At 46.0% G+C, this 60,948-nt stretch overlaps 3 protein-coding genes across 17 annotated transcripts; all 3 read right to left on the bottom strand.

Annotated features, from left to right (window-relative positions):
* Positions 1-558: 558 nt before the first annotated feature.
* On the bottom strand, positions 559-11,795 carry Zbtb47 (zinc finger and BTB domain containing 47). 4 transcript variants are annotated; one of them, XR_004388864.1, is made up of 7 exons: positions 10,844-11,010; positions 6,899-8,401; positions 5,164-5,311; positions 4,212-4,327; positions 3,408-3,552; positions 2,828-3,267; positions 559-1,689 (listed from the first exon to the last, which is right to left on the bottom strand). XR_004388864.1 is itself a non-coding variant. In XM_032911219.1 (6 exons), exons 2-6 carry the CDS (start codon positions 8,318-8,320, stop codon positions 2,993-2,995), a joined length of 2,106 nt encoding a protein of 701 aa, XP_032767110.1. In that variant the 5' UTR covers positions 8,321-8,401; positions 11,636-11,795; the 3' UTR covers positions 559-2,992. The 4 variants fall into 4 exon arrangements, 3 of the variants coding, with proteins under 3 accessions (XP_032767110.1, XP_032767108.1, XP_032767109.1); XM_032911219.1 differs by lacking the exon at positions 10,844-11,010 and adding an exon at positions 11,636-11,795 and having other exon boundaries at positions 559-3,267; XM_032911217.1 differs by having other exon boundaries at positions 559-3,267.
* A 4,553-nt stretch (positions 11,796-16,348) lies between these two features.
* Positions 16,349-52,917, bottom strand: Nktr (natural killer cell triggering receptor). Of its 10 annotated transcripts, none has more exons than XM_032911208.1 (17): positions 52,785-52,885; positions 52,559-52,647; positions 42,695-42,769; positions 41,963-42,070; positions 41,001-41,045; positions 39,115-39,202; positions 29,460-29,489; positions 28,829-28,974; positions 27,822-28,044; positions 26,594-26,749; positions 24,823-24,910; positions 24,241-24,386; positions 20,269-23,121; positions 19,424-19,519; positions 18,733-18,789; positions 18,097-18,201; positions 16,349-16,976 (listed from the first exon to the last, which is right to left on the bottom strand). In XM_032911208.1, the coding sequence occupies exons 2-17, from the start codon at positions 52,614-52,616 to the stop codon at positions 16,889-16,891; spliced, it is 4,362 nt and encodes a 1,453-aa protein (XP_032767099.1). In that variant the 5' UTR covers positions 52,617-52,647; positions 52,785-52,885; the 3' UTR covers positions 16,349-16,888. The 10 variants fall into 10 exon arrangements, 8 of the variants coding, with proteins under 8 accessions (XP_032767099.1, XP_032767100.1, XP_032767101.1 ...); XM_032911209.1 differs by having other exon boundaries at positions 18,097-18,198; XM_032911210.1 differs by lacking the exon at positions 18,733-18,789.
* A 2,289-nt stretch (positions 52,918-55,206) lies between these two features.
* Ss18l2 (SS18 like 2) lies at positions 55,207-59,804 on the bottom strand. Of its 3 annotated transcripts, none has more exons than XR_004388861.1 (4): positions 59,652-59,804; positions 59,408-59,484; positions 57,271-57,550; positions 55,207-55,762 (listed from the first exon to the last, which is right to left on the bottom strand). XR_004388861.1 is itself a non-coding variant. In XM_032911206.1 (3 exons), the coding sequence occupies exons 1-3, from the start codon at positions 59,718-59,720 to the stop codon at positions 57,463-57,465; spliced, it is 234 nt and encodes a 77-aa protein (XP_032767097.1). In that variant the 5' UTR covers positions 59,721-59,804; the 3' UTR covers positions 55,209-57,462. The 3 variants fall into 3 exon arrangements, 1 of the variants encoding a protein (XP_032767097.1); XR_004388860.1 differs by having other exon boundaries at positions 55,209-55,762; positions 56,128-57,550; XM_032911206.1 differs by having other exon boundaries at positions 55,209-57,550.
* Positions 59,805-60,948: the final 1,144 nt, after the last annotated feature.

Here is a 60,948-nt window from a genome sequence, read left to right as displayed (position 1 = left end):
CGTCTAGTGTTTGAGGGTGTGAATACAACTTGTCTCTTCTGAAACAGGAGACAGTGATCTCGTAGGAATCTGCACAGGCAGCCACCTCACCCCCGACCTCCCACCCCAGGCCTCTGGGTCTGTCTGAGGCACTGGGCACATGTGGGCAGGGTGACAGATCGAAGTTGTAGAGACCATTCACTCGTGTCCTCAGGGCCCAGAATTCCACCAAACAGAGCATGAGCAACAGGAAGTACCTATGAGAACCCTAAGTGCCCAAGAGGGCAGAGTTGGTGGATGAGAGGGACAGGGCCTGCTGTCCAGGGCTACTGTGACCGAGACCCTGGATTCTCCTGGGCTCCACCCTGGGGGCTACCACCTCAGCAGACTGCAGAACTTCAGGTCTCTCTGTGAACAACCAACAGATCCAGATGAAGCATGGGGCCCATATGATCCCAGCCTTGAAGGAGAAAAGACTGGCCCTATGGGTACCCTAAGTGCCCATGGGACCTGTGCACTGGGATGCCGGGACACCTGCCACCCTTTCTCAGGACAGCAACACATAAAGAAGAAGCTGGGTCAGGGGCAGAACTGAGTTTATTCTCCATCACCCATCTTGATCAAATGTCTACTGCCCCCACCCTGGGACCATGGGCGTGTCACACACACAGGCAGGCAGTTAAGCTCCACACACCTGGGCCTGGTCTTCCTGTAATCACCCAGACCCGTGAGGGGACGTGGAGCTGGTCATCCCTGGGCTCCAGGCCCTCTATGACTTCATGGGAACTCCCTGCCAACTGCTCCAAGACCAGAGCAGCCCACATCGGTTCAGAGGAGCAGGCCCAGGGCTAGACTTGGTCTAGCTGGGCAGGAGATCTCAGCCAAGCCTCCCCAAAGGCAATCTGTGCCTTGGGCCTGGAAAGTTGCTGCCATGTTCCAGTCCCCTCATGCTAACGTTGGGGGAATTGACCATCTCTTTAGAAGTAAGGTGTAAAAAGCTGGGGAGATGAGAACCCCAATTCCGCTGCATGGGGGTGGGGGGTTATTGCATCTGGCAGTAAGGGACTGCAATACTTGTGGGCAGGGCAAGGAGTATAGCACCAGACATGCAGGGGCCTCAGAGAGAGGGCTGTGCCCCATGCCGGCCAGTGCCCAGAACCCCTGTCTGGCCCCTGGGGAAGGGTTTGTGAAGGTTCTGGAAACCCAGCTACCAGGACAGGGTTTCATTCCCAGCCTCTGTTCTTCAGATCGCTGTCTATTGAATGGCCAGGGCTTCTGGACCCATGAAGATCACCAAGGCCAGTAGGGATAAGGGTTGGTGACCCCTTGAGTTGGTCAACTCTTTCATTCCTTTTCTTTTATTATTTTTTGGAAAATGTTAGCTAGCTCTGGAGAGCTGCCAGGCACTGGGGCCAGAGGTTAGAAATAGCAGGAAGGGTCCCTGAGGACATCATGGAAGCCCAGAGGTTAGGGGTACCACTGGAGGAAGAACTACACTGAAGGAGCTTGGAGCCCAACCTTGGGCAGTGGGGCAGAAGTGTGCAGGCAAATGGGACAGGGTCTCCCCAGTGGACATGGGGGGCTGAGGGTACACTTGCAGCCTGGCTCCTCAGGCTAAGAAAGGGTGCCTATCCAGGGATAACTGCTCGTTCAGTGCCTCCTCGCCCAGAAGACAGCCAACTCAGCCGAGCGCCTTGGGCCTGCCCACACCTGTACAGAATAAAGTGCTTCGTTTATTGATGATTAAAATGTCCCCAGCCCACTGTACCAGCTCCATCGGCCTCTGAGGAGGTCAAGGGGTTCAGCACCCTCTGCCAGCCCCATTGGGCATAGGCCTCTTCCCAGCGTGGCCATGCTGGGAGTGGCAGGGAGTGGTGGGGAGGGAGTAAGGTGCAGAGTGTAACAAACAGAAGCTTATAAACAGTGGGAGATCAAAACCAGGAAACGAGCGAATGGAACCTTCCTCCCATTAAACGCAGGAACAAGGACATTAAATGACAACAGAGAGGGGTGAACTACTACTGCCTGCCCCCCAAGGGCAAACACCGGGCACTGGCTGAGCTCCCTGCTCCCGTGCCAGCTTCTCTCCCTGGCTGTGCCATGGCGCCCCAGGCTCTGCACAATGCAAGAGGCACCAGGGTCCAGCGAGTGGCGGTAGTGGCCTGGCCCCGAGAGGAGAGGCCGCCTCATGTGGGCTTTGGGGAGCAGACATAGATACATGTGTCTCCTGGTGGGGCAGTCCAACCAGGCAGGCTGGGAAAGGACAGGAGTGCCCTGCAGATGGCTCCCTGTCCCCTGCCCCACAGATAGCACCATGAAACCCTGAACTACTTGCCTGAGGCTCCTTTGGGGCCCCTCCCTGGGATCTCATTCTCCTGCAGGAACCCTAGGAGCTGGGGCCTGTGAATCAGGTCCCCTCCCCTCTGGAGGCTTGGTCCCCAGCACCCACACTCTCTCCAGGATCTGGGGCCCTTTAAAAAGTACAGTGCAGGCTGGGGATTCCTGAGCCTGCCTGGTAGGGATGTGAGAAAGGAAACCCATGGGGGCCAGCCCCCACCTGCCCCACTCTGCCTCTCGCAGAGAGGCCTTCACACTCCCCTGCCCAGCCACGCACACTGTCCTGCCACGTCTCCGTGGGCACACGCAGGACTCCTGGGCTTCACAACTCCCTTTAACAGGGATGCACTCGAATCCTCCCCAAACCCTCCCCTCCTAAGGAGTCAGTTAGGGGCACAGGGAAGCCAGGGACGGGCAGGTGAAACTGACCCAGGCCCTGCCTGGCTCTCAGCCATGCCCGCAGCCCAGAGCTCCTCCTGCCCTTGTGTCTGTTGCCTCCAGCACCCCTCACCTGGAGGGGTGCTGCCCACCAGTCCCTCTCTGTTCCTTTCTTCCCTAAGACAAGGAGTAAAATCTCCAAGAAGCTGCACCAGGACCCAGGGCCAGGGCCATCCAGCTGCAGTCCAGCCCCTAGTCTGTGTCTGCTGGCCCCGGCCAGGAGGGTCTGTGCTGGGGGTCAGTTAGTGTCCAGCCTGGGAGGTGCTGTGGGGAAGAGCGGGGCTGTGGGCTGCAGGTGCGTGGCGGGCAGGGAGGCAGGGTCACCAGGCAGTGGGTGGCTGACACGGAAGCACTTTTCTTTGTGTGCCTTCAGCATGTTGGAGAAGCGGAAGCGCTGGCCACACACGTCGCACGGGTATGGCTTCTCTCCTGTGTGTGTGCGTCGGTGCCGTTTCATATTGGGGCGGCTGGTGAAACTCTTGCCACAGATCTCACAGATATAAGGCTTCTCCCCTGCAATGAGGGAGGGGTAGCAGGGATGTTCATTCATGGCCAGCCCTAGGTCCTACCCCAACCCACCAACTCAGGATCAAGGCGCCAGGGGCGGGGGGGGGTAAACTGAGACTCTGGGGGGGGGTGAGGAGGGCACGCACCTGTGTGTGTCTTCATGTGCTCATCAAAGTACTGCTTCATGTTGAAGTCCTTACCACACCACTGACACATGAACTGCTTGTGGCCAATGTGGATGCTCATGTGGGACCGCAGCTGGTACTTGTACTGGAAGCGCTCATTGCAGTTCTGTGAGGAGGGGGAAGAGCTACAGACACCCTCATCCTGCCTTACCCAACCTAAAACTAAGTGTGTGTGTGCATGCGTGTGTGTGCATGTGTGTGTCCATGTGTGTGCATGCACATGTGTGTGTGCATATATGTGCATGTCCATGTACATGAGTGCATGTGCATGTGTGTGTGTGCATGTGTGTCTGTGTCCATGTGAGGCTAGAGGTCCGGTGTTTCCCCAGGTGCCTTCCACCTTCGCTGTTTTTAAGACAGGCCCTCTCACTGGTCTGACCTCCCTGTTTAGGCTGTGCTGACTGGCCAGTGAGCTCCAGGCACGCACTTGTCTCTGCCTCCCCAGCGCTGGGACTACAAGCATGTGTCACCGTCACCGTCACCATGCCCAGACTTAAGTTTTTTTTTTAACTGATGCTCAAGTTCTCATGCCTTCAAAGAAGCATTTTCCAGACTCAGTCTCCCCAAACCCACTCAGTGACAGGTGGGTCTTGAACTCCTGCTCCTCCTGCCTCTGTCTCTCCAGACCTGGGACCACAGGCTTGTGCTGCCAGGTCAGGCTTGCGGCTCCCTCTGACCTCCCTTCCTCCCCCCTCCCTGAAGATGGGGGTGGGTGGAGGTGGGGCTCTCCAGGGCACCCCACAGCCAGCAGCCAGCAGAGCTCACCTCACAGCGGAAAGGCTTCTCCCCCGAGTGCTGCAGCGAATGGACCTTCAGCGACATACTGCGCTTGAAGGACTTCCCACAGGTCTCGCAGGTGAAGGGCATGTCCTTGGTGTGGGCTGCGGGTGGGCACCAGACGTCACTTCTCCGGGGCACCTACCTGAACCCCCACCTCCAGGCCTGCCTTCTGGCAGCCCCGCACCCCATGTTTTCCTGGAGGGTGATACTGACTTCAACAGCACACCCAGGCTCGGGCCCAGCGACACTGAAGGCCAATGAACCGGGAGACAGTCCTCCCAGCTTAAAAAAAAAACACCAACCTGGTTACCCAGCATGCTCCTGGCCAACACCTGGATCCCAGGGTCCCCATCCCATGCAGTTTACACTTTCCAGTGGAGGAAGGGAGGTATGTCTGCCAAGGACTGTCTATCTGTCTGGACCACTCCGCCCTGGAGCTTGGAGCCCAGTTGAGTGAGAAAAGGTGACCACAGAGTCCAGACACTCAGCCAGGCCCACTAGAGGCCGTGCAGCCTTGCCTGTGAGTGGGGTGGGTAGCACTCTTGGGGAGGCCTCCTTACTGTGTCCAGGTGTGACCCCTGGGGGAGGTTGCACTCAGGAGATGCCTGAAGCCCTGTGAGGGCCAAAAGGTGAGAAAACATGAGAGGTCTAATGGCAGCCACAGAGACAGGGCTGGGCCAGCTCATATGGAGTCGTGTGATTCAGGGAGGCTTCTCCTGTCCTCGGGCGGACAGATACCGTGCCGGGATCCACGGCTTGCCCAGCAGTGTGCCAGCCGAATTCCCATCTGCCAGGTTTCCCAGGCATCCTGAGGCACTGGGCAAACTGCCCATCCGTGCGTCGCTTTCCTAGCCCTTCCCCTCACCTGGATGCAGAATCCTGACACAGCCGGCAGCCGGCCCATCCTCTGCCCACACCTGCACCGGCAGGGACTCACCAACCATGTGCTTGCGCACATGCGCCATGGTGTGAAACTTCTTCTCGCAGATCTCACAGGAGAACTTCTTCTCCGCGTAGCCGTGCACTATCTTGTTGTGTTCGTGAAGAGACCACAGCTTCTTGAAGGCTTTGCCACACGTCATGCACTACGGGAAAGTTAGAGCGCTTTGGCTGCAACCTGGAGCTAGCCTTGGCCTGACTGGGGCAGGCCTGCTTCTCCACCTGAAGAATGCTGGTAAGAAGGCTGGATCTGACGTTCCCAGCCTAGCTTGACTCCCTACACACACACCCACTTTGCTGTTGGGGTACCTCTTCTGGGACCCCCTTCTAAGGCCTCCCCCACCCCCTGGCTTTGTCTACTTCTCTGAGGCAGGAGGCTGTAGGCCACATTAGTTATGGCAGCTGTGCTGGGTGGTGAGCGGACCCTTCGGTTCCCCATCAGTGCAGGTTCTACAGTCTGCAGAGGCTCTAGGCCTCCCTCAGACAGTGGGGGCAGGTGGACTGGAAGCAGCTTTCCTGGACTCCAGCCTTGCTCATCCCAGCAGGGGCTCCAGAGACTGGAGGCTGGGGTCTGGGCAGGAAAGAGTAAAGGTTTCGCCCACGTGGTGTGGCTTAAGGTGCAGGAATAGCTGACAGGCAGCCTGGGGCAGGAAACAGGTGCACAGTGGGTGATGGGCAGGTTACCAGGCACACCTTCCCCACTGGCATCCAATTAGCAATTAGTGCAGGCAATTAGCACCCGCCTACCTGGGGCCTGGGTTTTTGTTTTTGTTTTTTCCCCCTTGTGCCAGAAAAGGAGAAAGGCATGCTAGTGTGTATGTACACAAATGCTGATGTGTATATGTGCACATATGCTGGTCTGTGTGCACAAATGCTAATATGTGTAGACGCATGCTGGTGTGTGCGTGTGTACATGATATGTAAGTGTGTGTACACACATATTGGTGTGTGAATGTGTGTACATGTATGTTGGTATGTGTGCACATGAATACCGCGGTGTATGTATACACACATGCTGGTGTGTGTATGTGTGTGTGTGCATGATGTGTATGTGTGTGTACATGCATGCTGGTGTGTGTGCACAAATGCTGACATGTGTGTATGTCCATGCTGGTGTGTGCATGATGTGTGTGTGTACACACATGCTAGGGTGCACACAAACACACAGACATGCTGGTGTGTGTGTGTGTGTGCATGATGTGTGTGTGTACACACATGCTGGGGTGCACACAAACACACAGACATGCTGGGGTGTGTGCACGGAAGGCCTGGCAGCCACCCCAGCCTCCCCCCACTGCCAGTTCTTTCCTCATCCAGCCTTTTTTTCCTCCAGACTCAGGATAGCTGGCACTCCAGAGCTGGACGCAGGAGTCCTCTTGATTGCTATGTACTGCTCTGTACAGTGGTTCAGAGGTGGGCAAGGGTGATGCCCTTTCCAGACAAGCCCCTTCCCTTCTTATGCAGACTTGGGGGTAGCACACAACCTGTGTGACTGCACAGGCAGCTCTGTGGCCCTAGGTTTGTTAAAAGACACACCCCCGGGCAGTTCCTACCGCCCCCCAGCTTCGGGTAACTCTCCACTCTCCCCCACATCCTGTTGCTCTGGCTCCTCTGGGAAAGGTGCTGCCGCCATCCTCTGCTCACAACTGTGGGCCAGAGCACAGCTCCGCCGGCCTCCCCCGGGCAGCCAGTGTGACTCACCACCATGGGACTGTCTGGGCAGCACGGCTCACCTGAATGTTGCGCTCACAGTCGGTCTGCCTGTGCAGCTGCAGCTCGCTCTCCAGCAGAAAGCGCTTCCCACACTGGCCACAGATCTGCATGCGGCTGTGGGTCACGTTCATATGCTTCTCTAGGTACCAGCGGTTGTTGAAGACCCGAGGGCACTTCTGACACGGATGCTGCTGTTTCTCCTCCAGCTTCACCTTGGCCCCCAGCCCGTCAGCTGCCTGGGGTGCTGCAACAGCTCCAGACGCCTTGGGCCTCTTCCCACCTCTCCCTCCAGCCTCCTCTGGCTCGGGGGTGGCTCTGCGCCGGGTGTTCTGTCCCCGGGACCGCGTGGACATCCGGCTGTGCGGTGGAGGGTCCGCCTGGCTACCCTGACACCCAGCGGGACCTGCAGGGTCCTGCCTGCCCTCGGCCACCCTCTCCTCCTCAGAACTCTCCGCATCCTGCTCACTGGGCCCATCCTCTTCATCTTCGTCCTCCCGGTCGCTGGGCCCGTCCTCCTCTTCTTCCTCCTCTCCCTGGCTGCCTCCCTCTTCCTCCTCCTCTTCTTCCTCTTCCTCACCTCCTCCACTCCCTCCTCCTTCCTCCTCCTCCTCTTCTTCTGAGTGTCCCTGCATCCCATCCTCCTGGCCCAGCACCACAGTGGCTGGGTTGGCCCCGGAGCCTGGCTTGCCCTCAGGCCCGGTGGACACATGCAGTGTTTGGTTATTAAGGTTCACCTCCACAATGATCTGTGACTGCTCCTGGTGCCCATAGGTGCCTGAGGCATCCAGTTCTGGCTCCAGCCCCTCTCCACTCTCCAGTTTGCACAGGCTACCTCCCGGGGCCTCGGCTTCTTCAGGCGTCCCTTCCTTCTCCTCCTTGAAGAGCGTCTGTGCTGGCCCAGCAGCGGCAGAGCCCACATCCCCAGCTGTCCCCGCTCCATCCTCCACACGCACAGAGTACGGGTCAGGGCCCTCACGGGCGTAGATCTTGGGGAGGCCTGGGGTGTCTGCCTCCTGCTTGATGTCACAGTAGTAGGGTGGTGGAGGCACCGGGGCACAGCTGGCGGCTGGCTGGGCCAGGGCCACAGGGCCCGAGGGCGCCAGGGACCGAGCGTCCAGCAGCTCCTGGCAGGAGGCGGCAATGTCAGCCATCTGCAGCAGCGAGGCCGCGCTGAGCACCTCGTGCACGTTGGCCGCGTTCACCAACAGTTTGGACGTGTAGATGAAGTTCAGGATCTGCTGCAGGCCGCTGGGCGCCAGCGCCTCCAGGGACAGCTCGACCCGCTGCAGCTGCTTGTTCTGAGTGAAGAGCGAGTGGAAGAACTGGCTGTAGGCGGCCAGCACACCCTTGTGTGCAGGGAACACGCTATGCTGAGGCACCAGCACTAGGTCCACATCGCACAGGTCTGGCTGGAAGAGGCGCTGCTCATTGAGACGGCCCATCAAGCAGGCGAAGTGCAGGGCCACGTCCTCCACCAGCGAGAACTCTGCCGCCGGGGAGTCTGTGGTCTTCTCAACCAGCAACTGTTGGGGCCAAGAGACAGGAGAGGTGAGAGCCAGCCACTGCCCACCCCAGCCCACAGCGTGGGAGGCGCCATCGCAAGAGATGATCTGATCTATCTGTCCAGCCTCAAGCCCGGGGAGGGGAGCAGGGCAGACGCACAGCAGGGACGGGCGCTCCTAGGGCTTCGATGTTCTGGGACCTGTGCCCAGGTGGCTGCTACTCCCTTTGTTCTTCCTCTGTGCACACACTAGGGGTCACCCCAGGATCCTTATTCACTGTGCCCCAACTGGGCTTCCAGCTACTCCTCAGTGTCCCGACCTTCCCAGCATGCTGAGACAGGAGCCTGCCCAACTGTGAGCATCTGAATAGCAGAAGACCCAGCTTCTGCTACAGCACCAAGGCTGTATCTTGTGTGTGTGTGTGGGGTGTGGTGGTGGGGTCACTTGGACAGGAGCCAATGAAGACCTTTAGTGGCTACAGAAGACAGCAGGCCGAAGACATCCAGGCCCACTCCATCCAGCTATAGCAGCTTTTTGTACCCAGGGCCCTCAAGGAGGATGGGCTGTTTTCTATTTGCCACACTCCCAAGAGGAGACCCCAGCCCAGACCCAGAAGCTCCAGGGTCTTGGAGGCTGCACCTCCTGGAGAACCCTAGGGACCTTAGAGACGGATAGGTCAGACTGCCAGACCTTTAGGCTCCTCTAGAATCTGTAAAGGGCCCAGAACAGAGTCCTGCTTAGTTCTGCCAGGGAGGACGCCCAGAGATTGGGCGGTAGAGACCGGCCTGTCTTACTCCTTGCATAGGGCCTGGGGCTCAGCAGACACTGGCCAGTCCGCCCCACAAAGGCTGGCTTTGGATGCTCCACAGGCAGAGCCTGTGGAGACAAAAGCTTTCAGTGTGGAAGTGCTGATGTGTCCCAATGGGGGGTGGGGTGGGGCATAACCCCACCTTCCTTAGAGGTCCCAGGATAAAGCTATCCCCAGTAAGTCCTCTCTCCTGTCAGCAGTGGGCGGGCCAGACAGAGAGGATGGACTCCTTTGTCATTCTGCTAAAGGAGAAGCCGTTTCCAGCTGCAGGTGAGCCCCAAGGAGCCTTGAGCCTTTACCCTTCTGCTGCCAGCAGCCCAAGGCATACCCAATCTTTGCCCTCAGCTCCACCAACAGCAGATGTTTCCTTCCTCAAGCCCCTGCCACCACCCGACAGCCACCCATCTTTGACTCTATCCAAGAACTGCTGGGCCCATCTAGCAGGGACGTGGCACGGAGCCCCGCCCATCCCTCTCTGACTCATTCTGATTCATTCTCTGGGACCAATTCCTGTTGCAGAGATAGAGAAACTGAGGCCCAGAGAGGCATTACCCGTGGACCTTCGGACATCCAGCTACTTGGGTACCCTTTCCTTCTGCCCTGTACACTTCAGAACTTAGAGAGTCCTGAAAGTGAGGTGGGTGGAGGTGTGAGGTGTGAGAACCACCCGAGCATCCAGACAGGGTCACCACACACTCTGCTCCTGCCTCCCTCCCAGTCACTGCACCTGCAGATAACTGGTGTCTGCACTCCTGGGGCGTGCAGGAGGCTCGGGTGTGTGGATGGTGCAGAGAAAGGCCTGTCACAGTACCACATATCACAGGCCTGGAGTGCCCGTTCTTCCTTTACAAAGCTTCCCCAGGAAGGGCCACTTGAGCCTGGCAGAAACCCGGGCATCCCTAAAGTCACATCGCAGCCTGTCTAGCTGTGGACCAAAGACGCTGCCAGCGAGTAGCAGGGCCCCTTCTGGATCAGTGCCCACCAGCTGTGCAGCCTCTGGCCAGATGCTTCCGGCTCCTTGAAGCTGAGGAGGCCTCTCTCCACCTGGCTAAGCCAGCTGCATTAGCAGTCTTTCCCCAGGGGGACACCTGCAGAGGCCACCAAGCTTTTGCCTCCTGAAGGCCATCTGGTGAAACCCGGGGGCAGGGGTACAGGCTCAAGACTTCTGGATGCTTTCTTTGGAGAGGTCTGGGAAACAGGCTCAGAGACGGCAGGGGACCGGCCCAAGGTCACACAGGAGTTTCCACTCCAGCTGTGGGCGCCCCCCACCTATGGCGCGATCCATCCTAGTCTCCGGCAGAGCAGCTGCAGCGCCCACGTGGCCCAAGGCCCGGGCGGGAATCCGACTCCCCCCTTTTCCCCCCATTACCAGCCCCGGGGCGGCGCCGTCCGGACGCAGAGAAGCGCCCCCCTCCGCCCGTGCGCAGCAAAACCTCGGCCTTTTGCGCTTGCACCCCCACCCCAGGAATTTCACCCCCTAGCCGCGCTACGGCGCCGCACTCCGGGCCCCGCACACCCCGCAGATAGGGTCGAGGACCCCGGGGGAGGGGCCAGGGCTCCTAGACCCCGTACCGGGTCCCACTGGGCCGTGCGCTCCGAAAGGAGGCGCTCGCAGGTGGGCGGATAAGCGGGGGGACAGGCAGGGCCCTGCGTACCATGGTGCCGCGGCGCTGGGAGCTCACAGGGCCCGGCAGGATCGCGCTGCCCCCGAGGGCCGGGCCCGGGCCGCTCCATGAAGCGCCGCGCTGGGGGCCGCCCCTGCGCAGGGCCCCGCGACCATGGCCCCGGGGGCGCGGCCGGCCGGGCGGGCGGAGGCGCAGGGCCGCGACGAGTCCGGCCGAGCAGCTGCGGCCCGGGAGCCTCGGGCGCGGCGGGCGGGGGGCGCGGGGCGCCGATTGGAGCCCGCGCGTCAGCTGGGGCCGCCGTCTGGACGCTTAAAGGGCCAGGCCGCCCTGCGTGTTGGCTGGGGGCGCGGACACGCGCCGTCACGATGCGGCTGCCCTCCGGAGAGCCTCGGGGTCCCCGGACCGACCCGGCTGGTGACGTGAGAGCCTTTGGACGGTGCAACCCCACCCTCCCGCGCCAAGCCCCTCTCTACCCTTCTCTGCTGGGAAGTTCGTCCGGGAGTCTAACCCGGGTGTCCTCCCGCTGCTCTGCAGGGGCGGGGCCAGGGTAGGCGTGAGGTCGCTGAGCTGAGCGCGCCGCCCCCCGACCCACCTGCTCCCCTGAGCCAGGCGACGCCGAGGGCCTGAGCCCCGCACCCTAGCCGCGCTCACTTCGCGTACCCTGTGACCCCGGCTGCTCCGACATGGGGGAAGAGTCTGGGGTCCTCGGCTGCTCCAGCCTCCCACGCGTTTTGCTCTGTGTCTCCGGGACCTACCTGGGGCCTCTGGCTGCAGAGCCTCCGAGCCACCGCCGCAGCGACCGAAGCCTTTCAGATGACCTACCTGGAACAGCCGGGTGGGGGCCGGAGGCCAGGCCGGGCCGAGGGGCCCTTCGCGCAGCCTCCGCGCTGGGGAGATGCAGCTCGGCTTGCGGAATGCAGCTCTGGCACCGGCTCCGTGGGGGCAGGGGGCTGGCTGTGCTGGCAGGAGGCTGGGAAGGAACGCTGCCAGGCCCAGCGACAGCAGGGCGGGACTACGGGCTACCACCGTGGTCTCTCCTCCGGACGCCCCGCACCCCTACCCAGCGGCCACTGTTCAGCCTAGTCACTCTCCCAACACTGCTCCTGCCGGGCCATTCCACTCCAGCCACAGCAGTCTCCTTGGGTGTACGCCTTCCTCATGGTGAGCAGGGCAGTGTAGCTCTTCCCTGGAGTCGGGCAGGTGTCAAGTAACTGAGGATCTGTCCCCTAATTCAAGGACCTTTCACGTGGACACAGGGCTGGCTACCACTGAGCAGGGAAGCTGAGTCGGTAGCCTGAAAAAAGGAAGGGACAGAGGAAAGCCCCTTCCTTCACATGCCTAGGGCATGCCCCTCGCTGGGGCAGTGAGCGGCAGCCCCGAATCTGCATGAAGGCACAGATGCCTGACTGAGGCTCTAGGCTGAAGCTGTGAACCTGTCAGTTACCGGATGTCTCCTGTCACTTCCAGCCACCAGTGAGGTGGGAAGGGCAGGCCTAACTACCTACTGGGTGGACAATTAGAGCCCCGCGGAGAGAGAAAACATGCAGACCCTGTGCTGGGAGGCTGGAAGAGCTAGGCAGTGGTCACCGTAACCTCGGGAAGGATACTGGCTCTTCAGGTGATGGCCTTGGCTAAAGTAAAGGGGGGGGGGCCTCCATAACAGCCCTCCAACCCCGGCCAGCTGTCCCACTTGGGTTCTCAGAGCTCTGACTGAGGCAGGAGGGCACACTAGGCTTGTCACCAGCAACAGTTGTAAAGGCCAGAAGCCCCGAGTGTTCATGGCTGCAAAATTAAGTGGTCAGAGGATGGGGTGCAGTCAACTGGAGGGACAAGATGGGAGTAGAGGAAGGATTCTAGGCCACAACCTCAAGCTCCCTTGGTGAGTTAGGAGCAGGAGCACTCACTACTGTGACAGAGATGGGCCCTTTAGACCCCTGAAGCTGGGTGACTCCAGGCCAAACTTCACTTCAGAGAACAAGGAGACAGCCCCAAGCTGCTTGGGGTTCCTGCTCTTGGCTGGGGAAACTAAGCTCACCTGGTAACAGAAATGAAAGGTAGTCCAAGAGGTGGTGGTGCAGGTTGGAGGGGGAATGTACAATACGTGGCCTCCTCCATCTCCCTCAATTCTGGCTGCTGAGCCCAGCACTAATAGGCTACAGCTGCACATGGGTGGGAGCCTAATGCAAACCAGCAGGTTCCCTTTTCCCACACCAACTCCAGGGCCTTAGCAGAAGAGCCTCCCTGGTAGCTTCCAGGTTCCCAGAGACCCTAGTCCTCCACAACCTTGGGCTGCTGTACCTCTTGCTCAAGCCCAACACTCAGTAAGATGTGACCAGCAGCAGTGTCAAGGCCTATGTCCATCACAGCTGTGCAGAGACCTTCAGGTCCTACATGTCTGCCCAGTAGTGGGGGTTCTAGAGGTCCTGGGCCCCAAGTGTTTCCAGACATGGCCTTCATAGAGGCAGCCTCAGAGGTTGAACCTCTTATTTGCACCGGGTGACATGCATCTCTGGGTTCATCAAGTAGGAGACAATGGTTCTCAGAATCTGCATGCGGGCAGCAGGGGTTGAGGGTTAGGGCTTAGTGGACATAGGCACAATTCTAGCCCTTTGAGCAATCACTTTCTGCCATGGTATCTCCAAGTTCCTCGGATTCAGGCTGTGGAGCTGGGTCAGGTTTGGTATTGAGGAAGACAGCATTAACACTGGACTGTTGTAAACCACAGGGAGGAAGCAGCTATGGCAAGAGGCCCTGGCCTCAGAAGAATGCAGCTTGTGCTGTGGTGTACTGATTCCATAGTGCTGAGCTCTCCCTCAAACCTTATGATTGTGAGCTGCTATGTAGGTTTTTGGAAGTGAACCTGGATCCTCTTCATCCACTGAAACCCACCAAGCTCCTACATCCCTCACAGGGCTGTGGGCTCAAGCCTTTCAAAGCTCTGTGAACTCTACAAAGACAACAGACTTCACTGGTGTCCTCTTTTGGGGAACAAGGTCTCATGTAGCCCAGTCTAACCTTTAGTGGACCCTCCTGTCTCCATCTTCCAAGTGCCAGGACCACAGGCTTATGAGGCCAAGCCTAGCTAATTTTCTTTTGAAAACATGTTAAGAGTCTTACACTATGCAGTCCCCTCTGGCCTTGAGCTGAAGAGATCATCTACCTGCCTCTGCACTACCACACCTAGCATTTTCTTTAAATATTAAAGCTCCCGCATTTGACAATTTTTAGTTTTCCAGCTTGGAGAAACACTATTTAGAAAACTCAGTTATCTGCAAACAAGGCAGCAGGTTCCAGGGTTCACTGCAGTTGCCCAGCAGATCCTCATCTGTGTTCAAATGTCACTCCTGTTTGTCTGATGGGTGCCCCAGCACTCAGAGGACTTGCTCCTAGGCAGAGCATTAGAGGCTGGAATTGCATACTTTCCTCAGCTGAGAACAGCAGGAGACCTGGAGTTGCATCCCACCAGAGGGTATGTTTCTGACAGGCTCTCCCAGGTCACTCCTGCACCCCAGTAACCTGCCAATGGACAAGTCTCTTTACTTGCTGTATTAGAAACCGACTGGAGTCTGAGCAAAGAAAGACCAAGCAGGCAGACTCAAACTTTGCATGTATTTTCATTTTTACAAGAGCCTTTTCAAGTTGTAGAGAAATTTAATAGAAGTATATACAAATTAGACACTGCTAGTATGTACAAAAGTATTTTCTACATTTTTGAACAATATCAACTATGCCACTTGCAGTAAACAGGATGTTACAAAATCATCCAATAAAGCATTTTCTATTAAGCACATTACACAACATAATTCAATTTTATTAAAAAAATAACTTCAAAATACAGAATGATCCTGGTTAGGAAGAAAAGCCATTTCTGTAGTTCACTTGAGTATAAACAGCAAGGCTGACACTACTGAATATGAGCGCCTGTCTGGTACAGGTTAAACCCTGTCCACGGTGGCAGTAGGTGGTAGGTGGATGCCCTTCCTCTCCCTATGCTAATCCCCAGAACCTGCCAATGTCTGTAACTCCTCTGGCCATGGGACTGCAAGTAGAGATTTATCTCTGGGGTTTGATCTAGTTACACTGACCCTTAAAGCAGGAGGAAGGCAGAGATTTTGAAGAAAGACAAAGATTCAAAGGGTCTCTGTTGGTTGAAGATCATGGCAAGGTCTACAGCAGGGGATGCAGGCATCCTCCAAGGGGTCTAGAGCCCCAGCTGCAGTCTATGAGAAAGTCACTCCTTCCCAGAGTCTTTGTGAGGAATGCACCCTTCCAGCCCTTAGTCATAGCCTTGAGCCTCTGAACCTACCATGCCTGATAGTCAATGACACATGGGCACTCTTAGGCTGAGAAATTTGTGATGACTTGTTACGTACGCAACAACCGAACAATAATATATGGCCCAATAGTGACCTTTTCTTACTAATTCCATTTGTCAGTGTGTTTGCCCTCTTGAATGCATTCTTCCCAGCGAATACTAGATTCAAACACCCTTCTTTGTAGGCAACTTTAAAGGGGGGTGGGGGGGGAGAGGAACCACTCACTATAAACCACATATTTAATCCGCCAAGCACTGAGTTCTGATGTTATCCTGCTTTCTAATTAACTAATTTACAGATATGGTGAACAACAGCTGGCTGTTTACACACATCAGAGTGACAGCAGCATTTGTGGGGTGCCAATCTCTGAACCCAGAGCTACATACGTGCTAAGCACATGCTATCTATCACTGAGCCACATGGCCCTGGAAGACTATTTTCATACACCCAGTACCCCCCCCCCCAATTTGGCCAGGACATTAGTAAGATCCCAAGGCTTTTTCTCTTCCTAAATACACCAGCCAGGTCTGGGTGGAATAGGATGGTATAGACTTCTACACCATATACCTGACAGGAATTCTGTGAACTGGATTAAACCGGCACTAAGGTGATTAAGTACACTTGGGGAAAGAATGTGAACTAAAGAGTAAAACAAAACAAAGAAACAAACCCACACTAGTTTTGACAGGTTAGATTCTTCCTGGAGGAACCAGGTAAAGCCAGAAGAACACCTATCTGTGCAGCAGGGCCTGCGACCCGTCTGTCCCCAACTTTTGTCCTGGGTCTCCTCCATCAGGCAGAACTTCCTGGAGCCAGTGGGGGGGTCTCAACACAAACAGAACAGATGGTTGAGGCAGGGCTGCTACTGCTGACACAGTGAGAGTGACGCGTCTGAAGTCCGTTCTGTAGCTGGCTCTTTAGTACACGTGCAGAACAAGATAACCAGTCTTACAGGTTCTGTTTCAAGGGACCTGCACCACATATCTGTGTTTGGGAGAAGCCCCTACACCCATAGTGAATCCAGCTCAGAAGAAATAATTTTTGGTGCCAGTGAATTAAAAAAAAAAAATCACAATTCATTTCCTGGCATCGGGAAATGCTGTAAATGATGATATGATGTATGAGGGGCCAAAGGCACCAAGCACCAAAGCAGGAGCTGGGGTGGCAACACATCACTATCTGAGCTTCTGGCATTCACTGTGAGAAGGCAGAGCCCTTAGACAGTGTGGGTGTTCACAGCTGGGACGGACTGCTGCAGACATGGTGGTATGGGCTACCACCCTGCACACCTGGCCATAATCAATACAGATGTGGACAGTCTGATCTGACAGCGTATAGAGAAGACAACCAGCATGGGGACACAGAAACATGTGTCTTGTGACAGCTCTCCACAAATCTGTCTGGCAGCATGGACACTAAAACCTGAAACACTGACAAAAAGAAACCTGGATTCTATGGACAATGTGATACACAGAAAATCTACCTACAGTAACACTGCAAATTATACTTAACATCAAATTTATTATTTCTTGATTCAAGAAAATGAAAATTCCATAGTTGCCTACTGTAAAATGGGGCATAAAAATATTTCTAGGGACATCTGCACTTTAAATTCTTCTGCACACATGTAAGCAAGTGACAAGAAAAACCCACTACTGGATTGAGGTCTAAGACTAACACACAACAGATTGCCGTCCAGTTTCGTACACTTTAAGTTACCAGGTATTTACAGTTAGGACACAACCTGTACAGAGACACCTCAGCTGTATCTGCTGCTCTCACTGGGGCTCCGGTGACGAGAGTAACTTCTGTCACTTTCACTGTCCGAGCCATAGGACCTAATACTCCTGCATAAAAGAAAACAACAAAACAGCCATCAACTCCCAGTTTTGGTTTTAACCTATGGCAACACTATAGGTTTTTCAAGGATGCTTTAAATGGTAAATGGTAGCAAAAACCAAGGTTAAGATAACAAAGAAACCTCACAAGAGTGGGAAATTTACTTAAAACCCATTCATAAGAATGAGCAAACTATTCTTCTACTATACCCAGTGAATGTCGATACTAGACGAGACTGGAGCAGGAAGAGGTTAAAGGTACAGAGGGAGTCTCACTAAAGTGGGTGTGGGCTTGGTTATGGTGGTCATTCAGCCCATCTAAAAATCTCTTCTGAGATCTAGTCCACATGTTATGGTAAGCATCATCCCACTACAACGAGTAGACCAAGTACAAGGGCTCAAGGGCAGCTTGAGACAGTGGACAGGCAAGCTCCTTCACAGAAAACCCCCAGGGTCCAAGGGTCAGTGGATGGGTGTGGGGTGTTCCCAGGGCAATGGGCTGTAGTGAAGAACTGAGAAGTGGGGGTTGGGGGTGGGAGTTTAGTGATCACTTCAAAACACAAAGACAAGCAATAGAGATGGCTCTTTTGTTTCTGGGCACAAGGAAAGCTCTAGAACATTAGAGGGTTCATGCACGGCATGTCTAGCTGGCAGCCGTGGATACAAGGGGGTATCTTCCATAGAAAGATTTTTGGGCTTGCAATGAATAAGGGTGACAACAGTCATCAGCAAGGGATAATACAAGAGTCACAATCAGGTTACATCTTATTAAATAAGTGACAAGATATAAGATTCAACCCTGAGTCTTATATGACTGCTGCTGAGACAATCATGACTTAATAAAATGACAGACTGGCTGTTTCAGAAAATTAGCCTGACTTCCAGAAGTGAACTATGATTTAGTCTTTGTCTTACTCCTCTCCTTCCAAAAGAAATGTTTACTCAGAGCTATGTGACTATTTGAAAACCCATTTTAGTGTCAACTCTAAAACAATGATCAACGACTCACCTGCCGACTCCCAGTGCCAAGGCCATGTTTAAAAGCTGTTTGTTTGTAGGCCAATGGCACCAAAGAGGAGGCACTCCACTGATGGCCCACTCACTCCCAGTGCATAACCCAGGGACCCACCTGGACCGCCTGTTGTAACTTCTACCCCGATGGTAACTGTCACTCCTCTGGCTGCGGCTGCGGCTACGACTCCGGCTGTAGTAGCTGTCGTAGGTGTAGGATCTGCTTAAATAGCAATAACACACAGTGTTCCACTCAGATACAGAAAGGCTCCCTTTAGGGCCATCAGAGGGCACTGTCTGTCTCACACCGGTACTCTATGGAGGTGTGAGGGCAGTTGCATAGAAGTTCTAGGAACATCCAGCAATTGCACCCAAATGGACTTACCATGTTAAAGAGAAAAATGTTAATTTCTTTTCTGCATTGAAAAATATCACAAAGTTGACATGGAGTTAGTGTGACTGAATCTCTCTTACTCAGCAATTATATTCACAAGCACCTGCCGTTACGATTGGATACTGTCATTTCTGACTGGAGCACAGTGGGCCAACAGATAAAAATTATATCATCTAAGTGCAATTTTAGAAGATAAACATATGCACTGAAGTTATTTAATTAAAAATGCAACACTTAGGCTAAGGAATAAGCTCCGAGGCAGTAGATGTGCTGTGTTTTATGCCTGAGGCCCTGAGATCAACCTGCAGCAGCACAAGCCATTCCCTACCCAGCACTCTGGGGCCTCCCAGCAACACTTACCTGGAGCGGCTGTGGGGGTCATAGGAGCTGCTCCTGGACCGGCTCCTGCTGGATGTCCTGGTATGGACCACAGAGGCTGTCACCTTGTGCATTAGGGCACAGGCCACAGTAACAATCTAGACATTTTTTGCCCATCAAAGTGAAAATACAGTGAAATGACTTAACTATTTTGTGTTCACCTCAAGTATACTGGAATCTCTTTTGAAAACCTTTGTATTCCATTAGAAGGTTAAGCTTTAGGGAGTTCTCCTCTCCACTGAGTGGGAAGGGAGAAGGCCCACTTACGTGAGTGGTCACAGCAGAAAATATCACAAGGCCGAAGAGAGCAGCAGCAGGGAAATAGAAAACCTTGGCCCAGCACTCACTTTCCTCGTGGTTTCCTCGATATAGCCTATCGTAACCCCTCAATAGGTCAAGAAGAGGTGACTGTGCTTGTGACCTCAGTGATATCTATGCACAGAGCAGGTAGGAGTGGCATGACCTCTCAAGTCAATTGCTTCTTTACCTTACTCTGCTAAGATCTCATCAAGGAACAGCCACGCAAAGTTCCAGAGCTCTCAGAGAGCTGGATAAGAAAACAGCTCAGGGTGGTATTTGACAAGGACAGACTAACAGCTGTCCTGCTGTGTCCCAGAAGTGGTCTACTCTAAGTGACTGGATACCACTCAGCAGGATGAGACCACAAGCTTACCTGTGGCTATGGAAACTTCCGTAGGAGCTGCTCCTGCTGCGGGTTCGGCCTCTGCTATACCAGCCCCTGCTTCGGCTTCTAGAGTAGCTTCTTGATCTACAATGGAATGGGTGAGAAAGCACATGTACACTCCCCACACTGCTGGGATGAACAGGGCAGGAGGGGAGCAAAACCAGGGTAAGGTCTCTTTACAAACTCTACTCACTTTGACAGGGTCATGTACTGCAAAGGAAGCAATCCAGAAGCCACCATTGTTTGTTTAATCAATGAAATAAAGTCACAGAAGACTCCAACAGATACATTTACATGCTCATGAACACAACTACTCACTGGCTTCCTGTTCCTGTGAACCCCCTTTTCTTAGCTTTACTCCCACTCTTTGTACTCTCCCGTCTTTCCTGACGACCTAATCACAAAGCTCAACTTAGATGTGTACCTGGAACAGCAACTTTGCCTGCGTGGCGCGGTGTGGCGTGGCATGGCATGTACCTTTTACACATGTAAACAAGTAATAAAATCAATGATCTCCAAGCCCTACAGAGTCTGCTCAAAGGATTCTATGCAAAGGCACGGCAACCTGCACAAGGCCAGCTACTTCACACCTTTGAATATGGAGAACTTGCCACCAATCATGACAAGAAGAGCTTTCATTGTCCAAGTGATAAACTATAATCTTTTCAGATGGGTCGATGTTTTGTTCTGAAATGCCCATTCCCTTTCTCTGTCTTCTCTCAGTAGTTTTGGTCATATGGAACAGTGATCACACTTCTAATGCGGATGTTTTCCTGAGCTAAATGAGAGCAGACTCTCCTCGAGGGTAAAAGAGGAAAGAAACTATTTCTTACCGGTAAGATGAGGTGGAACTTCTAGATCGACTTCGTGAGTGACTGTATGAGACAGACCTTGTTCTGTGTCGAGATTTGGTTTCAGATTTACTTCGAGATCTGTGTGGACTCCTGGACTGACTATCGCCATCCCGACTAGGTGTCTGCTCATCACTGGAACTCTCTTGATTCCGTGGCCTCCGATTCAGGCGTGCTGTCTTTCTTACTTCATCAAAGAGAGACCCAGGCCGAACTTTATTTTTGCTTTTGATTTCTATTCTCAAGCCTTGTGGTTTCACTTCAGGCGCGGTAGACAAAGCCTTTACATCTAGAGTGCTGGATGTGGTTGCAGCAGACACTGCCACATTCCCTATACCTTGCAGTGGCTTCCACTTATCTGTGGGGTTCACCTGGCTCTTCTCAGCCCCCTCCTTCTTTCCAGCAATCTCTACAGGACTGGTCAAGCTGGTAGAGCTGTCCTGTTTAACCCCACTTTCACCCAAGGTCTTGCTTTCAGACACACTGCTCTCTTGTTTCCCTCCTGATCTGTGCTCATCCTGCTCTGGAATAAGGCTGACCTCTGGGCTGTCTAGCCTGTGGTTTGCTAAAGGGGACACCCCCTCTCCCTTTGCAGGGGAAGTCCTATCGGGGGTGCAAATCTCCATGTTGTCATCTGTCTGAAGCACATCCTCCCCTCCACCTGGGACAGGCTCTTCAAGGTGCTGGGTGCTAGGGGGAGAGCTGGTCGAGTTTTCCTCCACTTTCAGAGGTGCAGGGCAAGAGTTGAGATCGTGCTCACCCTCTGCAAGTGAGTCCTGCTCTAAAGTACCCATTTTGGGTGTATTTGGGCAGCTACCTTCATTACAGGTTTTCTCTCCTTTTGGAGTGTTGTCTTTCACAGCCTCGCACTTCTCAGAGACATGCTTTTTCTCTTTCGGGTCCTGCATAACTTGCTTTCCATTCACCTCCTCTTCTTCTTCCTCCTCCTCCCCAAACTCGAGTGGAGGTTGCCAGTGGAAAGCTTGCTTCCGTTTTGGAGCCTTGTGCCTTTTGTCTTTTTTGGCTTTTGATTTCTCTCTCTCCCCTTTAAGACTATCCTTCAAATGTTTTTGCTTCTGGGGCTCCACTCTAATGTTCCCCAAGTTGAAGCAGGAGCTCTCTGACTCAGAGGCTGAAGACCGTGACCTCCTAGACTTCCAGGCACCATCGCTGCCAGGCAGGGAAGTGTTTGTTGGAGGTTTGGCTGGGGGTTTGGCTTTGATGTGACTCTGGCCAACTTCTGACTCGGAGTCTGATGAAGCTTCCCCCTCCTCCTTATCAGAACATCTCCGGGGATCACTTTTCCTGCTCTTTGTCACATCTTGTTCTGAGTTTGATTCAGAGTCCCATTTACTCCCAGCACAGTTCTTTCCTTTGGACACACTGTCACCTCTAGAGTGATCAGGAAGATCACCTTTGAGAGTTCTCTTTTTAGAATGAGAACATTCCCATTCAGGCTTGGATTTTCCTTCCTCTCTGCCTTTCCCCTGTTTACCATTCAACATTTCCACTTTTCCCTGCTTTTCCTTCTCTGGGGCTGAGTGTACTCCTTGAACATGTGACTGTTCACTGTCTGAAGAGTAATCTAAAGATGATCTGCTTTCACTATACTTCCTGTGACGTGAAGACTTCTCTCTGCCTTTGGCATATGTACTGTGAGGTGTCTTTTCAGAGCTGCTGCGGTGTCTTTTATTTGAAATGACACTTTTTTTCCTGCTGGATCTAAATGTGGCTCGTCTTCCATTGTCACTGCTAACAGAAGTGTATGAAGATGACCTGCTGTGCCGGGAGCCATCACTGTACTTATCTGGCGAGTGAAACCTAGAGGATGGAGACCTAGAGAGCGAGCGGGACGAAGGTACACTTCGTGACCTTGACCTTGTGTATGATCTGGAGGATGACCTGCTCCTAGAAGACTTGCTCCTTGACCTTCCTGAGCTTCCAGAACTTCTATCACTGTACTTTGAATAAGCACTCCCATCACTTTCTGAAGCTTTTTCTCTTTTGTGATAAGATGAGGAACTCACAGTTCCTTTAACATTTGTTAAATTGTATGTGATTTGTATAGGCAGCAAGTGGGTTGTTTTAGCTTTCATCTCCTGAATTCGCTCGTAAGAGGGCTTCCAGGGCTTCTGTCCAGGCTTCCACCTAGAAGGGGGAGGGCTGTCACTCAATGGTATTACAGGAATGTTTTCTGCTGCCACTGGCTGCACGAGCACACTTCCATTCTGTGGCATTGATGACCTTAAAGGTTCTGTCTTAACTGGCTTACTTTCACTCAGCTGAGCAGGTTTTTTGGGGGATACTGATGTTGTTCTTCGGGGCCCAGACCTGGAACTAGATCTAGACTTTGATCTATTATGAGAGCGCGATGAGGACTCTGACGCAGCCCTTGATCTAGAGCTCCCTCTAGAATCTGATCCTGAATGAGACTTGGATCTGTAGGAGTCTCTGCTGGAGCGGGTGGAAGCGCTCCTGTCATCTCGGTCTGATTTGGACCAATCCCGCTTTGACGAGCACTGAGAGGATGAGGAGGCGTGAGGTCTCCTTTCTCCAACACTGGAGGACTTCACTCGGTGGGTGGGAGATCTTGAGGGTTCCAAATCAGGTGGCGTAACTATCCTCCTCTTCTTTGTCTGTCTGTGTCTTCGGCAATGTTTCTGCTTTTTAGCTTTTTTTTTATGCTTAAGCTTCTTTTCCTTCCGGCGTTTTCTGTGGTGACCATCAGAGTGCCTTGCTGTACTAAGGTCTGAATAGTACCCATTATAGGACCATGATCGGGATCTCTGGGACAAGCTCCTTTCATCCCATCTGCTTGAACAGGGGTCACTTAGCCTGTAAGTGGAGGAGCACAGCATGCATGTGGTCATCTGTGAATGCTATGTCTTAAAAACACACATCTAACTGACAACAAAGTACTCGACTCCATCAACACTAACATAAACCAGAGTGATGATAACGATTAGCAGACTTACAAAACATCCTTGGGTTGTTTTATTCGATACATTTTCATTTCATATACATTGGTGTTTTGCCTGCATGTGTATTTGTGTCAGGGTGTCAGATCCTCTGGAACTGAAGACAGTTGTGAACTGCCATGTGGGTGCTGGGAATTGAACCCAGGTCCTCTAGAAGAGTAGTCAAGGCTCTTAACCACTCAGCCATCTCCCCAGTCCCAAGATCCTTGTTTTTAAGCAAAGACTCTGAATGTCTATAAAAATCATTGCAACTAACCAGAAGTTTAGCTCATGATATGATCTACTAACAACCTTCTCCCTCTAAAAGCAATTACTGAGAGAGTGAAGCCCAGGTCCCAAGCAATCTTGCTGATGAATCACTTGTTTCTGTAGTACTGGGCACTGCACTCAGGACCTTATGCATGCTAAGCAAACACTCTACTATAGAGCTGGATACCCAGCCTTGAACCTATTTTTCCTTTGTAAAAAAGTATACACATATGTATGCTTGTATGTGTGCAGGTGCACATGTGCACATGTGCAGAGGGCACCTCAGGTGTCCTTTTTTTTTTTTTTTTTTTTAAAGATTTATTCATTTATTATATGTAAGTACACTGTAGCTGTCTTCAGATACACCAGAAGAGGGCATCGGATCTCTTTACAGATGGTTGTGAGCCACCATGTGGTTGCTGGGATTGAACTCAGGACCTCTGGAAGAGTATCGGGTGCTCTTAACCGCTGAGCCATCTCTCCAGCCCCTCAGGTGTCATTCTTAAGAACACTAATTTCTTTGAAAGCATATCTCCTTGTCCTAAGGTTCATCGGTAGACATCTGCCCAGCAATGGGGTTACAAAGTGCTTCCTGCTTCACGTAGCTTTCCATATACATTTTGGGCTGCTCATGCTTTACTAACTAATCCCCTTCTTTTGAGAAGACAGGATCCTGTTATGTGGTCTAGGACGTCCTGGAGCTCATTAGGTACCCAGCCTGGCTTACTTGTCTCCTTTGCTCCACTTCTCTCCGCTCGGTGGCCTGTAGGCTCTCAGTCTCTGCATCTCCTCCTTCCAGTGAGGTGGGGTTTCACTGCTGTCATCATCTTCGGACTCGGAGTGGGATCTTGACCTTGGAGGTGTGTGATAGCGCTTTAAACACAGAGAGGGTAATAACTGTTCTAAAAATGCCTCTTATAGGACAAGAGTCAGAAAAAAAAAATCTAATGAAGCCACTGATTTAAGTATCAACTTAGGAAAGTAGGAAGTTATTTCAAATACAAGACAAGAGGCAAGACATTCACCTGGAATCTTGAAGTTCCCTTTGCAGTCCTAACACATTCGTTAGCCTCCATTATTCAGATCAAAATTTCTCAAAATACTGTTTCATGGATTATGTCACTGAATATTTAAATCCACCCACAGCTGTACCTACCAATGGTAGCACCTTTCCAAAGCTTTGGGAAATAAAACCAATTTCTTCAGTAAAAAAAATTTCATCTAAAATTAAACCTCTGACTTTTAAAATAAAATGTTAAATTAATATTTAGGTAAACAACTTGGAAAAAGAAAGTTTTAACATACGTACAATTGTTCCTCTTCCCTTGATTTTCCGTCCAGACTTTGATACAGATGGTTTCTGATCACTTACAACAGGTGCAACATCTGGAACATTCCTGAAAGAGTTCAGAGTGACAATTAAAAACACCAAGAGCCGGAATAGTCTTCTCAACGTTCAAGTGTACAACTACAGTCTTTACAAAGCCAGGTGTCCTATTTCATGACATGAAACTACATGAAATCCAAATGTCAACATCCATAAAGCTTCATGGGCATGGCTACATCATCCACGCACCAACTCATCACCACATACAGACACGACTGCCACTTGACACGATACACAGTGAGAGGTGTGTGACCTCTCACTGTAGACTGACAAATGACAGCACTGACAACTGCTCTAACAGAGACACTAACTTGAGCTCTAGATGGAGTTATCTTGCCCCAGGAAAATTCCATTCATCCCATTAGTAAATATTTATTTGGAAGAAAAATAGGTTTTTTGTTGTTGTTGTTTTTTGGTTTTTTTTCTTTTAAAAATACTGAAGATCAGTACAGGAAAGCCAGGCATGCTAATATATACCTATAATCCCACCATGTGAAGGAGTTCAGTGCTAGCCTACGTTCTACAACAAGACCCTGTCTAAAAGTAAACAAAGAAAAACAAAAACTGTTGAAGGGCTGGGGCACAGCTTGTTTGATTTCTTGTAACTCCTCACAGGAAAGTACAGCTTATACTACTGACGTACTTTTGCTCAAACAACACACTCTTCTCTCCTCCCTTTCCACCTCCCTCTTCTGAGAATAGACCTTGTTTCGGTGTTCACGATGGACACCAACTCTGCAGTCAAATATCCCTATCTACTGCTAGGACTACAAGCATATGTCTTCATGCCTGGCTGTGTCCTCTTCACATTCCTCAACTGTAGCCTAATAGACAAAGTACATTAAACAGTATTTTCTGAGACTAAATCTCAAGCCACAATTCAGGGAAACTACAATAGTATTTATGATACTAAATTGTATCTCCAGTCACCATGTAATTAACTTTGCACTATCGAAATTGAAACTGATTTCACCACTCAGTTGGATTCAGAGCTCAATGAACCTGATAACCCATTCTGAAAACTCTCCCCTTTAACAAAAGGCCAATGCAGCACGATCAGTAATATAACCTTCCCTGACAGCATATACATACCTGCAACCCTAATATTCTAGACAATAAAGCAGAAGGATTCCAAGTTCGAGGCTAACCTGATATACATAGCAAGATCCTGTCTTCAAAAATAAGCAAACAAAAAATACAGACCAAAACAACAAAACACACCTTCTTCGTTGACTAACTTGCCCAATTTCCTTTACCTAATCAGGTATTCAAGTGTGGATTCTGACAGGGAGGTACACGTCATTACTTAATGCGACTGACTACCCATAACATTTTCTGTGTACTCTGAGCGTGAGTCGTGGGGAGTGCGCGTGAAGCTGCAGTGCACTGATGGGCTTACCCATCAGTGAGATAAAAGTATACAGTGTGATAGCTAACATCACTGTCAACCTGACTGGACATCCCATCCCTACAAGACTGGGCATACTAACTCTCCCACGTGCTAGGGCCAGTGCAGATTAAAAGAGGAAGGAGAAAGCCAGCTGAGTGACAGCATCCTCTCCTTCTGCTTCGTGTCCTCTAGGCTGTGGGCTGCTCTATGGTATCCCCTCTGAAAAGAAACTATGAGCAAGGTGCTTCTGTCAGGAACTGGACACAGTGCAGAAAAAAGGGACACAGCCATCAGCCTACTTACTGTTCAGGCTCCACAGCGATAGCAGGCACATCTCTTCTAAGTAAAAATCGGTTCTCAGGAACTGGAGGAATCTCTTCTGGTCGAACAACGGGCTTTTCTCTTTTAGTGTTTGAATCACCTGATCTTTTTTCATTCACATCACTCCTCTCAGAGTAACTAAAATAAATCAAGTCACCAATTTAGACATTAATGCCATCTCATAAAATAAAGGTACATAAGGCAAGAGCAAGCTTACACTGGCTTCAATTTTGATTTTCACCAATCTATAAAACATCAACACAGTGAAAAATACCTAGCACTAAGAAAATTTTTAAAGTTAAAATTAAAAAGAGAAAAAAGTCGAGTGCTAAAATTCTGAAATGGAAGTTTGTCAATGATTAATGTTTTCCTTCTTAAAAAAACACACTTATCTATTTCCTTGTGTGTGCTGTGCACACACCATGATGTAGATGTGAGACACTACTTGTGGGAGATGGTGCTCTCTCTTGACTATGTGTATCCCAGAAATCAAATCCAATTTGTCAGGCTTGGTGAGAAGCCACTGAGACAGCTCAATGGCCCAAGTTTTGCTTTAGGGAGAATCAGTTTTCTTCAGGGGTACAGACTCTGCCTATGCTCCACAGGGTGGCCCTGCACATTAAGTAGGCTCAGTAGCTTATTAAAAGAAAAACAAAGAGAAGGGAGATACAGTGGACAGGGGAATTCAAAGGAGGGATTAGGAGGTGAAGGATCAAATTACTTTGTAGACATGAAAGAAATTCTCAAAGTCAAAAATACTGTATTTTAAAAGAAAAACTTTTCAGGGACTGGAGAGATGGCTCATCAGTTAGGAGCACTGGCTGCTCTCCCAAAAGACCTGGGTTCACTGACTAGCACCCACATAGTAGTAGCTCACAAGTGCCTATAACTCCAAGACCTGTCACCCTCACGCAGGCACACATTCAGGAAAAACACTAATGCAAATAAAATTTTAAAAATGAATAAAAGAAGGTAAACACACACAAACACAAGAGAGAATTTTCAGGCATTAGGGCTGGTAAAATGGTTCAGTAAGCAGAGGCCTTTATCTGGAGAAAAGAGCAAGACAACTGCAAGCTGCCTCCCAATTGCCACTCCTAGATTGTTCCTTGTATCAGTTTAAAACCCAATGCTCCTTGCTTCTACAAGTACAGTAAGAACACTGAGTTCAGAGGTTCCTGTGCCTGGGTCAGCACAGACCCGCACTTACCCCTCAGGGCTCACTGTGCACTTCCTTCTCAGTTCCTCTGAACCGCTCATCTCTTTCCGTCTCTTTTTAGTATGTCTGACTTTTGGCCTCCTCTTATGTCTCCTCCTCCTGATTCTCTCTCGTTCAACTTCGCTTTCTGAGGATGACTCTGAAGAGGAAGAGGAGTTGGAAGAAGAGTCCGAGTCTTCTGAATGTGTTGGTTTCTTCCTTTTTTTCTCAAAAACTTTTAATAGATATTTAAAAAAAAAAAAAGACACATTAGTACTCGAGTCCAGTACACACCATCCAGAGTGAAAAACTGACTGCCGACTGTCATAGCTGCTTCATGAACAGCAAACTAACACAAGACTAGACTACACTCTTCCCCAGTTAGATATTGCCCTCACCCACCACGACGTCTATTATTTTAAGTAATTGTGACAGAATAAACAAATGTCCAGGGAACACAAATGTACGCCACGGGTAGCCTAAGATTACACTGGAACAGAGACCTAAAATAGGGAGGGGTCACACAGATGCCTTAACAAAGAATGTTCTATACACGACGGGAGCAGGCACAAAGTCCCCAAGTGTCTGAATAATAATCAGTATAGCTGGAAGGCAATGAGTATGGAAAGAAAAAGTCGGAAAGACAACAGAGAGCTACGGGCCTCTGTGGTATCTGTGCAGGGGGATATGGATTACGTGTGCCTTAAGAGGATCATTCTGGTTGCTGCTAAAGACAAACCAAAGTAAGACAAGGCCATAAGCAAGGAAACCAGTGGGGACACTCCTGCTGATAAATCATCATAGGAAAACAGAAGAGAGGTAAGGTAGACAGCCAAGAGAGAAAGGCAATAATCCAGGCCTGAGAGGGCTTGGATCAGCTGGCAGCTGGGTAGCAGCGAGGAGGAGGACTGCTGTCGGAGGGGATAAAGCATAGCACAGAGGCACCAATGCTCCCACTATCCACACATGCTTTCTTTACACCTCTCTGCCCTAGATCCTCCACCCTCCAAAGCTCTTACCATCTTTTGTCAACTTTGTGGCAAGTACTCCACAGTCAATAACTCGGACATCTGCATAAGGTCTGCTTGCAGCATCCGTTTTCAGATTTTCAATCTGTTCAATTACTTCAAAACCAGATATAACCAGTCCAAAGACAACATGAACCCTGTCATAATACAAATTCAAGAAATAAATTAGTCGTAATAATTACGTTAGGAACATAATTGGGACAATTGTTGTAAAAAATATTTATCCACCTAACTAGAAACAACTCCAAAGTGTTATGAACCAACTAGAAGGGAATGACAACTTGAAATCTACTTCATAATAGGAAACAGTGACAGTTTATCTAAAGACAAGGTGGGACGCGGTTTCTACTGTTACTACTACAATGGTTGCTAGCCTTTTTAGGGTTAAGAATCTGGTAAGAGCGGACACTTCATACTAAGAAGCCATCTCAACAGGTAGACTCAAAACCACATACATGGTTGAGAAACCCACCTATGGGCAAAAGTGAGACAGGCTCTCAAAACTCCTATACCTGGTGCCCCTTTGGGAAGAGCTTGGTTACAAAAGACTAATGCAGGCCAGCAAGTCTTTTAGGCTCATCACCCCAACAACTCTCCAAGATTTTAACAACTCAATGCTTACCCATCCAAGTGTGGAGCAGGCTTTGTAGTTCTGTACAATAAACATCAACACAAAGTTGGTATCAAAAATGACGTATTCAGATGAAGAAAGCAGAGGGTTTAAACACAGCATGTAGTGAACAAAGAAGTAAAGATAAAAAGACAGACAATGTTAAGCATAATATACGTTCAACCTTAAAGACCACCCAAACACCAACAGCAGCCATTTTACTAATTAAAAAAACTAGACTACAATGAATTATAAAACCAACTCTATCAGGATATATGAAATAGGTCTGAGTTATAGAAAGAAATGTACAGCATATGCACTGAAATTAAATTTACTCTCAAACCAAAAACAATAATGGCACAAAAACATTAAAAAAATTCCCAGAATTATTCAGGAAGCTACTGCATAGGTGAAGAAGTGACAAGCACTGGCCACATCCCCTGGGCTCTTATTTGTCACTTAAGACTGAGACAGTCCACACATTCTTTCTTAAGGCAAGCAGAGGAGGAGCCTCAGAGGCCCTATCTGCAGAACTTCCTGCTCTTCTTTCACTCAAGGGGAAGCTTTGCAACTCACATTTAGAAAATGCAATAGAAAGGGACTTTCAAATTCACAACAAAATGAAAAGTGAAGGTGTATCATTGACATCTTTGATTTCCATGACCCAGAAAAGACCCCTCCAGCTGCTCTGTGGACGCCCCACTGTTACTGCTGTGACATCTGTGGGGTATACTTGGTTAAGGTATTTTGAACCCAAGTTGGTTTTCACATAACATTTTCAAAGATCTTTACATGTGAATTGTAATGCAAAAATTCAAAAGTAGATAGCTAGGTCAGTAATAGACACAGAACCTTAAGTACTAAGGATGATAAACATGCTATGGACAAGGTCACAAGGCTTTCAGGCCGTATTCAAATAGTCAGTTGTATAAAGAAAAACCTTATGCATTTTAATGCCATTCTAAGACACATGAACAGAACAATTTAACCTTTACAACAATGTCAAAAATATCATTGTACAAGAAATTACAATGCTTGTACTTACTTTAAGACTATCCAGTTCTATATGAAGACTATAGAGAGTACTTAACTTAAAACTTTTAATGTCAATTTTAAGTCTCAACTTTAAATGAAGTTTTGAGTTTCAGAATCACAAGTCTCAAATATTTCTTAGAAAATTGAGTAGAAATTCAAACCAGTATAATTTAAAAAATAGAAACAGGTTTTTAAAAAAGGGGGAGAGGGAGAAATTAAGAAAATCTAACGAACTGGTGAGCCACAGACATCATGAAGCGAACGAGCGAGCATCTGGAAGTCATGGTAGACAACAACTGTAAACAGAAATGCTTCCTGCATTGGACAACTTTACTGAAACAGAAACTAGGACATGAGCTAGACAGAAACCCCTTATGAGAAGGGGTAAAGGTGGTTCCAGAAAGATAAAACTGTTCTGCCAAGCAGAAGATGAAACCACACGGCTGTTTACTGACTAGATGTGCTCTTCCTTTCTTGGGACTTGCTCAGAAGAGCCTACAGATTTTTCTAGCACACAGAAGTTCCAATTAAGCTGCCACCTTAGCTAACAAATGCTGTAACCACCATGTAAGGCAACCCTATGGCAAACAGCGATCGTCTAGCTGGCTACAGCAACACTCAGACCAACTGAGTATGGAAGAATGCTCTTAGGGCATTCAAAGCTTTGGACAGATAACTTGTCTCAAGTTGAGAATGAACTCAGGTCCCTCATGTGTGCTAAGCACATACTCAACCACCAAGCAACACTGTATAGTCAGTCCCTAGTTCTGTTTTCAATTTAAAAGAAAACTTATCAATAAACTATGTTCCTAGTGCACTGAGTAGTAAAGAAGCACATGAATAGAGGACACCCTTCAATCTGCTCAGTGTCCAAACCAAAAAGAATCACTTAACTTACTGGCACCTGCAGTTTAGGTACAGAAATACCAACTTGTACCTTCCTTCACTGGGATAGAATATACAGTAAGTACATGGGAAATATTTCACAAAAAAAGGAGCTCTCTGGACTTGAGTCTACAAATCCCAGGATTCATGGTAAGGCAGGCTCACTGGAACTATGCTCACAGTACACACAAACAACAGTGAACACCCAACAAGGGTAACAGAAGGCAGAAGAGACCATGTGTTCAGCCAAGTCTACTAAATGGACAGGGAAACCTTGCCCACCAACTCTTTACTATATTCAACATTCTCAATGGTACTACTTTTGGCAGTGACATGGATGCAGTATAAGACTTAGAAGACCAGAGCAAAGGAAAAACAAACACAAAAACCATTTCAAACTATAAAGCTTCCATGTTCACCATGTTTTTCTCCCACAGTGGCTCTCATTCCTGAATCTACCTAAGACAGTTACTGCAAGGGTCACTTTAACCACAAACCCTAGAAACTAAAAACTTGTTATTCAAAGGATGAAGTACACTTATGCCACCATCAGAGCAGCTTTGGGACCGTACCAGCTCTTAAAAACCTAATGTAAAACAGCACCATGAAACACACAAGAGCTACTGAACTGAAGCTGTATGTCTAGGTTGACCATAAGCATTAACACCCTTGTTTTACATATACTGCTGTTACACAAACAAGCAGAAAGCTTTTTTTCCTTAAAATGTTTCAATACATGTAACATTAAGATTAAAGAAACAAAGGCAGAGAGAGAGGGAGAAAGAGAGAGAGTGAGCAAGCCTTAGAGTAATGAGACATTACCTTTGGAGCGCACGGTGTAACACTGTTTCTGCAAATTTTACACAAAAATGGCAAGAAATAAATTGTAATACACTTTTAAGACAAGACTGAATTTATGTTTTAATATCAATATAACTTTGAAATTAAACTTTTAGAGTTTTATGCAAAGCAAGAAAGCTTTTTAAAATAGAGGGCTCTAAATTTTCTTTCGTAAGATACTTATGAAGAGATGAATTTTGTTTTGAAAAGGCCTTGTAGAGATCTTCTTAAACTCATGATATTTTAACACAAGGGTTGGTAACAGCTCATAAAACATTAAAGTTCCTTTTATAATCTCAGAGACTAGCTATGCCATCTTTCTCAGTAAGGTAATACATCATGAGTATGGACAGATATACAATTTTAAATACTCAGAAATTGGGACTTCTGGTAGAAGGCAAAGAATCCCCCCCCCCAAACTAAGTTTAGATAATTCAAAACAAAACTTGGGAAACTTAACCAGTTTACTTCATTTTCATGCTTCTGCCTTTCAAAGTTTTCTTGATTGTGTAGAACAGAACAGAATCCTGGAGAATGTTTTGGTCTATGGACTATGCTCACTACTTTATGTATGTCCTTAAGCTGTTATGTCATAGGACAGAATTAATAGAAACAGTAATAAAGGCAAAATTAGAACTTTAAGGATCTTCTCTGAGGCTTAAAAAGCAATAGAGGTGACAGCCTTAGAGAACGAAGTCAAATCCTGGGCAGATGACTTTTATATTTAATCTGATTTTTCCCCTTATGCAAATTTTATTTTGAACAATACTGATGAATTTTTTTTTCTTTTTTCTTTTTCTCGGAGCTGGGGACCGAACCCAGGGCCTTGCGCTTGCTAGGCAAGCGCTCTACCGCTGAGCTAAATCCCCAACCCCAATACTGATGAATTTTAACTAATAAATTTTTTTTTAAATCAATTACTATACAAACCAAAAACCACTCTTATTCCTGAACAAAAGTTTGATAGGATCTTAGATATATTAAATATTAAAATGTTGTGAAAGTGACTTAAAATCTCTCATATAGGCATAAGTATCAGAAAAAACAAGTTTGAAACCATGCAGTTTCCAGAGTGTAAGACAGGAAGGTACTTCAGGCCTAAAGTAAGAAGGCACTAAAAGCAACTATGTTAATGTCGTCTTTATCATACAACTCTTTCCTTCACAGTCTGAAACTAAGCTGTCACAAAGCAGGGAACCCTAGGGTAACACAGCTTGTGTTTAGGCAGTGAGCGAGCCAGCATCACAATGCTCTGTGTTCCCAAGGTCACTCAGAAAGAAAAGTTTTCTAATTTCAACACTAACATAAAAATATATATACACACGAATTGTAACTAGATACAACATGTCTTTCCTTACTGATAACATGTCTATCACATAACCACTAAATGACTAATTCTAAACAAGGGTGTTAGATGACACCTGAAATTCAGGGAAAGTGGCATTAAGGTTCAAATATCATAACTCCTTTCCTCTCAAAAAACTGTGAAATTAGCATGGAGTTATTACCTTCCATAGAAACAAAACAAAACAAAACCCAAAGCAACAACAAACAAACACAGTGACTAAGGTCACATTTAATATCATTTTCTCTCACACGAATTTATGAATATGTGGGTGAGACATTTCTCCCAAACCTACTTCTGCTTGCCAAAGTGCCCAAACAGATTTATTAAACACCTAGCCAATCACCTCAGAATGAATGTTCCTCTCTCATTAGATGAAGAGTTGCTTTTAAGTGGGACCTTTAAATGACATAAAGCAATCCTAGAGCCCCTTCCCCATTTATGCTTGCTGTATTAAACAGGGACCAGAGACTCGGCTCAGTGGTTAAGAGGACTTACTGCTCTTCCAGGATCAGAGCTCGTTTTATTTCCTAGCACCCGCAGGCAGCTCACAACCAGCCATGGAATCCAGTCTCAGGGACCTGGCCTCCAGAGACATTTTATCCCGGTGGTACACAGACATACATGCAGGTAAAGCACCCATACACATAAAATAAAAAGTGAAAGAAAAATAACAACCTCATACATATAATCAATAAGCTAGGTATGGTGGCATATGTCTTCAATGTCAGCAGTTGGGAGGAAGAGGCAGGTAGGTGGGTGAATATCTGAGAGAACTGTTGCTTAACATTTACAAGGTCATTGAGTCTGATTACCAGCACTGAGAAAAAGAAAATTAAAAAACAAAAACAAAACAGAAAAAAATAACCAGAAATCTTGTTTAGATATTAAGTTGGGCTTTTCTATATTATTTTTGTTTTCATAAAAATATTCATGACTAGACCTGTGGCCAATGACAGTCTATTCACCAAAGCTTTAAATCCATAAGAGGCCTACACTGAGGCTGGAGAGATGGCTCACCATAAGAGCTGGCTGCTCTCCCAGAAGACTCAGGATTAATGCCCAGTACCCAAGTGGCAGCTCACAACAATTCTAGTTCCAGGGCATCCACCCACTGCCCTCTTCTGGCCTTTAATAGCATTGCATGCCCATGGCACACACACACACATGCAGGCAAAACACTCCTAAGCAGAACAAAAAATTATTTAATATTTTAGTAGCAGCCAAGGGGAAGACTGCTGCTGCTCGACCTTTTGAGGTGCTTTTCAGGTGTGAGTATTAGGTAGCTAGAGAGTAATTACAAACAAGAATGTATGTATACAAAGTCTTTGATTTACTCAGAAATTTAGGATCTTTCTATAAGGCATGCTCTTTTTCCTATGACACTTTCTACCAAAACATTTATAGTTTACCTTAAAAGTTGGGCTATTTGAGGGTACGTAGAGTTAAGCATGCAGGACCCTCATTTGATAGCCAGCACCCACTTAACTGCCAAGTGTAGGAGCCTGAGCCTGTAATGCTAAGTTCCAGGGAGGGCATGGAAAGGAAGGTCACGTGGCCTCCTAGCCAACTAGCCTAGGGGACTCTAGAGAGTTCCAGGCTCAGTGACAGACTGTCTACAAACATCAAGGAAATGGGGTTGTCAAAGGAAGACAACCAGTATCAAATTCTAACTTCTGTTCACATGTGCGTTGAGAACACACACACACACACACACACACACACACACACACACGGATTTTTTTTAACAAAGTAACACAAGGTACAGAAAAACAGCTAAAACCAAGATTTCTTTTGTGTGTATATGCGGTTTTGTTTTGTTTGTTTTTGGACAGGGTCTTTCTGCTTTTGTGTGTCATACAATGACTGTACTCAAATTCGCAACCATTCGTTCTCCTTCCATAGCCACCCAATTGCCGGGATCACAGGCATGAACCACCAGGTAACTAGGTACATATTCCAACTCAGGAAAGAAATAATAAAGTTACAAACTAACCTTTCTAACACTGTTTTATATAATGTGTTCCTATCTTCTCAATGACTATAGACAATAAAAATTAGTACCAGAATTATCATTCCAATGATTGTTTTAAATTAAAAAAAAAAGTTCTCCAAGTGCCATTTTCTTCTCAGCAGAATGCCCCCGCCTTACTACAGTGATTCAGAATCCAGTGCTTATAACCCTGCAGCATGCAGTCAGCAGCTTTCTTCTCCAGAATGTGAGAAAAGATCCTAAAGCAACCTGAATAGGGAGAGTTATTTCTTCCTCACTTAGCATTCATTCTCTACAGAAGATAAAACTTATTTCACATGATCTCTAAGCCCCGTTCAACTCTCTAACTCTATAGCTTTTACCTGATTTATTCATTACTTTACTTGTTTTCTGCACTGCTCGTGACTGAGCCTATAGTCTTGCACACAAGGCAAGCTCTCCACCACTGAACTACACTTCCGGCCCTATAGCTTTTATTGTGTTTTTTTTTCATACCTGACCTAGAGAGAGACATACTGAGTGAACACTAATGTAGGTTGGCTTGGTCCATGTGTTGCTTGGTAAGTGTGGTGCCAAGAGTCTGAGCTCCTTTAAAATGTGAGCAAGCCCTTATTTCCTTCGTAGTTTGTAAGGATGGGGCCACATATCCCTTCCTTTCCAATTCTCAAGCAGTACTATTCCAAAGACAGTCTTTTCTTCTAAGTAAGCTCCCAAAACAGAAGCACCACAGTTTATATAGTAGTCAACACAAGCAGTTAGTGGTAAAAATTACAATTAGCTGTAAAGAAAACCTATATATATTCTCTCTCTTCACACACGAAGATACAGTTACAGCCAAAGAAAACAATATATGCAAAATTATGAACACAAACAGTGTGCATCTTAGGAAGGGAAGTTGCTAACTGTGTGAGAACCAAGACAACAGTTAGAACACACGTCACAACATTTCCTGAGGGACTGCCACACAGTACACTCACAGCACCAAATTTACTGGTCAGGAACTGTAGTAGATTTGTGGGGCACAAACAGTACCGTTTTGTGTAGATGCTGTACAGGTCCTCGTAAGGCCAATGAACTAGTCCATAAGACATACAAAGATGTTTTTACAATGTCCTTTCTTTCTGCTCAGAACTCCTACCCAAGGTGCCACATGCAGTGTGTGGTGACAGGACAAACCCAGAGCTTACTGGGAAGTCACTGGGTAGGTCTCGGCTATGATTACAGACACGAGTCGGACACTATATTATTCTTTAATCTCTTCCAGTGCCAAAAAGACATGGGCTTGCAAGATACAGAATTTCAAAGATCTCTTCTTTATTGGCTACCATTTCTGTTCTATCTATCCTTTCCATAGTAGTCATGATACATTTCATTTAGAAATGTGAACACTAGTTTGATTTTACCTTGCAACTCATGGGAACTTGAATTTTCAGCCACCATAAAACAACACATAGGCATACAAGTTACTTTTTTAAAAATTAGAACAAACTTTTGTGGGTGCAAAATGTTACATGTAAGACTGTAAACTCCTTTCAAATAAATTTTCACCAAACTGAAGATTGAAATTTTTCTTTATCATGCATTTAGTGATTTTAAAGCTGTCTATAGCTAATTATAGACACTGCTTAAAAGTTTTTATTCCTAATCTATTGATTTAAAAATTTTCATTTGGTGTTCCTCTCCAAACAGTAGTCTAATACAAAACTAGGCCACACAGAAAGCACTAACAGCCTTACTAAATGTTCCTAGAGATTTAAGTAGCTATTAAATACCAGAGGATAAAGACTTCATGTCCTAGATTCTAACAGAAGGCTACATGAATAAGCTAACTATATGTAATAGTGGTAAGAGACTGCAACTACCTGAATAAGGACAATTTTAGATGTAATAATATAAAAAGAAACTTTAGAGCCCTCAGATGGCCCCATCCTGACCAATGAATCGTTAGTTTTTCATGTTCACAGTTCAGATAAGCTTAAAAATGGAAACAAAGAGGCTTAGACATGGAGTTACCACAGAAAGTTTTTAAAACTTTAACTCTTTATTTTGCACTACCCCTGCCCCCAACAAAGATTAAGCATAGGAAAAATACTCCAGTGAAAAACGTGTCACTGATCATCTGTAGGATCAAAACAGGGCACAGGAACTATTGTCAAGTCTGCTTTCCGTGTAACTCCAGCACCATCATCTTCTCCTAACTTTCCATTTTTAGGACATCCTTGGGAACAGAATGCCCCTTATCTGAACTTCTTCAGATCATGTTGAAAATCTTTCAGACAAACTTAAAATGTGAGTTTTTATATGAATAACTGACTTCTTTAAAAGACAGGGAAGCGCCATTCATATTTATCCATTCAGAAAGATGTAAAACGTGTGATAAATCACAGATAAGGTATTTCTCCAACACACATAGAGCAGCAGAGATTTTTATTAAAGTACTAAACTGCATGCTGGACAGCTATCCTTCATACTGTATATGACCAGACAAACAAAAATAGGTTTAGAGAAGATTGTAATTAAAAGTATGCCAAGAGTTTTCTTTAGAACTCTCCACATGAGAACTTATTTAGGTTGTGCATATATATACAAACAAGATATATTCTTTAAAAAAATACATTATTTTGTATGATGCATGTTGTAGTGGGGGGGCACACATGTAAAGGTTAGAAGCTAACTGGAGAGCTGGCTCTCTCCTCCTACCTTTGTGTGGGCTGTGAGGATCAAACTCAGGTTGCCAGGCTTGTGTGTCAAGTGCTCCACCCACTGAACCAAACAGCCAGCCCAAAAGGTATTCGGCTCTTTGAAACTTTAAAGTGTACTAAGCAAAATTTACAAATTTTGGCAAAAATGACAGCCAATATTGTATTAATTCATTATGCACAGAGACCTTACAAATTTGCTGAAATGCTGACTAAATAGCAAATCACTTTACTATACCTCATCAGAAAATGTTACCTCTCACAAAACTGGCTAATAATAAGAGAGAAAACAAGATCATTTACATGACTATGTCTCCAAACCAGCTCCTTCCTGTTCCTAGGATGGAAAGATCCATCTGGATATACATCGTGGCCAGCTTTTTTTCTTTCTTTTTTAAAACAGGGTCTCACTCATTATGTGGCTCACTGGCTGTCCTGAACTCACTACGTAGACCAAGCTGACCTGCCTGCCTCTGCCTCCCAAGTACTGGATTTAAAGGCATGCACTGCCCAACCCAGCTACATCATGGACACTTTCCACATGTTCATCATGAGTTCATATTCCAAACTAGGTAAACTGAGCCTTCAAATGAGGAAGAGGCTAAAGTTAAATTATATCTTTCCTCATGACAGCATATTCTGAAAACACTGCATACCCTCAGGTTACATTTTTAAGTTCCATGCTTCAAATCCAGGTATGTGCTGAGTACTGAAGCAGCAGCAGAGACTACAGTTACTATGTGATATCAGAAACACAAAGTAAAACCAAAGCTGTCAGAGTCTGAGCAGTAATGAGGTTGGCTATCCCATCTTTCTCATGAACAGCGCTTCTCTGTAGGAAAAGCTCGTCTCTTCATTATGCCTACTCACATGAAAAACTGGGAACCATTGGTATGTTTCCCTCGATTTGCCATTGACAAAAGGAACGCTCTGTCATGTTTGAGAATAAAGTTTTCATCTGTTTGAAGAAAACACAAATTTGTTAGTCTCCAATTATAAGAAGCTTTTAAAGTAATGCTCAAGTACTAAATTGAAAGCAAAGGATGAAACTCCTCTTCTGGTCAGTAAGATATTTGGCAATATGTAGAAAAAAAATTAACTAATTGAATAACAAAAAACACAAAAAAGGCCGAAAAGATACTAATTAAAGCCTTGAGGGAAAGAGCAGGTATTTAACACTTTGTACAAACAGCCTTAGAACAGTCACTTCCAGCAGCAGCACGCTTTGCTAAATGACACATAAGCTACTGACTCAGGGAAATCTAGCCAAATAATTTTTAGAAAAAATCTCTACAGTAAAATATATTTTCTTCAAGTTTCCAATTAGCCTGATACATGATACATAGAGGTTTGAATAAGTCTGATCTTGAATGTTTAACGTTTGTATGGGAAATTTATTATTCCACTGAAGTCAAGCTGGTCTATGAGGAAAAAAATTACATATATATAAATGTTTTAGGAAAACGTCAAATTAAATTAAGTATCAGTAGGATCACAAAATTACCCAAGAAGAATATTGTATAATAACATTTAAAAATATTTTAAGATACAAAAGCATCTGCCACAGAGAATAGCCATATTAAAGCGACCCGCAACATTAAGTGTAAGTTGCTACAAGCCATTACAACCAGCTAGAAAGGGGGAAAATCGTCGTCACCATCACTTAGAGATGGCTTTAATTCAATAGAAGTATCTTTAAAACTAGACAACCATATCATCCTAAATGTGCCTGATCTCCTCTAACATCAGAAGCTAAGCAGGATCAGGCCTGGTAAATATTTGGAAGGGAGAAATAGCTTTAAAACCAAATTTCCTTCTATATTCATACAAATAAATCTTTCTTTAGAACAAACGGAAACATCAGAACTAAAAAAAAAAAAAAAAAAAAAAGATGACCTTGGGGACAGGCTTCTGAAAAATTGTAGTGATCCAGTTTCCCCAAAGGAGATATAAAAGACCAACACACTCTGAAGCTGTGATGGCATTCGAGCCCAGCAATGCTGGAGCCCACTGTAAATTCCTGCAACTGACTTTTCTAAGGCTTTTTGGGGAAGTGTAATAGTTAGACTTAATGAAATGTTACTACTGTAGGAATAAAATACAACCGTATAGTTCTAGTACACAAAAGAAAATATACAAACCTTTGAGAAAGGAAAAAAATACCAATTTTTATTCAAAGAAATTGCTTGGCTTAAGGGAACAAAAACCACAACTAGCTTCTTTTTTTCCCTGATCAGAACTAAGAACCCATTGTAAAGAAACAAAGGCACAGATGCATGTATGAAATCACATAGATTCTTTTCCAAGTCTTCAAACAATACAGAAATCCAGGCACAACCTGACCAGACTGTCCATGGATTTATTAGGAGGGCACAAGGGAGCAGAGTGGAGTTTGTGTTACTGAGCTTCGTTCTCTTACCTTTTCATTTTGCAAAAGACCACATTCTCTATAAACAAAAGAATATGTTGACAGTTTTAGGCAGGAAGATAGGAGTTTTCATGTATATAGTTGCCTAACCTCCATGCTGAAAGTCATGTTTAACCTTAAAGTTAGCCTTAATTAATCTTGTCAATTAAAAGTTATATATTACAATATAATTTATCCCCAAACTCATGCAAATAAAGTATTTTCATGCAGCATTAGTTTCATGCAAACGTGAACTACAAGTAAAACTCTTCGAATTAAAGTATGCGACATACTTGCTTTATATCAGAACTGAAACAAAAACAAAAGAACACAAAATATCAGGCCTTACCTTTAAAGTATCCACCATAAATTGATTCTCCACCTTTTCCATTACCTAAAAACAATGAACAATAAATGCTTTAAATATTTAGCACATGCTAATGATTTTATTTTTAACATTTATCTTGTGTGTGTGTGTGTGTGTGTGTGTGTGTGTGTGTGTGTGTGTGTAGCATGCACAACAGTGTAAATGTGGAGGTCAGAGGACAACTTGCAGGAGGGTTCTCTCCTTCCACTATGTGAGTTCCAGGAATTGAACCCAGGTCTTTAGGCTTGGTCACAAGTGCCTTTACCACCTACTAAGTACCTTGCTGGCTCCATTTGCTTTGGATTTAAGACAGTATCACTACTATAGGTCAGGATGACATTTAACTCAAAATCCCTGGCCTCTGCCCACCAAGGGTTGAGATTACAGTTGTGTGCCATCACCACCACCTCTATGTTACTGCAGTACTTGGGAATGAAACCAGGGCCCAGGACAAACCAAGCAAATGTTCGAACATTCAGGTACATTTTCCGTCCAATATATTTTTGATGGCTTCAGTATGCTGAAGGAACTCTTAACCCTTTTTAACTGCTAAAAAAAAAAAAAAAAAAAAAACCTAAACACCCAAAAAACTACATGATTCTAGGAACATTCAATTAATCAGAAAAATGACCCCTATAATAGATTTGTTTCAAGTAATAGTCACACCAAGAATAAATGTAATTGGATAGTACTGTGGTGTTCACTGGAAGGCAATCTATCTGATAATTATGTTACTAAAATAAATTACATGAACAAGATAAAATATCAGTCTTTACTTTTTCATAAATTCTAGATATGTAACATCTGTTCATCCAGCAAGGATGCACGCACTGAGGATACAATGTTCTCATCATTCTGTGACATGATATTTACAGTTAAAGCAACAATGAGATTCTTTTAAAACTGATGGATGGATTTATTAGGAATGTAACTTTTAGCTCTACCTTCACTGAAGTCCCCACCCTGAATCATAAAGTTTTTAACCACACGGTGGAATGTAGAACCTTTATAACATAACTTCTTCCCAGTTGTTTTCCCAAGGCCTTTCTCCCCTGGGGGAAAAAAAAAAGAAGTTTAGCTACAAACCCATCATTCCACAGGAATAACCAACCAACTAATCTGGGGTCAAATCCCTCCCATGTGCTGATACTATGAGCGATGTAAGGCACAGATGACACAATGTATGTAGCATATATAATGCACAAATCACAATAAATAGTGCAAAGCAGTGTATGTTCTAAACTGATCCAGAAACAATTCTATGTGCTACAGGAAATAAGAATTGGAGACCATTACTTCACTAAAGAATGAAATTAAGAAAATCCTTTCAAACATAGGTTTTAAAAATTAAATTTGCTATTTTTAATGTTTAACACTGTTTTATTCTTCTTGGCTAGGGTGTATGCAATGATAATGAAAAGCAATTTAAAAATGTCTTATTTGACAAACTAATATATAAAGATTGCATTATATGAAGTTGATCCTTATCATTTTAAAGATGTTTTTTCCTCCTATCCTCTTACAAAATGTTTCCTGCATTTCATATTTCATATCACATTCAAGTTTAGTTGTATAACTCAGACCACTGTATATTTCTGAAGGGTCTCCTGCCTTAAAGAAGATATAGCTGCAAGTAGTCAGGCATTCTCATTGGAGACAGGTTAAAAACTACTCACCTGAGCACAGGCACAGGAAGTTTTTGCATGTTTTTGGACATATGTCTGAGAAGAGCTGAAACATAATTCGACCAACTGAAACAAAATATGAGGGGGAAAAAACAGTGAGCAAGTTGATAATAAATATTTCATATAAGAGAACTAGGAGGAACCTAATAATAGTAAGCTTTTTTCCTTTCATTTTTAAAAACAATACTGGATATCAACCCCAAACAACTCATGGCTCTCCCACAAAAACTGTAGGATCTGAAGTGTTTTGGGTCTTTTTTATACATTAGATCCCCTTAATACAGAATTAATGACCTTTTAAGATAATGTTTGATTTCGCTAGGCCCAGAACGTCTTATGTATGCACAGCAAATACTCTATAGATACTCCCAACTCCAAGTGTTCTTAATTAGCAGTTGTGTGACCTGTTAGGCCCTGTCAGAGATAAACACATCTCAAGAGTCTTTTCTGATTAGCAGTTAGAAGAAAAGCTCTCCCATGCTCTCTTTTGAACTTTCTTTTTTTTTTTTAAAAAGATTTTATCTATTCATTTTATATATGACGAGTACACTGTCACTGTCTTCAGACACAAAGAGTGCATCAGATCTCGTTACAGATGGTTATGAGCCACCATGTGGTTGCTGGGAATTGAACTCATGACCTCTGGAAGGGCAGTCAGTGCTCTTAACCACTGAGCCATCTCTCCAGCCCTCTTTTGAACTTTCTTTCCTGAGATAACTGTTGAAGCCAATCACCTAAACTCAATGCTCATGTTCTACTCCCTGAGAACCAGGAAAGAACAATTTGCTCTGAAGAATCAATGCTACTACAACAGCAACGAGAAGGAACAAGTCTGCAAACGATCTCAATACACCCTGGAAAACAATTCTCAAATTTTGGTTTCAAGATTATTTTGAACTGTTTAAAATTACTAAGCCTTTGTTTAAGGCTTACACTTGTTAACTAGCATATAAAAATCAAAACTCAAGGCATTCCTTTAAGGCACAATACCCAAGCACACATTCCATTAGCGCTCACGTCAGTGAAGTGAGAGCTTCCTGAGGGCAAATTCTATTTTAGTATTATCATAAATCAGTTTGACTGTATAAACCTGCTTAAAGAATCTCAGTAAAACTGTTTATTACATTTCCTTTTGTGTGTGTGTGTGTGTGTGTGTGTGTGTGTGTGTGTGTGTGTGTGTGTCAGCGGGGGGAGAGGGGTACCTATGTATTACAGAATGTGTATTGAAGTCAAAGGACTACTTGCCAGAATGAGTTTTCTCCTTCCACTGTGTGCGTTTCAGGGATCATCAAACTCAGAGAGTCAGGGTCAGCAGCAAGTACCTTCTCCCACTGCCATCTCACTGGCCCCCAAGAAATGAAGTTTCAGTTTCCAATTCTCTCCTAACTCCATTTCCTCCCTCATTCTACAAAATCCTTTCCCATATAGACATTTTACTTAAAAGAGAGGATAAGGGCCTGGCTTGGAGGCTCATGCCTTTAATAAGCTTTAACACCAGCACTCAGGAGGCAGAGGCAGACTGATCTCAGTGCATTTGATTCCAGCCTGGTTACACAGCAAGTCCAGGACAGCCAAGACTGTTACACAGAGAAACCCTATCTCGAAAAACCAAAACCAAAAGGGGAGGTGGGGTATAAATCAAAATTATTGTAGAGCAAGTATAAGCCATGTTTTGAACAGACACAAACCAAGCTCTACTATTAAGAGTTTAATATACTTCTGGCTGTCCTAGTGTGTCCTTGGCTGCACTACAGATACTTGTCATGAATAGGAGTGGAATCATTACTGCCCATCATGGAAGGAAACTTCCCTATGTTAACACTCTTAAGACTTATCTCTAACCAAATCAATTTTTAAAACAATTTCAAAGCTATAGCTGTTTTTTTTTTTTTTTTTTTTTTTTGAAGAAAAGGATGAGGAAAGAAAATAAAAAGAAGTCTTTTAGGTAATAATATATGTCAGACTATTTCAAGAATACCTATAACATCAGAAACATGGAAATACTAGTAGGATAAAAATATCTGCATCAATCTTTATAAACCCCTGAAGTGGCTGAGGTGGGCTTCAAAGTCACAATCATAAGCAAATCAGAACACACTTAGATCTTTGGAATCATTGTACAATATTTGCCTGAAGGATAGAAAGAACAAAACAGCTGGGTGCCGTGGCCTTTAATCCCAGCACTCAGGAGGTAGAGGTAGGTGAGTATCTGTAAGTTCCAGAGCAGCCTGGTCTACAGCATTCTGCCTGCATATGTGACTGCAGGCCAGAAGAAGGCACCAGATCTCATTACAGATGGTTGTGAGCCACCATGTGGTTGCTGGGAATTGAACTCATGACCTCTGGAAGAGCAGTCAGTGCTCTTAACCGCTGAGCCATCTCTCCAGCCCGCAGTCTGGTCTACATAGTGACTTCCAAGAAAGAGTCAGGGCTACACAGAGAAACCCTGACTCAAAAACAAAATCAAACAAACAAACAAACAAACAAACAAACAAAAAAGACAAAAACAAGGCCAGGCATAATCCCCTCCCCTTTAATTCCAGCACCAAAAACTCTAAAAGGCAAAGACAGGTAGATCTTGGTGAGTTACAAAGCTAGTTCGGTCTACACAAGAGTTCCAGGACAACCAGGGCTATGTAGAGACCCTGTCTCAGAAGGGGGAAAAAGGGAGGGGGGAGGGGAGAGAAAGAAAAGAATAAAAACCTGGGGCTTTCTTAGAACACAGTAACCTAGGCTTGCTTGTTTTTGTTGTTGTTGTTGTTTTTGTTTGTTTGTTTTTTTGTTTTTCAAGGCAGAGTTTCTTTGTGTATCCCTAGCTGTACTAGAACTCACTCTGTAGACCAGGCTGGCCTTGAAGCTACAGAGACCCACCAGCCTTTGCCTCCTAAGTGCTGGGATTAAAGGCTGGCAGGCTTCAACCTAGGCTTAAAACCACAATACCTCTGTAATTCTAAAGCAAGTGGTTCCCAGCCCCCTAATCTCACAGTGCTTTTAAACAATGGTTCTCAACCTTCCTAATGCTTTGATTCTTTAATACAGTTCCTTATGTTGTTGTGACCCCCCCAACCATAAAATTGCTACTTCATAACTGTTATTTTGCTACTGTTATGACTTGTAACATAAATATCTATCATGTAATATAAATATTCTCCAATGGTCCTAGGTGACTCAGTGAAAGGGTCACTAAAGGGTTGAGACACACAAGTTGAGAAGCACTACTTTAAAATGAAAGCTGGTTGAAGTTTCTACCTTATAAGTTATTGACTTTAAGTTACTTACTTCTTCTTCTTCTTTTTTTTTTTTTTTTTTTTGTTTTTTTTTTTTGAGCTGGGGACCGAACCCAGGGCCTTGCGCTTCCTAGGTAAGCGCCCTACCACTGAGCTAAATCCCCAGCCCCAAGTTACTTACTTCTTACTAGCACAATAAACTTCAAAGTGTGAGGTCAAATGATGTAGACCTAACTTCAGTAATAAAGTTGTTTTTTTTTTTTAAATACATCTTATCACAAATACTTTACCTTCTAACTTGAAGCAGAAAAGTTTCTAATGTTTATTACTCTCAAGAGGCAAGATTTAGTGCAAAGGCTCTGTCTTCTCTAAGTAACATTAAGATTGAGGGATAGACAAAAATTAAAACTGGTATAACTTTAATTTGGTGCAAGGTTGAAACACAGCCATATCCAGCTAGAGATATGGCTAAGCAGTTAAGAGTATCGGCTGCTCTTACAGAAGACTCAGGTTCAGTTTCTAGCACCCACATGACACGGCTCACAGTATTTCCAGTTCTAAGGGATCTTACGCCCTCTTCTGGCCTCCATAGGCATGACATACACATGTGGTACACAAACATACACACAAGCAAAACACCCATACACATACATTACAAATAAAAAACAAAGGAAATTGCCAGAAAATTTTTCCTAAAATATCCTAGAGCAGTGGTGGGTTGTGGATTATGATCCCTTTAGGGGCTGTATATCAGATATCTTGCAGCAGGACCTATAAATTACAGTTATGAAGTAGCAATTGGTACAATGTTATGGTTGGGGGTCACCATAACATAAGGAACTGTATTAAAGGGTTTCCTCGTTAGGAAGGTTGAGAAAGACTAGAGCAAGGGAGAGGGCTCAACGGGCAAAACACTTAGACCACAAATATGAAGAACTAATTTTGAATCCCCCAAATCCATGTAAAATGCCAGATACAAACTGGGGAGAGGGGAACACATGGCAACTACCCTGACTATGTGATGAAATTCCAAACCAATGATGTCTCAAGGTTGTTCTAACCTCCACATACACACTATGTATGTGTAGAGCTACACATGAGTTCTCCTGCCATGTTGGACTGAGTGAGCACACACAGGAACACATAACCTAGGATAAACAGATTAACAAATCAGGTGTGCCTACTGCACTACAGACCATATTAAGCCATGCTCTACCACTGAAATAGATGTCTAGTCTTCCATTTTGAATGAAATATGAACAAACTTCATCAGAAAAGAACTATCATAATTTCTGCCTATAAATAAGTATAACTTAAGAATTAGTTCACTACACAGCAAATCCCATACGGAAATTGATCTTTACATGAACATGAAAATGTTAACCAAAATTAACCTCGTTAATGAGAGGTAGGCTGTTTTCAGGCACAAGCTTTGTCATGAAACATACCAATAGGAAAACAAAAGCAAAAAACCAAGGACAGGTAAGGAGGGAGGGTTTGGGCATGCAGCTCCAGTCGTAGCTAGCTTGTTAGCATGGCCTGGATTTGATTACCGGTATCAAAAGTAAAGATTAAAAAAAAAAGAATTAAGAACTAAACTTTATCTTCTCAAAATTTCTATAAACACACACACAAACCCCCAAAACAATAAAAAGTTCTTCATTAGCCTTCAGGACTAGCCCATCAGTCCCTGCCCTCTATACTTTTTGAGCTGTGGTCTCCATTAGGTTGCTCAGACTGGCCTTGAACTGGACCTTAAACCTACAATCTTCTAGACCAGGCTAAATTCTTAAGAAACTAAAAGTGGGGCTGTTGAGATGTCTCAGCAAGTCAGAGTGCTTGCTGTCAAACCTGATAGTCTGCGACTGACCTCCAGGCTCCACACAAAGAGAACCTACTCTCCTACTTATCTTCTGATCACCACATGCATATAATCGTACACATTAAACAAACAAAAAATCTTTTTCAAATCACTGCTAGGGACAAGAGTGAATGAAAGTGCTACCCAATGGATTTATACTCAAGTACCACCAGCTTCCCTAGCTGACTGTGTTATAACAAACAATCGTCTGCCTAATTAAATTGTGCTCAGTTATTAATACATCTCACTAAATCCATGATACAAAGCCATACTTTGTTCTCAAAGTTATATTGTTTAGTAACTCTCTTCAACACAAAAAGCTTCTACTTCATATTTAATCCATGAGCAGTAAGAGTGGACATCACACAAGTTTAGTAATAAGGCTGAGATGCAAGGGACATTTTTCCTGTTCTTCTAGTACAAATTTGACCCGACGCATCTATCCTGAGTATGAGTCTAAAGTCTGAAGGGTAAATATGAAGGTAAGTAAATACTATTGTCTTTAGAACCACAGAAAGACCAATGTCTTGACGAAGGTCACAGGCAGCACATGTGTCTGGCATTACCCCTTAACTTCTTGATAAAAATTTCAAACGTGTTAGTTACACTGTAGAACATGTTACACTGTAGAAAACAGACATTTTAATTAGCATTTTGTGAATCTTAAACAGAAACATAAAACATCCCTTTTAATCATACCCTCATTTTTATCCATCTTGAAAAACTACCAAGGATTTATGATTTTTCTCTTGGGTCCACAACAAAACAGAAAATAAAAAACCTAAAGTAAGAAAATCCTTTAAAGAAATCATCCTGGGGTTGGGATTGAAGGTCAGCTGGTAGACTAGCATGCACAAGACCAGAGTAGGAGCAACTGCTGTGAGCTTTGATTCTTGTCCTTTCAGGTGTGCCAGTGCTAGGGCTGTACTGTAGGACTACAACGACGACCTCACAACTGGCAGGATATTCCCAGATTCAGATTAGACACTAAGTACTTCAAAGTAAAGAGTCATGATGTAAGTGCCCTTGTACAGAGTCAGAAAAAAATGATATATATTAAGAGAACACATTGGCCTTGAGAAATTTAAGGCTAGCCTGGGAAAGTGAGACCTGACCCCACAACAAAATGAAAAGGCAATTCCAAACACAGAAATAATTATGTTTAATGTAGCTAAACATAAAAGACAGAAGTAGTCAAAAGAAAAAACAAAATCATTTATTATCTAAAAGTAATTTATTTTAAAATTTGATTTAAGGCAGACCTGGTGGTGCACACCTTTGGTCTTGGTGCTCAAATGGCAGAAGATCTCTTTGAATTCAAGGCCAGCCTAGTCTACATACTGAGTTGCTAGACAGCCAGAATTAAAAAAGGGGGTGGGGTGGGGGGGTAGTTGGGTAGGATAAAAAGTATCCCTATCCAAAAAGATCCAGATCTTTCATTTTTGAGTGTCACATGATGCCACAAGTGAAAAAAATTCTACCTGATACAGTAGCAGTCACACCATCACCACCACCACCACCCACTCACACAGAAAACCAGTATGAAATTACCCTCATGTCCTATGTACATCTTCCAAAACATCTTGTTTTATATATGCAAATATTTTCAAATTTTAAAGTAAAATATGAACTCTGAATTCTTTTTCATTTTGAGCATTATGGATCAAAACTGTCTAATCAGTCCTCAGAAATCAGAACATTTCTAAATTCAAGAGTTACAATCTTAAGAGAAAAACTAGATATTTTGAGCTTGAAGAAAATGAACATCAAAATTTATGGGATACATTTAAGCTTCATATATATATATATATATATATATATATAAAATTAAGCCTTTATATTAGAAAAGGAATCATGGGGCTGGAGACCTGGCTTAGTGGTCAAGAGCACTAGCTGCTCTTCCAGAGATCCTGAGTTAAATTCCCATGGTGGCTCACAACCATCTGTAATGGGATCCAATGCCCTGTTCTAATGGTGTGCATGAAGAGAGCTATAGTGTACTTACATACATAAAATTTTCAAAAATTAAAAAATCAAAAAGAAAAGGAATCAAGTCAGCAACAATTAAAGCGTCTACTTTAAGAAATTAGAAAAGAGGGCTGGGGATTTAGCTCAGCGGTAGAGGGCTTACCTAGGAAGCGCAAGGCCCTGGGTTCAGTCCCCAGCTCCGAAAAAAAAAGAACAAAAAAAAAAAAAAAAAAAAAAAAAGAAATTAGAAAAGAGGGGCTGCAGAGATGGTTCAGTGGTTAGAGTAAGTTAGAGTGGTTAGGGGACCTGAACTAATTCCAGCACTCACATGGTAGCTCACAACCATCTGTAACTTCTGTCCTAGGAGACCCCACTCTTTTACACATATATTCAAGCAAAACACTAATGTACCTAAAATTTAAATAAAAAAATTTTAAAAAAGAAACTAAAAAAGAAAAAATAAAACCAAAGCAATCATTAGAAGATTAAAAAATCTGAAGTTGATAAAAGTTGAGGACAGAAAGTCTATGACACTAAAATCTGGTTCTTAAAAAAATGGTAGATTAACAGTAGATTAAGAGAATAAAAAACGGGTCTGGAGAGATGGCTTAGCGGTTAAGAGCACTGACTGCTTTTCCAGAGGTCCTGAGTTCAATTCCCAGCAACCACATGGTGGCTCACAACCATCTGAAATGGGATCTGGTGCCCTCTTCTGGTGTGTCTGAAGACAGCTACAGTGTACTCATATACATTAAATAAATCTTAAAAAAGAGAGAGAGAAAATAAAAGACAACAGGCACACACTGTCCGAATTGTCCAAGAACAGAGGAATTATGAGTGCTTGTGAGGAAAGCTCCAAGAAAACAGAGTCCTGTGACCTCAGTTTCTTCAAAAACATGTACTTGTTCTTGGAAGGTGCTTTCCTGACTCTCCCAGGTGTAGTGGGTAGGAGTTTACTTCCACTTATTCATTACAACTGGCTCTATCCATATGCCTCTCTGAAAAAAAAAAAATGTTTTTGCCACATTAGGCTTGAGTTTAAATTGTCTGATGCTCTGAATAAATGCAGACTTTAGACCACTTTATTTTTAGTCCCTGCTCTCCCAGATTCATGCCACCATTAAAGCAGTAAACTACATATTTTCAATCAGGAGTGAAAGATCAGCTATCACTACATACTATGAAAAAAACTCCTAGCACATAAGTCTGTCAAATTAAATACACCAGTTTCTTAAAAGCCACAAACCACCAAAAATAAAAATTATTTCCAATAGGAACAATTTTACTGGATTCATACAGGAAAAAAAACTGTTCAACTTCTGAATTATAAAACTAATTCAAAAGAAAATCTGTTTTGCATTTGAACTGATGGTAACTGAAAATACATACCATGTTACACTCAATTCTTATCAGTTCATCTTGATTTCTGCATCATTCTGCTTATCAAAATAAATCTAAATCAGATACTTTTATCTGTGACAGTGAGAACTGAACTGGAGCCTTCAATGCCAGGCAAGCACTCTCCCACTGAACTATATTCCTGGCTGATTAGTAAATATAAGCGGGGCAGTGGTGGCGCCCACCTTACTCCCAGCACTCAGATCTCTTTGAGTTCAAGGCCAGCCTGGTCTACACAGAAAAACTCTGTCTTAAAAAACAAAACAAAAAGTTAAAAATAGAAGATGCCTGAAAAAAATAGACATTAAGTAAAGATGCCATGTTAAATACTTTCTTTTCAAGACTTACATCTATCTGTGTTGCTGCGAATCAAAGCCAGGTCCTTGGTCACTTTAGGAAAATACTTCCCAGCTATTGTCCTATTACTTTCTGAGTATGCTCTCACATTAGGTTTGCAAAAATCCACGAAACATCTCCAAAGTTAAGTTTTGTAAACGCCGAATAAACTGCAGCTCCAGTTCGGGTCCAAATGTTAAATGGGAAAAACAAAATGTTTAAGATCACTCCAATCCTTTGTTCAGAGCTGCCACCGTCCTCCTCTAGCGTGGGGCAAGACTTTTCCCTAATCCCTTCTCTCTACTCCATCCAGACCGGGATCTTCGATTTCCCCCAAAAAACACACGTACCGATTTGGAACCCAAGTCAACTGTTGGCTGCCGCCACCAACCACAGTTCCCACACGCATCAACTCAAACGTCATCCCCTCAGGACGGCCTTTTCTCACTGCCTGACTAACACCGCACTACTGGAGGGAATGCGTGTTTACCCCTTTACTTCCGGTCTCCTTCCCGCAGAACATAAACAGAAAAAGGCAGCCCTGTTTTAGCTACTGCTGCCCCTTCCAGGACTCAGGACGAGCTCTCCCGCGGATCTGCAACATAAGATGGGGCGCACCCAGCACACACCTCCCGTCGGTTTGCAACTCCGCACCCGCATCTATGTTCACCCTCGACACGCGCGTCTTTGCATGTGTGAGCACCGTACGTGTGCAGCTACGTCTCTGTACACAGAGGAATCGGGACGCCCCGGGATTAATGAATGGCTGCACTCGGACTACCCAACACCAAACATTGCGGACCAGCGGCGCTGCAGTCCCCGGGGCCGCAGACCATGCACGAGTCCTCCTGTCCCCCAAGCCACGTCTCCGCGAGCCAGGACACTCTAGGGAAGGCTCCCGAGAGAGAGTGGAGGGCAGTTGGCCCGCTCGTGAACGCGGTGGCTCGGCAGCTCCGGCCCGCAGAGCCCGCCCCTCCCCTGCACCCCTCCCCCCAGGCTCCGGCCCGGGCCCCGCAGCGTTCACGTCCGCCCTCGCTCCGGCCCCAGCGGGCTCGCCCCACTCACCCGGCTCCCGGTTGATCTCGATGTCGAAGTGGCACTGCGGCCGGTCCTGGGCGCCCATCGCGAGCGCAGCAACGGGACGGCGGCGGGAGCTGCGGAGAGACAGGAGGGCGCTGAGGGCGGGCGGGTGGCCAGGGCGGGGCCCGGGCCACCTGACAGGGGCGCGGCCCACAGGAGGGCACCCGCCCGCCCCAGCCGCGGCCACCCGCGCTCCCGTCGAGCTCCTCACCTGGCCGTACAGCTCCGGAGAACGCCCTGCCGGCGCCGCCGGAGCCTAACGTCACCAACGGAACACCACCTCCTCCCCGTTAGGGCCAGCCGCGGAGCGCCACGCCAGGGCACGCGAGACTGGACACAAGTATCGCGAGAGTTCATCTGTTTAGTGGGCGGCTCCGGTGCGGCAGCGGGCGCGAGGGCCCTCGTGCCCCGCCCCTCGGAATCAGCCGTCCAATCCCGAGTGCGCAGACGTGTGCGAGCTGTCAACCACGGCTCGCGTAGCATCGCGATATTTGAGGTTGCGTGGCCAGTGGGTGGACGCAAGGCAAAGCCGAGGTTTCCGGCCGACGTGGCCGGTGTCCTGTTCCGTCTCACGGTAGATATGGTCACGCTGTTTGTCTCGACTTAAAAGAATCGAAAATCAGATGGATCCAGATGGACTTCACTTGCCCACCACGGTGAGACGAGACTGGCCGCCAGCTGGAGGCCAGTCTGGGTCACGGAGACTTTCTCAGAAATATAACGACATAGAAATCAAAGCAACTACAAAAACCCTGAAGCAAAACACAAACCATGGCGTTGCACACTTGCACTCCAGCGCTTGGTGGGCAAAGGCAGGAGACTCAGAAGTTCAAGGTCAGCCTGAGCTACCTGAGGCCTGTCTAAAGAAAGCAAACCAGTTGGCTGGAGCAATGGTCCAGCTGTTAAGAGGCTGCTCCTGCAGAGGATCTGGCTTTAAAGCCCAACACAAGGGCCTCATGGTGGCTTACAACCATCTCCAGTTCCAGGGTTTCTATCGTATTCCTCTGACCTCCGTGGACACCAAGCATAAACATGGTGCACAGACGTACATGCAGGCAAAACACTCAGAGTAAAAATCTTAAAAAAGAAGTCTGTGAGCTATAACACACACCCTTTATTTAACCCCATCGCTCAAGAGGCAGAGGGAAGTGGATCTCTTGAGTTTTGTCAGTCTGGTCTACATAGTGCCTCCCTGGCCAGTCAGAGCTATGTAAACCTTGTCTCAAAACAAAACAAACAAACCAACAACAAAAGTACACGACAAAGAGTGTGTTACTGTAGAAAATTATAATCCCAATCAGTGTTGAGGTGGGATCTGTTGCTATGTATTGTAATGCTACATACTATACCCAGAGGTCTAGACCAAGAGTGACTTAGCATGTTTACAAACTTTTGTTGTGCAAACCTTGTTAATTGGTTAAATAAAATTACAGCCAGTTATTAGGGGGATTACAGGGAGGTGGGTTTTGAGTTACTTGGTTGGAGGTGAGAAGGAGAAGAGTAAGTCAAGAAGAGAGAACAAGTGGAGGAGGAACAAGAGGAGAGAGGACGCCCCCATGAGGGGAGATGGAGGATGAGCACACAGCGAGGAAAAACAGTATTTATCTGGGGTACACCACTGGGGAGGTAGCCAGGCCAGCAGTTAGAAGAGTAGGAGTTACCCTCCAATAATCGTCAAAGCCAAATAAAATAACCATTGTCTGAGTCCCATTTATGTATAAACTAGTCAGGGATAGGCTTAAATTGGTTCTACATGTTGTCTTTATGTTTAGAGAGATGGCTCAGCTGTTGAATGCTTACTGAAGTTGGGTATAGTGGCACACACCTTTAATCACAGCACCCAGCACTTAGTAGGCAAAGACAGGTAGATCTTGGTGAATCAGAGGCCAACCTGGTCTACATAGAGAGTACCAGGAAAGGCGATATAGGGGGACCCTATAGTGAGAATTTTGGTTTCTTTAAAAACCCAGTTATAATTGTGAGAATGTCTTTATTTAATCCCAGGCATGGAAGAAGTGGCTACTTCACAGCCGATGATTATGATTTGCCTAGTGCACAGGCAGGGGCGTGCTTTTGCCAGCCGTAGACAGTTTACATTCAGGATTCTGGGGACTCTTCCAAGGGTATGAATGCCAGAGTCCCAAGAGGACCAGGGACGTTCTGGGAATGCTGCTGCTCCTGGAGTTTTGCCAAGTGTTCGTGAGCAAAGAGATGAGAAGAAATTGGGAGATAATCCTAATCATAAAGATTGGACTTGCCTCAAGTAACTCAACATCCTTAGTCAGCAGGAAGTAGTCTAAAGAGGTCTATGTCTCCTTTCCCCTTTCCTTCCTACCTAGCGTTGGGAAGTTCGAAGAGATCAGGGTGGAATAAGGGTTGGAAGGGAAATAGAGGTATAAAAACCCAAAAATGTAGCTCAAAAAAATAGCACCAACATAAAACTGCCTTTAAAATAAAAGTGCTTACTATTCTTTTCTTCCCCCCCTTCGGAGCTGGGGACCGAACTCAGGGCCTTGCGCTTGCCAAACGCTCTACCACTGAGCTAAATCCCCAACCCCTTTTATTTTTAAAAATTTTTTACCAATGGGGGAAAAAAAAGTTACTTCCTAGAGCTGAAAATTGTAGAAGTTATATGTTTGTTTTTTAAAAACTAGTTTTATTTTGGGGGATAAATGCATTGTTTCTACATGTATATATACATACGTATATATCCCTAAGCACAATCTGCTCAGTCTATTCATATGACCAGTTGGCCTGTTCTTCCTTGGGGTAGACGATTTCTCTCACTCTCAGTACTCCTTAGTTGCCAGTAGTTCTTTGTATAGAGTTGAGGACTCCAGTTTGGCATTTCTGTTGTCCATGTTAAGCAGTCAAGTTGGTGAGACTTATGGTGTAGTTTCTGACATTACAAGGAGACAAAAATCTCACAGCAAACTCCGATTCTCTGACTCTTACGATCTTTTTGTCTCCTCTATAGGAAACACACCTTGAGCTTAGGTGTGGGAGTTGTTTCCTCAGTGAGGGGTAAGAACTACACTTAGCAGGACTAGCCCTGGCAAAGTGTCTTATTCTGGTGGTCAGTTGATCCGGCTTTTTGTTGTTGTTTCCTTCAGTCTTGTGCTTCTGCACTCAGAATTCCCCAGAGGCTGGGGATGTACCTCAGTGGTACAGACATGCTCTGGGTTCCATCTGCAACAGCAGAAAACGGAGGGAGACAAGAAGGGGAGGGAGATGGAAGAGACAGACAAGGGAAGGGGAGAGAAATGGATGTGTAGACTTCACATTCCTGAAAACTTTGTCTGTGTTCATCTGGGAATTTGAGTTTCTCCTTCTATGTTTAAATCCAGTCTTCATGTCTCAGGTGTGGTGGGACTCTTGGAGCCCCGCCTAGGCTTAAACAAATGCCCCTTTATTTTAAACCCATAAGTTGCTTGTATGACCACATACAATTATCAGTGCCACCCTGCTTGTATAAAACTGTCAAGTTTGCATCATATCATCTTTACCAATCTAAAGCCATCTTAGAGCGCAGTTCAGTGGTATGAAGCACTCACCTTGTGGCTGTAGCCATCACCAACTCGGAAAGTTTGTTATCTGGAAGAACACAGCTCCCTCAGTCTTTATACCCACTCTGCACATCCACACTTCTACTTCCTGTGTGTAGAATCACTGTGGCGGTCTACTCTGGCTGCCAACTCGACTGCATCTGGAACCTAAGTCTAAGCTCTGGCACTCCTGTAAACTTTCCTGGATTACTGGAAAGCTGAAGACTAACTCTAAACTGAGCCGCACTTACAAAAGGGCATAGAAGGAAACTTGGAGTTTTGCTCGCCATACTCTACCAGCTCATTCATCTGGTCACTGAGTCATTACTGTCTTGGTTGGTATTCGATCCAACTTATCTGGGATTCCTACACAGACTGAAGACCAGCAGCTCTCCGGGAATCCCCCAGGCCTCAGGGCAAGATTGGGATCGCCGAGACATCCAGCCTCAAGGCCTGAACAACTAACAGATCCTCAATCTTTTCAACAAAGAAAATAAGCCAGCGTCTTCCAAGGGCCCTGCTTCAGTTGCAGCCCCCAGGTTCCTGCCCTGACTTCCCTGCATGATGGACTGTAATTAGGACATTTAAGCCAACACAGATCTATCCTCCACAAGCTGCTTTCATCATGGTGCTGTATCACAGCAATAGAAAGTGGACAGACACTTACGGAGTCTGTCCTTTATGCTGGCTGGTTTCACAGTATGAAAGCAAAGTATCTTTAAATCGCATCCATGTTGTCTATCAAGCTTTCAAGCAGGAAGGAAACGAGAGTAATGGGGGCGAAGGTGACCAGATACATTATCTATACGTGTGAAAATGCCATTAAACCGATCACGTGTATGCTAACAAAAACACTTTTCCTTTTTCTGGGGCTCCTGTGGCCCAGGTTGACCTTGACGTCCTGCCTCCACCTCCCGTCGCTGTACCCTTTGCTTGTGCCTCAAGCAGGGGTGCTTGCTTCAACCTCTCTCCCTGACAAGGTTTCAACAGTTTATAACCTAGCAGAAGAGGTGACAGAAAGGAGAAAACAGGGCTGTGTGAACATGGCATCAGTGGATGTGGGACACTGGGGAGAGGCGTGCATCATTTATTATTACACAGTATTAGATAATGAAGCAGTATTGTTGACAATGACACTGCCGTCACACATGCCTCAGGTCCTCACAGTTTTACTGTGGGATCTGTTTTATCACTAAAATATTTACAGTAAGAATATGGTAGAGTTGGTAGCAAGTTTCATCACAGTCTAAAATGAATGGCACCTTTCGCCATGTTCTAAGCAGCGCTCTATTTCACAGGAGATGGGTTCCATGCAGTCACTGCTCATCACAGCCCTCTGGAAGACTATTCCACTGCCTTTGTAAGACTGCTTGTGTTGGCGTCTGCGATGGTGGCCAAATAAATGAGATTTCTATGTAACACATGCTGATACCTATGGGTGAAAAACAAAAGTCAGACGCTTGGTTTTCTTCACCAGGCAGGCTAAACCTACCCACTGAACTGGAATGGCTTTCCCACTGACCGAATGACGCAGTCGTCAACCAAATGGTCTTACTATACAGCCCCAACTGTCTTCAAACTCAAGAGATCCATCTGTCTCTGCCTCCCCAAGTATACCACCACACCCGGCTTTACCAACCTCGTTTAACTTAGAATCTTGGCCATTTCCACTCCCACATCTACCCTCTAGATCAAGCAACTATCCCTTTTTTGCCTAGACTACAACAGCGTTCTCCTCATCCCCATGATCTATACTACAGCCCCACTGTATTCTACAGACTGGAGTGATCACTGCAATTTAAATCAGGATCCTGCATTTAACTGCTCTATAGCCCTTAAAAGATGCCATCTCATTCCTACAAGGCCTTTATAATGGGGTCTCCAGTCACTGCTGTGTCCTCATCTCCTGTGGCTTTCCCTTCGCCGAGATCTGAACATGGGGCCTCCTTGGTATGCCCAAGGATATCCAGCGCCTTTGTCCTGCCCTACTTATTTCTGGGGTTCAGGCTTCTCTCAATGTTACCTTGTGAAGAACACACTGCACCCCATCTTCTACTTACCCACCTGATTTCTGCAGTGCTGGAAACTGCACCCAGGACTTCCTGTACATGACAGGTATGCCCTGACTTTATTCCATTTAAAGCACATGTCTATTATATTTTTCCCCTCTGGTCTAGAGTCTAGAGTGTCAGCTCCACAGAGAGTGGGAATCTCTGGTGCTTCTTAGTCACCATGCATTGGCTCCTCATCTGCAGTTACCACTGCTCGGTGTGGTGGTGTATCTTAGTCCCTCACATAGGAGGCAGAGGCAGAGGCAGGGAAGGTCACAGCCAGCCTGGTCTACAAAGCAAGTCCAGGATAGCCAGAGCTACACGGGGAAACCTTTGTGTGTGTTGGGGGGAATAAAGGAGACCCTTGTATGACCAAGGAGAGCACATGACATTTGCTGGCCATTCAGGAAGAGTCATCAGACTTGAGAAGTAGGACCTTCACAATGTGAGAAGACAGAATAGATTTGTAGGACCTCTGAATCTTTGCACAAGAGTCAGTATACCAAAGAGAATGTGCTTCAGGTGTTTTCTAATCACGGGAAAGTGTTTACTGTTAAATGTAAAAACGCAAACCTTGAATGCTGGAGTCAAACAAACACCTCAAAATGGCAATTCTACCATTCCATTAAGTGCTTAAAGAAGGGTTGTGGGTGAGTTTTAAAGAGGTAAAAAAGATAAGGAATTTTTAAAGCATTTAAGTAACAATAAAGTATTTCATATAAGAAATGGGGCCTAGTTCTTGGACCAAATTTGGAAAAAGGTCTCAGATTCTGTTTCTTCCCATTCTGGTATCCAGTAAGAGAGCACATTAATTCTATCCTGAATTGAACTCTGGTTTAACATAGAAATCCCTTTGTTGATCGTGTGTATCTCCCACAGACCGATTTCTAGTTACCCAAATGGCCTGGCTTGCTTTTGGGGGATGGACGTGAAATCCACGAATAAAGAGACCATGGCTCTTATGGAGCCTATCTGTAGGATGCTTTCCTGTCACCAGATGACAGTGCTTTCTAGGAAACCCTGACTAACTCAAGGGTCTACCATAAACTGTAAATATGGTTTTGAGTAGTAAGTAAATAACCTTTAGAGGGCGAAGTAGTCATGCTACGTAATCTTAGCTGGCCATTCTCCGGCCGCAGCCTGCCCAGTGCTAGGATTAAAGGGATGCAGCACTACTCAATCCAAGTAGCCTCTTCCGCACCTCCCCAGGGCTGCCGCACGTCCCCAGTGGCACTTACTGGACGCACTCGTTCGCTCGACCCTTGTTCTGATACTCCACGATACAGCGGATCAGCTGGTCATTCTCCTCCAGGAGCTGAAAGATGGGCGAGGGGGAAGCGCAGGGAGCTCTCAGGTGAAGGTCCGGGGCAGGCGCCAAGTTGACCCTGCTCCCATTCCTTCCTCGGCCCACAGACTGTCCCCACCACGGCCCGGCCCCTGCAGGAAGCTCCTGCACCAGGTCTCCGGCTCGCGGTCGCTCACCCGCTGGATAGTCTCCTGGTTGACCTTGGCCTTGCCGCGTAACCAGTCAGGAGCGAAGATGACGGACATGCTGTAAAGAAGCTCGGAATCCCGAGCTGGGAGACCCCACGTCGCGCGCTGCTGACGCAAGCCTGCGCCTCTCGGTGTGGAGGGGTTAGAGCCTTGACGCTGATTGGATGAGCCACATAGTGGGGCGGGGCATCGCCTGTGATTGGACACGCAAGCACTCTCTGGCTTGCTCTTGCGTAATCTATGACGCTTATCTGGGGGCAGGACTTTGCTGATGATTGATGGCCAAGGGCTGAAAGGTTTCTTGTACAGCCTGGTTCCCGGGTCCCTAACTCTTCTAGTTGCAGTACAGTGGGAACTGAGGAGCTCCTTACAGTCAGATCAAACCGGAATGCACTGATAATTAACTTTCCTCTTATCCTGGAAGATACATGAATGTGCCTAGATTCTTTCTGGGCAATAAAAATTAAAATAAAATAAAATATAAAGCGTATCCGGCAGGGGTTAGTAGTTAAGAGCCTCCTTGCTTGCTTTTCCAGAGGACCAGAGTTTGATTTCCAACCCCCCAATTCGAGTGGCTCACAACCACCTGTAACTTATGCCCCGGGAGATCTAATGCCTTCTTCTGGCCTGCACAGGCACCGAAATACATGTGGCAAACACACCTATAATCATGAGTAAATGTTTGCTATGAAATCATATTGTTTGTTGCCACCCTAAAAAGTACTAGCATTTTCTCCATTTCACAGAACAGAAAAATAGATGCATTTCCCCGAATCCTATTGACCAACAATGACCAGCAGACTCTGAACCAGGGACTTCATTTTGGAGGGAAGATCTTGAGATCTCCCTAGAGTTTCGTTTCCCTGCCCTAGAATGGGTTTGCCCAACCCCATTTGGGTGTATAAAGCAGCAGCTTCCACGACATCCCAGGCATGAGGATCCAATGAGAGAAGTTGGGGTGGAACGTCTGTGTGGGGTTGGACTCAGAGATTCTTGCTTCTCAAGTTTCCGCATCAGTCCCTCCCCTACTGGAATCTCCCAGAGATTCTACAGAAGGCAGGGTGGGAAGAGCACGGTCATCAAGAACAGGGCACAGACCTTGCTCAGTACCACTCTGCCCTCAGCAATTCCTATTTATAAGTGGAGGCCTGATTTTGGCAGGAGGTGGTGTCAAGGAGGGGCAGGTGCAGGGAGAGAGAAGTCTCGGCGTGAAGGTGTGGGCATCGTGGGGGTGAGAGGACTCAATCCTGAACTTTCTACAGGAGGCAGTGGGGACCGTGGATGG

The sequence above is a fragment of the Rattus rattus genome, chromosome 8 (assembly GCF_011064425.1).
Source record: "Rattus rattus isolate New Zealand chromosome 8, Rrattus_CSIRO_v1, whole genome shotgun sequence".
Taxonomy (NCBI): Eukaryota; Metazoa; Chordata; class Mammalia; order Rodentia; family Muridae; genus Rattus; species Rattus rattus.
This window is presented reverse-complemented; position numbering and strand designations above follow the sequence as displayed.

What these genes read in the sequence shown, in the direction of transcription:
- Zbtb47 (XM_032911217.1), bottom strand. An exon ending in AGAAGCCTTTCCGCTGTGAG is followed by an intron (nt 3,553 to 4,211) that starts GTGAGCTCTGCT and finishes CCCTCCTCACAG; the next exon opens with AACTGCAATGAGCGCTTCCA. An exon ending in GCACATGAAGACACACACAG is followed by an intron (nt 3,268 to 3,407) that starts GTGCGTGCCCTC and finishes CCCTCATTGCAG; the next exon opens with GGGAGAAGCCTTATATCTGT.
- Nktr (XM_032911208.1), bottom strand. Translation starts at nt 52,616, where the DNA reads ATGGGCGCCCAGGACCGGCCGCAGTGCCACTTCGACATCGAGATCAAC. An exon ending in GGGTGGGGACTTCAGTGAAG is followed by an intron (nt 41,046 to 41,962) that starts GTAGAGCTAAAA and finishes CATTGTTTTTAG; the next exon opens with GTAATGGAAAAGGTGGAGAA. An exon ending in TTATGGTGGATACTTTAAAG is followed by an intron (nt 39,203 to 41,000) that starts GTAAGGCCTGAT and finishes TTCTTCAAACAG; the next exon opens with ATGAAAACTTTATTCTCAAA.
- Ss18l2 (XM_032911206.1), bottom strand. Translation starts at nt 59,720, where the DNA reads ATGTCCGTCATCTTCGCTCCTGACTGGTTACGCGGCAAGGCCAAGGTC. An exon ending in ACCAGGAGACTATCCAGCGG is followed by an intron (nt 59,485 to 59,651) that starts GTGAGCGACCGC and finishes CCCATCTTTCAG; the next exon opens with CTCCTGGAGGAGAATGACCA. An exon ending in CGAGCGAACGAGTGCGTCCA is followed by an intron (nt 57,551 to 59,407) that starts GTAAGTGCCACT and finishes TTTCACCCATAG; the next exon opens with GTATCAGCATGTGTTACATA.